Source organism: Pseudorasbora parva, chromosome 17 (assembly GCF_024679245.1).
Source record: "Pseudorasbora parva isolate DD20220531a chromosome 17, ASM2467924v1, whole genome shotgun sequence".
NCBI lineage: Eukaryota > Metazoa > Chordata > Actinopteri > Cypriniformes > Gobionidae > Pseudorasbora > Pseudorasbora parva.
The window spans coordinates 31454967-31527055 of record NC_090188.1 but is presented as its reverse complement, the minus strand read 5'-3'; the positions used below and the strand labels follow the sequence as shown (position 1 = coordinate 31527055).

The 72089-nt window shown below is 38.3% G+C and overlaps 2 protein-coding genes across 3 annotated transcripts; both read left to right on the top strand.

Moving 5' to 3' along the window:
- Positions 1-13500: 13500 nt before the first annotated feature.
- On the top strand, positions 13501-27946 carry pyroxd2 (pyridine nucleotide-disulphide oxidoreductase domain 2). Its single transcript, XM_067421876.1, has 16 exons — positions 13501-13693; positions 14491-14510; positions 14602-14695; positions 14992-15065; positions 17848-18003; positions 18127-18280; positions 18428-18489; positions 18827-18924; positions 19020-19161; positions 19296-19430; positions 19873-19945; positions 22442-22598; positions 22824-22978; positions 26925-27031; positions 27216-27336; positions 27504-27946. Exons 1-16 carry the CDS (start codon positions 13576-13578, stop codon positions 27572-27574), a joined length of 1737 nt encoding a protein of 578 aa, XP_067277977.1. The 5' UTR covers positions 13501-13575; the 3' UTR covers positions 27575-27946.
- Positions 27947-41013: 13067 nt separating this feature from the next.
- zgc:123010 (uncharacterized protein LOC641500 homolog) lies at positions 41014-64534 on the top strand. Of its 2 annotated transcripts, none has more exons than XM_067421670.1 (16): positions 41014-41219; positions 46780-46853; positions 50769-50849; positions 51063-51119; positions 51956-52147; positions 52259-52384; positions 54660-54708; positions 55946-56036; positions 56122-56263; positions 56357-56461; positions 60313-60391; positions 61128-61161; positions 61269-61343; positions 61437-61539; positions 61803-61906; positions 64135-64534. In XM_067421670.1, exons 1-16 carry the CDS (start codon positions 41165-41167, stop codon positions 64259-64261), a joined length of 1494 nt encoding a protein of 497 aa, XP_067277771.1. In that variant the 5' UTR covers positions 41014-41164; the 3' UTR covers positions 64262-64534. The 2 variants fall into 2 exon arrangements, with proteins under 2 accessions (XP_067277771.1, XP_067277770.1); XM_067421669.1 differs by having other exon boundaries at positions 51953-52147.
- Positions 64535-72089: the final 7555 nt, after the last annotated feature.

Genomic DNA, 72089 nt, shown 5'->3' with positions numbered 1-72089 from the left:
ATCACGTATGACACCTCTTTAAACTAAATATTTATTGATAGAATTCAAATGGATAAAAAAAATTAATTTCACATGATTTTATAAAAGTGGCTGTTTATTATAAACTCCCATAAAATATATGTACGCATATTACTCTTCCCTGACACTGATATTAAAATCATTGTTGCGGTCTCTGTGATTTGGCTTAATTTATTTTTAAGAGAAGTGTAAGGATAATACAACTTCAGCATTTGGACAGTATTCTGCACTCATTTTGAAATTGACATTTGACATCACCTGACATAAAATTAATGAATAAAATGTAATTGATCTCATAGATGTGAGTGTTGTGGTTCCTGGTCATAGCAGCACCAGTTGCTGCAGTTAATGAGGTGAATTCAAATGACTTTGACATAGTCCCTTTTTTTATTTTTTCCCATATTAAATGCCTATTGGCCTGCTGTGCACAGTTAAGCTGATACCACCGGGGTTGCGGTGCCACCGGCTTGGGCCCGCCATCGCTGCTCGCAGCTTTAATTAATTATTTTATTTTTTACAATGCTAAGTATAATCATTTACAAAACTCACCCACCAACTGCTGTTGATTTAAAAAAAATGTCTGGTGTATTGTATTTGGAAGTATATAAACATTAACATTGTGTTAATGTGAAAGTAGCAGTATCATTGTGACAGACTTAATTCATTCTAAAGTTAATTTAGACATTTTTAAAGGTGATTTTCTCAATATTTTTGATTGTTTTTGCACCCTCCGATCTCTCTCTCTCCCTCTATACACAATGAACTTGAGCAGCTATACATATAAACTTTTTTTAATGTTTTAAAAGTTTCTTACGATCATGAAGGCTGTATTTATTTGATAAAAATACATACAAATTGTGAAATATTGCAATTTAAAATATCAGTTTTCTATTTTTATACTTTCAAATACACTTCAATGGTTTGGTATATTTTTTGTTTGTTTGAAAAATTCATATTTGTATTCAGAATGTATCCATTTGTTAAAATGTGTTAGTAAATGTTTTTTTTCTAAACAATTTAATAATGAATAAATTCAGTTTGTTCTTATGTTTCACAGAATCTTTATAATAAAAATATATAAGGCTATAAAAAGAATGTAGTTTGTTTCCAAAACTGATGATTAATCAGCATATACGAATTGATTTTGGACAGATCATGAGAGAAAATCCAACTTATTGTTTTGTTACTTATTTTGACTAGAACTGTAATGGTTTATTTTTTCATTTTATTTTTTATGTTGTGTATTTCCTTTTTTTGTGAAGCACTTTGTGATTTTTATCTATGAAAAGTGCTATACAAATACATTTTACTTTCTTACTTACACTGAACACTGGCGTGATGAAAATTCAGCTTTGCATGACAGAAATAAATACATATTTAAGATATATTGCAATTCAAAACTGTATTGTAATACTTTTTTTTTTTTTTTTACATCTGCCTTGATAAGCATAAAAAGGAAATAAACTAAAATCTTAGTGATCACAAACTTTTGAGTGGTAGCGTAAATACCGGTATATATATATATATATATAAAACGCATTTACATATCAGCCACGTATTTATATATATTATATATATAAATTTAGGTATTTTTAGCCACGTATTTATATTATATATATGGCTGAGAGTGCATCTTGTCTAGTGCGCATGCGTGGCTGAGAGTGCATGTCTGTCCTATTGGTTTCTTATGCATGTCAATAAAACTGTGATGCAATCAAGTTCGTTCCAATACTTTTAGATCACTCATTGGTTCTTCATCAGTGTTCTGCTTGGACTGATTCTGTCTGATTCATCGTTCAGACTGGTTGAAGGAAAAGATTTGACTCTCAAGAACTGTACCCAGCTTTTAGAAAAAAACAAATAATATATTTACATAAACCAGATTAATATGGTTTGCTGGTTCTACTGGTCTTTATTTTGATAGTTCTAGAGGGGTTTTGGAATGAGACCAAAAAGTGTTGTAGTACTCGAGACTCTGACTCAGTCTTGAACTCAGTCTCGAGACCATATTTTAATGGTCTTGGTCTTGTCATGGACTCGTGTGCATTTGAACTGGGTATTGACTTGTACACAAACAAATTAGGAATTTGACTTATTCCCAAGTCCATTCGAGTCCTATTCAAAATATGTCATGATTATTACTGTAAGTTAATATTTCTTTAAATTTATGTTTGATTGACACTTCCAATGATTGGTGATTTTCTTGTGTGAAACTGTGCATGACTTGAGACTAACGTTAATGCAAAGATTCCCACCAGGTTCTTTTCCACACCTGTGACCCGTCTGCTCTCACTTCTATTTTATCAACCTGTAGTGATCCCACTCCCCAGAAAGTCACATTGCTACATTACTGTGACATAACTGTATCATTTTAATATATTTATTCTTTACAAAGTAGCACAAACTTGTCACAGAAAAAAAACAAATCTTGCTTAAATCTTGACCCAACATTCTCCCGTCTCGGTCTCATCTCGGACTCAGCCCTCTCTGGTCTCGGTCGTGACTCAGACTCAGCCCTCTCTGGTCTTGGTTGTGACTCTGACTCAGCCCTCTCTGGTCTTGGTGGTGACTCGGACTCAGCCCTATCTGGTCTTGGTCGTGACTCAGTCTCAGCCCTCTCTGTTCTCTGTCTCAACTCAGACCCAACATTCTCTGGTCTCGGTCTCAACTCGGACCCAACATTCTCTCGTCTCGGTCTCGACTCATACTCAGCCCTCTCTGGTCTCGGTCTCGACTCGGACTCAGCCCTCTCTGGTCTCGGTCTCAACTCATACTCAGCCCTCTCTGGTCTCGGTCTGGACTCACACTCAACCCCGGACTCAGCCCTATCTGGTCTCGGTCGCGACTCAGACTCAGCCCTCTCTGGTCTCTGTCTCGACTCGGACTCAGCCCTCTCTGGTCTCGGTCTCAACTCATACTCAGCCCTCTCTGGTCTCGGTCTGGACTCAGACTCAGCCCTCTCTGGTCCCTGTCTTAACTCGGACTCAGCCCTATCTGGTCTCGGTCGTGACTCAGACTCAGCCCTCTCTGGTCTTGGTCTCGACTTGGACTCAGCCCTCTCTGAAATTGGTCTTGACTCGGACTCAACCCTCTCTGGTCTCGGCCTCAGCCCTCTCTGGTCTCGGTCTCGACTCGGACTCAACCTCTCTGGTCTCGGTCGCGACTCGGACTCAGCCCTCTATTGTCTCGGTCTCGACTCGTACTCAGCCCTCTCTGGTCTCGGTCTCGACTCGGACTCAGCCCTCTCTGGTCTCGGTCGTGACTCAGACTCAACCCTCTCTGGTCTTGGTCTCGACTCGGACTCAGCCCTCTCTGGTCTCGGTCGTAACTCAGACTCACCCCTCTCTGGTCTCAGTCTCGACTCGTGCTAGGCCCTCTCTGGTCTCGGTCTGGACTCTGACTCAGCCCTCTCTGGTCTCGGTCTCAACTTGGAAACAGCCCTATCTGGTCTCGGTCGTGACTCAGACTCAGCCCTCTCTGGTCTCGGTCGTGACTCAGACTCAGCCCTCTCTGGTCTTGGTCTTGACTTGGACTCAGCCCTCTCTGGAATTGGTCGCGACTCGGACTCAACCCTCTCTGGTCTCAGCCTCAACTCTGACTCAGCCCTCTCTGGTCTTGGTCTCGACTTGGACTCAGCCCTCTCTGGTCGTGGTCTCGACTCGGACTCAGCTCTCTCTGGTCTCTGTCGTGACTCTGACTCAGCCCTCTCTGGTCTCGGTCTCGGTCTCGGTCTCGGTCTCAGTCGTGACTTGAACTCAGCCCTCTCTGGTCTCGTCATGACTCGGATTCAGCCCTCTCTGGTCTCGGTCGTGACTCGGACTCAGCCCTCTCTGGTCTTGGTCTCGACTAAGACTTAGCCCTCTCTGGTCTCGGTCTCGACTCTGACTCAGCCCTCTCTGGTCTCGGTCTCAACTCATACTCAGACCTCTCTGGTCTCGGTCTCGACTCTGACTCAGCCCTCTCTGGTCTCGGTCTCGACTCTGACTCAGCCCTCTCTGATCTTGGTCTCGACTCGGACTCAGCCCTCTCTGGTCTTGGTGTCAACTCGGACTCAACCCTCTCTGGTCTCGGCCTCAACTCGGACTCAGCCCTCTCTTGTCTCTGTCGTGATTCTGACTCAGCCCTCTCTGGTCTCGACTCAGACTCAGCCCTCTCCGGTCTCAACTCGAACTCAGCCCTCTCTGGTCTCGGTCGTGACTCGGACTCAGCCCTCTCTGGTCTCGGTCATGACTCAGACTCAGCCCTCGCAGGTCTTGGTCTCAACTCAGACCCAACATTCTCTGGTCTCGGTCTTGACTCAGACTCAGCCCTCTCTGGTCTCTATCTCAACTCAGACTAAGCCCTCTCTGGTTTCTGTCTCAACTCAGACCCAACATTCTCTGGTCTCGGGCTCAACTTGGACCCAACATTCTCTCATCTCGGTCTCATCTCGTACTCAGCCCTCTCTAGTCTCGGTTGTGACTCAGACTCAGCTCTCACTGGTCTCGGTCTCAACTCGGACCCAACATTCTCTGGTCTCGGTCTCAACGCAGACTCAGCCCTCTCTGGTCTCTGTCTCAACCCAGACCCAACATTCTCTGGTCTCGGTCTCAACTCGGACCCAACATTTCCTCGTCTCAGTCTCATCTCGGACTCAGCCCTCTCTGGTCTCGGTCGTGACTCAGACTCGACCGAGACCAGAGAAGAGACCGCTTGTTTCGGTCTCAACTCGGACCCAACATTCTCTCCTCTCGGTCTCATCTCGTACTCAGCCCTCTCTAGTCTCGGTCGTGACTCAGACTCAGCTCTCACTGGTCTCGGTCTCAACTCGGACCCAACATTCTCTGGTCTCGGTCTCAACTCGGACCCAACATTCTCTCATCTCGGTCTCATCTCGTACTCAGCCCTCTCTAGTCTCGGTCGTGACTCAGACTCAGCTCTCACTGGTCTCGGTCTCAACTCGGACCCAACATTTTCTGGTCTCGGTCTCAACGCAGACTCAGCCCTCTCTGGTCTCTGTCTCAACCCAGACCCAACATTCTCTCGTCTCAGTCTCATCTCGGACTCAGCCCTCTCTGGTCTCGGTCGTGACTCAGACTCGACCGAGACCAGAGAAGAGATCGCTTGTTTCGGTCTCAACTCGGACCCAACATTCTCTCCTCTCGGTCAAAACTCAGACTCAGCCCTCTCTGGTCTCCCTCTTAACTCTGACCCAACATTCTATGGTCTCGGTCCCGACTCAGACTCAGTCCTCTCTGGTCTCGGTCTCGAGAGAGGGCTGAGTGAAGGCTGAGTCTGAGTCACCACCAAGACCAAAGAGGGCTGAGTCCCAACCCAGCCCTCTCTGGTCTCAGTCTTAACTTGAACACAGCCCTCTTTGATCTCGGTTGTGACTCAGACTCAGCCCTCTCTGGTCTCGGTCGTGACTCAAACTCAGCCCTCTCTGGACTCTGTCTCGATTCGGACTCAGCCCTCTCTGGTCTCGGCCTTGACTCTGACCCAACATTCTCTGGTCTCGGTCTCCACTCGGACTCAGCCCTCTCTGGTCTTGGTCTCAGCCCTCTCTGGTCTCGGTCATGACTCAGACTCAGTCTCAACATTCTCTGGTCTCTGTCTTGATGCGGACTCAGCCCTCTCTGGTCTCGGTCATGACTCATACTCAGCCTTCTCTGGTCTCAGTCATGACTCAGACTCAGTCCTCTCTGGTCTTGGTCTCCACTCGGACTCAGCCCTCTCTGGTCTTGTTCTCGACTCGGACTCAGCCCTCTCTGGTCTCGGTCATGACTCAGACCTCTCTGGTCTCGGTCCTGACTCAGACCTCTCTGGTCTCGAATCGGACTCAGCACTCTCTGGTCTCGGTCTCAACTTGGACTCAGCCCTCTCTGGTCTCGATCTCGACTCCGATTCGACCCTCTCTGAACTCTTAACTCGGACTTGAATGAGCTGGTCTCGGCTACAGCACTGAGACCAACTGGCCTGATTTTTCGAGGCTCACAGACCTCAAATAAAATTTCTTTAATCATTTACTCAACCAAAGAGTTGATGAACTCATTGTCTTCCATATTATTATACTGAAATTCTTCAAAATATCTTATTTTGTTTTCAGTGGAAGAAAGAAACTCATTTTCCAGAAACACAGGTTTTGTACTGTCAGGATACACACACTGGACAAGGTTATGGTATACACACAAGTAGGTTTATTGAACCACAGGGCAGTAAATGGAGCACGAATGGAATGGTGAATGCAGATCAGTCTTACAGGAAGCGTGGAGAGAATGGCAGGATACACAAAGACAACAGGGAAGGCACTCAGACGATGGGGAGAGACTCTGAACATGTAGAATACACTGGAGATGGGTCATCGCTGGAGAACAGGTAAGTGGGTCTTTCCTAGTTCCAGGTGAGATGCTGAGTGAGGCTGGGGCTATATGGGGAGCGGTGATGAGGTGACTAGATGCAGGTGTGGGTGATTAGTACTCTGGTGACTGTGATCCCTGTGTGCAGGAGGTAAGCTAGTCTGGCAGATCTGTGACAAGAACAACTTGAGGGTGAGTAAATGATGACAGAATTTTTATTTTTGGTTGAACTATACATTTAACCATAACCTTCTTTAGGCCATTATGAATTTTCAGAAAAGCATAGTTTTTCAAACCCCTACTAGACTGTTTAACAGACTTTCAGGAAAATCGGCTCAGATCATCTTCAGACCATGCCGACAAAATGTTATGGAATTGAAGTTTAGTCAAATCTTTCTTTTAATAACAAGTAAAAGAATTTAACAAAGAGCAAAAACATCTCCAAATGTCTTTACTAATTTTTGCAGATGGTCTGATGTTGGTGCTGGGCCCCTTCAGAATAGCCTAGTTATTGTTCTGTGTGCAGTTATTGTGAGGATTTATATGCCAGTTTTTTTCTTCTTCATTTTTTCCCATAAAAGTTGTGCAGTCCTGAAAATAACAAAAAACATATCAGTCCCCAGTACAGATACTCAGCAAACATCAACAACATCATCATTATCTTGACCCAAAGTTTAAAATCATCTCTCTAGAAGAAAATTAATAAGGTTGCTCAACAATGAGCTAATTATACTTTAAAGCAGGACCATTTTCAGCTAATTTAATTTAGGCCACGGGGCCATAGTGTCGAATTTCTGCCGACAAAGGGAATGAAGTGTTAATTTTCGCTTACAAGAACAAAAATCTCTGGCCTTGATCAAATTAATGTTGACTGTGTGTTGACCAGATGTGTTCCTTCAAGGAAAGCCAAGCTGGCGTGCCTGTAGAGTATCTCTCTGTCTTGACCATAATTTCCTGACAACATGCTTTGATAGAGGTGTCGGGAAACCCTAGATTGTCTAATAGCAGGCCACTTTATTTCTTTTCCTTCTTAGAACCTGAATCAATAGGAGTTGTTTTTCACAGCATAAGCAAAACAAATAGAAGTTCAAGGATATTGTATACGGCTTCGCAGCAATTACACATCATGTAGACTCAAATTGAGTTTCTAATTCATTTAAGGCCTAAGCTTTGGTTATCTTCTGTTACTTGAGTGAAATGCACAAAGCCACAAACCTCCTGTTTATAAAACGTGTCTCTAAAAGCTGTCTGCAGTCCCATCAGCATGACGTTGATGCGTCATCTTTTACCATATTTAGCATAGAGAGAGAACCACTTATTATTTGAAGAGACAGGCTCTTCAGTCAAGATGATTTCTCTTAGCTGAAGAGAATATTTCTTAAGTATTCTTCTGATGGCATGGCCTTGAAGCATCTTTATTTAACGTGTCTTATGATGGAAGAAGGCTTTGAATTAACTGACATCTCAATAGTCAATGGGTCAAGTTAACCTGAATTAATATAAAATATTGAAACGGTAAATTTCAGCTAACACTTTACAATATCCTCCTGGGACACAGAAATAGAAGTCCAAGCAGAGGCAGTTTTCGTTGTGAAACTTCCAAACATTTGGTAAGCCCTGGATGTGCTCTTTACAGGACTCAAAAATTCATTAAAAAAAATATAATGTCCACCACAGAGGAAAAAAGTCTGACACAAACACACTATGACATTTTGTAATTATTATTAATTAAAATATTATTATAAATACAATGTATACAATGGGAAAACCACTTATGGCCATTTTACAGACATGTTGCATAAAGCAAAATTATATCAAACCATTCTGTTATATCTTTCTTGCCATAGTTTACCATAGAGAATCATCTTTATACAAAGTTTGGTATAAAAATATTAAAACATTTTCCCCCTATAAACCAGGGATTTTTAAACTGTATGATGCCAAGGACCCCCAAATATGATGAACCTTTTATGAGGGACCCCCTTCCTAAAATCCATCTATATATTTTTATGTATGAAAGTAAATAAATAAATAAAAATGTAAATTGTTAAATACATAGTAAGTGTGGCATTATAAATAACATGTTGTTTACAAAAATTAATTGGCTATACTTAATTTTGGATGGATAAACCTGAAGAAGAACTTTTCAATTAAAAATTGAATAATGCCTATTGAATAAGCAACTTTCACAATAAATGTATGTAAGCAGCTTACGTACTGCGTTAAAAATACTGCCTTACAACCCCAATGAGAAAGACAAAGGGGACTATAGTGAAAAAAACTCACTAGAAAGATACAATGCAAACATACAATTCTGGAAAGAAGTTAGAATGTTTGGTAGACTTTATCATTTTTGCTTTGTCTTTTTATTCTCTCAACTTTTCTGGGGACCCCTTAAAACTTTCTGAAGGAAAAAATAAGTATTTTATTGTTAACTTTAGTTAACATGAACTAACAATGAGCTACGTTAGAATTAGTAGCTTTATTATCTTTGGTAATGTTAGTTAATAAAAAAGCAATTTTTATGTTAGTTCACAGTGCATTAATAATGTCAAAAGATAAATTTAGATATTTTTTTTTGTTGATAAATGTTGAAAATAACATTAATCAAGAAATGTAGAATTGTTCATTGTTAGTTCTGATAATGTTAACACATGGACCCTTTTTGTAAATTATGTCTACATAAATTGAAGTACCCTGACAGCTCAAAGTCTTTGCTGCCACCTACTGGAATAAAATAAAGTGGCTTTGGGAAATCTCGGCTCTTGTCTTTCTTCTACTTCTTCTTCTAACTGCCAAGTCACCATTTATTTATATACAATAACAAATACATATTTTTATTTAAATGTATTTGTTAAAATAATTGCATGCTATACTTTAAAATAAACAGCTGTGCTAGCCACACATAGTCATTTATACAATCATAAATACAAGTGAATTGTTGTACATATAAAGTTATACTGCAGGTCACTGTTTGGATTTAAATAGGCAAATGCTTAAGAGTTTATGATTGGATCTTTAGAGATTATTGAAAGATTATGTTTAGCATGTTAGATGTTTGGCAACAGTTCTTCTAAACACAATTGTTGGAGTGTGTAGCTTTTCATTTCTTAATCAACCATGTAGGATGATACATCATGGCCATATTCCAGGACATGCATCAGGCTCAAATTGTGAAAGAATGGTTGAGGGAGCATTAAGAATAATTTTCTCACATGAATTGTCACCTCTGAGTCCAGACCTTAAATTCATTAAAATGTCTTTGGGATGTGCAGGTGGGAACATTACGGAGTGCTCGACTCTTGTGTTGTCAATACAAGATCTTGATCAATAATGGATGCACCTCTTGATGGAAACAGATGTTGTGATGTTATTTCCATCAAGGGGTGCATCGATTGTTTTCTGAATGGCTTGTTGTTTCTTAATTTTACCTCAAATATTTTCTGATAACCACAACTCCTGGTCAAGCTTAAAGGGATAGTTCACCCAAAAAATGAGAACTAGCCCATGATTTACTCACCCTCAAGCCATTCTAGGTGAATGACATTCTTCTTTCAGACGAACACAATCAGAGTTATAACGTTGGCCATAACGTAAGTGTTTTGAACAGCGAGAGGCGTTACACTCTCTCACTCTAAGTTAAATACGGAAGGTGGTCCACTGGAAGCTAGATATTTTAAGCTAGAAGTTTTAAATATGGATATTTTTCTTACACAAACCCATTGCTTCACTTCAGAAGGCCTTTATTATCCCCCTGGAACGTGCGGATTACTTTTGCCATTCTTGGATTAGCAAGGACATTTTAATATAACTCAGATTGTATTAATCTGAAAAGAAAGCCATATACACCTAGGATGGCTTGAGGGTAAGAAAATTATGGGATCATTTTAATTTTGGGGTGAACTAACCCTTTAAATGAGATGTCAAATAACACAGAACCTCTACACAAATATAACCACTTATGCTTCTAATTTTGCTTCTAATGTTTTTTTGTTGATCACATGTTGGGTTGGTCAGGCAGCAAACTCTCAGAATGCAGCTGTTTATCTTATAAAGTATAAGATAAAGATAGTTCATATAATCACAAGACAGAGCCAAATGATCTCAGATCAGAGCCACAGAAGCTTTATTGTCTTGATCTGAGATCATTTGGCTCTGTCTTGTGATTTTTCCTTGTGCCTTGTGAGTACCGGGGTATTAAAGGACAAAGCTCTTTCAAATAACTTATCTTAATGTGTGTACTATTATTATGTGTTTTTATGAAGGAGCGAACACCTTCTCACTTTATTTATATTGAGGCATGTCGGATATAAAACATGATTAATGCCTTATAATTTAATGTTAAAGACCAGATATATTTGAAATCACCCTTTGACCATCGCAATTTCTACTTACCCTTGGACCTTGATCTAACACTATCAACAAGTTAGATGTTCAGTGGCACTGTGAATAGTTATCCAGGCGGGCAAAACAACACGCAGTTAACAATGAATAACGATTTACAGAGATTGTTGAGTCCAACTGACCTTTTCACTTCACTTATAGTCTATCCACTTCTGCACATTTGCAGAACTCTGAATTACCTGAGTCACTGGAAAACAGCTTACAGCTTTCTGTCTTCAAAACACGATAGCCTATTTTTTTGTTGTTAGTATAGCTTAATCATTTAAAGCCTAATCTCCAATTATGATCATCATTGCATTTTTGATATGTTAAAGTGTATATTGTATAAAGAGACAATTTATATGGTGAAAACCATAAATAAAATAAAATTAGGATATTCTAATATTTTTTATTATAATACATTATTCATTTTTTTTTACTCAATTTGTACTGTTTGTACTTTTATAAAAATATGCAATTATCTAATCAACCAATCACATGGCAGTTGCTTTAATGCATTTAGGGGTGTGGTCCTGGTCAAGACAATCTCCTGAACTCCAAACTGAATGTCAGAATGGAAAAGAAAGGTGATTTAAGCAATTTTGAGCGTGGCATGGTTGGTGCCAGACGGGCCAGTCTGAGTATTTCACAATCTGCTCAGTTACTGGGATTTTCACACACAACCATTTCTAGGGTTTACAAAGAATGGTGTGAAGAGGGAAAAACATCCAGTATGCGGCAGTTCTGTGGGTGAAAATGGCTTGTTGATGCTAGAGGTCAGAGGAGAATGGGCCGACTGATTCAAGCTGATAGAAGAGCAACTTTGACTGAAATAACCACTCGTTACAACCAAGGTGTGCAGTACAGCATTTGTGAAGCCACAACACACACAACCTTGAGGCGGATGGGCTACAACAGCAGAAGACCCCACCGGTTACCACTCATCTCCACTACAAATAGGAAAAAGAGGCTACAATTTGAAGAGCTCACCAAAATTGGACAATTAAAGACTGGAAAAATGTTGCCTGGTCTGATGAGTCTCGACATTCAGATGGTAGAGTCAGAGTTTGGCATGAACAGAATGAGAACATGTAATATAATTTTAATATTATTTTATTTTAATGTAAATGCACTGGATAAGGCTGATAAGAGCTTGGATACTTTTTGAGTTCATTATTCTTTGTATATTTATTTACATCAAATTTACACACACACACACACACACACACACACATGTGTGTGTGTGTGTGTGTGTGTGTGTGTGTGTGTGTGTGTGTGTGTGTGTGTGTGTGTGTGTGTGTGTGTGTGTGTGTATTTATTTATTATTTTGGCAGCTTTGGAATTTCAGATGTTTCAGAATTGGCAGATGTTTCCCTTCACTCAAAAATTACAGTAAAAAACACTTAATTGCATTATTAATCTCCATTTTCAGCCATATGCAAAGCATGCTGTGAACTAACAATTGTGTCTCTAAATAAAACTGTACAATTGAGCTAATTCTCTTAAAATTAATTACTTAAAAAAATTACTTAAAACAAGTAATGTTATTTTCCTTCATTTTATCAGCTTAATCAGTTCCTCAATTCAAGCCTCAAAATTACTTACATTTCCTTAAAAAATAGGAAAGTGTATCTCTTGGTTTTAGTTCTATACAACACTCAACCACAATTTTCTTATAAATAATATATATATAAAAAAAAATATAAAAAATATACATACTATTTTTAATTATCACCTTAATTTTTTTGTGTGAAAATTACAAGGCCCATGATGAATTTTTTTGTCAATCCTCAACCCTGCATATATTTAGTTCTAAGATACATTGAAATAAATTACACTCTAAAAATTTTTTTTTTAAAAAATGGTGCTATTTGGCACTAAAAGTGGTTCTTGGCTTGTATCATAGGGGAACCACTTTTGGTGCCAAATAGCACCATATCTTTAAAAGTGCTCTATAGCACCTTTGTCAAATGGTGCTATGTAGAATCCATAAGAGGTGCCATATCGCATTTTACTTCTTCCTCAATAATGGTGCTAAATGGCACCAAAAGTAGTTATTTGGTGTCTAAAGAACCTTTAAAGGGGCTTGAAAGGTTCTTTGTACAGCAGTGGTGCTATATAGCACCTTTATCACCCCCAAAAAACACTGAAGAACCACTGAAGAACCATACAGGGGCTTAACAGGTTCTGTATATGGTAACGGTGCTATATAGCACCTCAGTCATCCCAAAGAACTGGTGAAGAACTGTTGAAGAACCACTGAATCACCGAGATTTGGTGCTATACAGCACTTAAAGTGGTTTCCCCATTATTACAAGCCAAAGAACCACTTTTAGCACTATATAGCACCGTTTTTTAGAGTGTACCCCCTCTCTGCTGTTTAATTAGTTTTGTTCCAATTTTATTTGCTTAATTATTTATATCCATTGAATTATATTCAAATGTTTTATCACTGAGTCTGCACCGTTCTGGTCTGAAGATTTTTTCTGCAACACTAAAGATTCTCTCAACAGAATGTTGCTATGGCAAGATGGGTATTCTGCTTCCTTTAATTCAAATTCGAATTGTAATTCCATATCCTGTTTTTCAATTTAAATTCAAGAATTGAATTGGAATTTGGGAGTCATTCTCAATTCAATTCTGAATTGTGCACAAGCCTGCCCCTAGCTCTCCCTTGCAGGCCCCTGAGCTTTAGGCCTAGTTGTTGAGATATTATTTATTTTTTTATATGTGGGGGCGGGATGTTCTTTGTAAGGAAAGTAGTACATTGCACTTGGAGTCTCCCCCCTTTAGGAGTTGTGGAGTTTGAGCTTTATGTTGAGGGCTGTCAAGACTCGTCATGTCTGCGGCTGCCAGGGCAGGTCGCGCGCACAGAGGGTTTATTTCAGTGGCACGACGCTGCAGCCACTGCAGCACTGCACTCAAACCTCAATATGACGCGGTTATTATCGGCGCAGGTAGGCTACGGACATTCGCACGGCCTAAAGAAACAATCAAAATGTAGCATTATTAGTTCCACGAAATTTGAGTGCTTAAATAGGCGGGGCTTACTACACATGCCTTATTTCTGGTGTTATATAATATCATGGTTCTAAATAAATATATGTATTTTTGTGAACTCCTTATTGTGTATTTTTTATTTTACATTTCCCAGTGTCACTGTCTAACAATAAATTATTATTCAGCGTGTTATGGAAGTAGCGAATAGACAACTTGGTCAAGTGGGAAGTGTTACTTTTCTCAGCGCGCCTCAGAAAGGGCGCCAATCACAATCGGGCTTGAGCATTTGAGTCGCCGTGAGGATTGTTTTTGTTTAAATAATTTGATAGAAACATGAGGGAATTTGCATTTGTATACCATATGCTAATCTTTGGTATCGATAGTTTTAAACTATTTGGATTTTCTGTTTACACAGTGAGACCAAAAACGTCCAAAGATTTGAATGCACTTGAATAAGGAATTCGCCTTGTCGAGCCTACATGCTCCCCCTGCAGGAATTAAAGTTTATGTGCTTTAAATTAAAACATGCAGTGTTCTACCCTTTAGGCTACTATTCGTATCATTAATAAACATGTTTGTCTCAAACTCCTGCATACTTAACCACAGTCACACTGTTTCATTAATCATCCTGTTTTAGGAGAAAACGCTACATTCATCGGGTGTTAGCCTAACCAGTTATTCAAAAAATAGTAAATGATTGTAGAATTTAGACTTTTGAATAGCCTAACATCTCTTTCTTTTATCATTTTTTTAGGTCACAATGGCCTTATCGCTGTAAGTACACACAAAATGTGTTCTCATAAGCTATACTGTATGGTTGTTGAACAGTTTAATCTCAAGAAACATTCTGCTGTAATTTTCCCAGTCAGCATATCTGCAAAAGGGAGGGCTGAGAACAGCAGTCCTGGAGCGCAGACATGTCCTTGGAGGAGCAGCTGTATCTGAAGAGATTATTCCAGGTGTGAGTTCTGGTTGATCACCCAGACCAAGGTTGCCTGAATCCCTAGACTGGCCAAATATCTGGTTCCCAAAGCACTTTTGTTTCATACGTAATTACAAATTCATCAGATCTCATCCGGTATGTTGTCTAAGCATTTTAGGTTTAGGTTGATGATTGACCCAAAAGAAGTATTACAATTCTGGGTTGGATCACTGTAGTTTGCATGATATATATTTAACCAGGCAAGTTACTAAAGAACAAGTTCTTATTTTCAACAACAGCCTGTGCAAATGGCCTGTGTATTTTTATGTTCAGGGTTCCACTTTTCCAGAGCCTCCTATCTGCTCAGTTTACTGCGTCCACACATTTACCAGGACCTGGAGCTCAAGGTGATGTTCTTTTCAGTGTTACATGCCCCATTCTCTTCTCTCACTTTAGACAGACCTGACAAACCTTGTGAAAAAGAAGTACACTTTAGCATATGCTTTTAAAAAGAGTATTTATTTGGAAAATTATATAGGCCTACTTTAAAAGATTATACTAAAATGGGAACTGAATGTAATGTTGTTTGCAATTATATGAACATTCATTATAGTTTACATTTTATTTATTAAATGCAATTAGCTGAACTTTTTTGATGTTTGACATACTTAAAGGGATAGTTCACCCAAAAATTAAAATTAGCCCATGATTTACTCACTCTCCAATCATCCTGTGTATATGACATTTCTTCTTTCAGACAAATACAATCTGAGTTATATTAAAAATGGCCTGGCTAATCCAATTATTATAATGGCTGTCATGATCACCAGTGTGAGTGTAGTCCATCAGGGGGCACTCCTGCCATATCACCACACACTACATTCCCCACACTCACTGCCTGGTTCCTGATTACATCCACCTGTGTCTCATTTTTCTCATCTATTCTGTCACTCATTGCTAAAGCTTGGAACATACTCTGCAAGAACAAATAAATTAGTTTGTTTTCTCAAGGTGGCAAGAACAAGAACAAAGTTCATTCTGGCCAGTATATTACTTAATACATACTTCAAGAGAAAAGCAGGTGCCGATCATCTGCGTTTCCCTGCATTAACCACGCCCACTTTAAATGTATGACCAATCACACAATAGTTCTTGGACACCCGCAAGAAAAAAGTTCTGCTCAGGCGATGTGTCGAGAACAAGCTGCGAGAACTCCTAAACCAGGGCTGCAAGAACAAAATGACATCATTTTGTTCTTGCGGCCCTGGGAGCGAGACATTTTTTCTCTGTTCTTGTGGAGTATGTTGCAACCTTAAATCTTGTTAGTTGTATCACTGCATTTCAGAGCAGTTTCCCTGGTTTCTTGTCACTTGGTTTTGGATTAAGCTTGGACATACTCTGCAAGAACAAAGAAATTTGTTTTTCTCGAGGTGGCAAAACAAGAACAAAGTTTAATGTTTATTATGTTTAAAAATAAATATATATATTTTTTATCAATTAAATTTTTAATGACGAAGTTGCAATTTAGTACATTTAAACTTTTACCCCTGGTTTCACAGACATGGCTTAAAGGACAACTCTGGTGAAAAATGAACCTAGGGGTAATTAACACATAGTTACTGACTCGTTCTATGGGATGCGTTTTCATGAAATTCGAATGTAAAGAGTTTTACCTCTAAAAACAGATTAGCTTATAATGCTAATATGGGACATAGAATAAGTTAAATTAAATTGCTAGTTAATACCACTAACAAGGCTCAAAGTAGCCTCACACTAACACGGTAGCATAATGAGGGTCCCTACATGCAAACCGAAGCATTGAGAACTTTGTAAGTGTACAAACAGTTAATAAGAAGATACTTTATAAAGAAAGTACATTATGCGTTTACAGACAGGAGCCATCTTGGAAAACAGTCTCGACCAGTCGAGCCACGAACACTGTGCTAAATGATGAACTGGGACTTGTAATCTCATATGGGACGCCTTCTTCCCTTTTAGTTAGTCAACCATATATTTTAATAAACATATATAATTCATGCATTTCCATGTAATTAGATTTCACAAACTTAATTCCTGTCGAACAGCTCACTTCACAGCGTTCGTGGCTCAACTGGTCGAGACTGTTTTCCAAGATGGCTTCTGTCTGTAAACGTGTAATGTACTATCTTTATATTATTTGCAAGTAGTGACCCTCATTATGCTACCGTGTTAGTGTGAGGCTACTTTGAGCCTTGTTAGTGGTATTAACTAGCGATTTAATTTTACTTCATGAAAACGCATCCCTGAGAACGAGCTACTCAGTAACCATGTGTTAATTACCGCAGGTTCATTTTTCACCGGAGTTGTCCTTTAAGCAAGTCCCAGATAAAAAATACATACTTGAGCTGTTTTTAACTAAAAGCAGCTTGCCATATCTTAAAATAATGTCAGTGCCATTGTTTTCTCTCAAGATGCACACCAGTAATGTTTTTTTTTCTTCTTCTTTTTTCTAAGGCACGTTTATAAGAGCTATTTAAATGTCCTAATTTAACTAAGGCCTACTCCTGGCTAGGTCTTAGTCCTGTCTGTTTGAACTGGGCCTACATGTAATATCAAATAACAGACTAGTTCAAATTATACCCAAATTAGTTTTAGCATTTTTGTCAACACATCAAAATAAGTGTACTTAAAGATTGACAAAATATTATTAAAATAAAATAATTTACAAGTAAAACGTGTGACTTAAGAAACATACAATTGTACTTTCTTTAAGTTGCATTTTTTTTTTTAAATATACTTGTGAGATTTAAAGTACACTACAAGTGCACATTCAATACATTGAGCACACTTCTTTTTCACAAGGGAAAGAAACAATGGTTCCACTTTATATGAGATGTATTCAACTACTTTATATGACATGTTCATAACTACTTTGCACGATCAATCATTTGTTACAATGTGCTTATTGTGTACATTTTGTTTTGTTATATTTAAAAAAAAATACCTGCATGTAATTACATAATGCATAATGACACTGTTGAGCCTTCCCTTACATTAACTCACACATACCACAGTTATTTTTATTTTAAAGTTACTATGTAAGTACATAGTTAAAGACGCCTATTATAAAGTGTGACCGAAACAAGTGGCGAATGATTCATTACTTTTTTCTTTTATGCTAAGATGACAGCGGTGTGTCTTTCTGTGCAGAAACACGGCCTGAAGGTGTACATGAGGGACCCCTATTCATTTACCCCCATGCTGGAGGATGGTGTGGAAGGGCGGCCACCACGGTCTTTACTGCTTGGAGCTGACCTGGCAATGACCCAGCAAGAGATTGGCAAATTCTCAGAGAAAGATGCCAAGGTTTTATGTCAACTTAGATTTTTTGCAAAGCACTTTCCATCAAACTGAATATGGAATCTATATGAATTAATATGGATTTTGTATGGATTTAATATAAATATATTTTCTCTGCCCTATCACAAGGCCTTCCCCGATTTTTTAACCTATTTGGAAAGACTGGCATGTGCCATCCACCCTCTTTTAGATGCTCCACCCGTGGACATTCCAGGACTGACTCACAGCTCTTTGAGAAAGAGAATATCTGCCCTGAGGGGTTTGAAACCTTTGGTGAAGTGTGGTAATGATGCTTCATGGTTATATAACAGACAATAAACCAGATTTTCCTCAATTATTCTGCTACTGCTGAAATAAGCCAGAGAGTCTTATAAAACTAGGCCTTATTGAGGGGCATTAAAGTCAAATCCATGTGCTTCTATGTTTAAAGGGTTAAAGTTGGGAAAAAATATACCAGATTTCTATGAACTTGTTACAGCTCCAGTTATGAAGGTGAGTTATATACCGACTTTGTCAGAAAAGCAATACATTACATTTTTTGAATGTATTTGACAGCAAGTATCTTTTTTTGAAAAAATATATGTAGTCTTGGTGAGTAAAATAAACTTTCAAAAGCATTGAAATTCTTAATTATTCCAAACTTTTTATATGTAGTGGGTCTATATTTAAAAGTTTTATCTATACAATACAAAAATACAGATAAAAAATGCATCATTTATTTTTAGCATTGCCTAAGAAATTAATTATTTGTGAGTTTAAGGATGTTTTACGAAATGCACACAGCATTAGGAGCATTCTTTGTTGAAATGTCAGCTTTTGTTGTCTGTAGGTGCTTAATCGCTGGTTTGAATCAGAGCCATTGATAGCCACATTAGCCACTGACTCTGTGATTGGCGCAAACACAAGCCCAAATAATCCTGGAAGTGGGTGAGGATACTTTTTGAAATGTGTTCGAACTGATTCAGAACATCCTGTAATTGACGTTGTGGACACTGTATGATAAACTGTGCTTAAACTTGTAGATATGTCCTGCTGCACCATGTCATGGGTGAGCTGGAGAAGGAGAAAGGTGCCTGGGGTTACGTGGAGGGAGGAATGGGTGGAGTGTCTCAATCAATCGCCCGCTCCGCCCGTTCTCTCGGAGCAGATATTTTTACCAACAGAGTAAGTATTCAGGAAGAAGGTGTAGCACTTTTTTTTAGCCATTGTTCCCGTACTAGGAATCATTCAATGGAATTCATTCAAAGGAACCGGTTGTCCCATGTATATTAATCTGTCGCCTTCCTGGGGGCCTGTAGGATGTTGAACGAGTCCTTATTGGTCAGGATGGGTCTGCCAAGGGTGTTGTGCTGACAGATGGAACTGAAGTCCGTAGCAAAGTGGTTCTGTCCAACGCCACTCCCTACGTCACCTTCAAACAGCTCACCCCACAGGTACAACCCTGATGGTATGTCCCGAGATCATGCCAGTTCTCATTTTTACATGTTTAAAAGCAACTAAGAGAATTGGTTTTACATTAGTGCATTTAGATATGACCTCATGATTATAGAAATTTCTAGGTCATTCCTTCCACAGTTAGTCATCCCATTCTGTCGACTGCTGTTGTAGTCTTGAGCAAGTCACACTATCTGTGTTTACTCAAGGAGTGACCCTATTCTTTAACTGACAGCACTGTCAACATGTGAGTGTGTTAGTTCAGTTTACAGTAAACACAGGCAAAAATTAAGAATCCCAATTGAACCTATTTTTTATTGGTCCAATGTAAAATAATAATAATAACAATAATATTAAATAATGTGGAAAAATTAACAACCGTTTTACTTAAATGTCAATGACAATTCTGAATAATTGATGTCTGTGGTTGTCCTGGTAAAGGATGTCCTGCCAGAGGCATTCATCACAGCCGTAGATCAGATTGACTACACCTCTCCTGTTACCAAGATAAACGGTATGATTACAGATAATTTAACGCTTCATTTCATTGAACTAAATATACATTTTCTCATAAAAAATAAATAAAAAAATAACAGTTTGCAAGGCAGCAAAACAAGTGTGTTGGTCCTGTGTAAACACTCAAGGAAGCTTTGTTGTTATCTTGACACTGAGCAAGCAAGCAAGACAAGAACAAAGGTAATTCATTATGCTATAAAAGCATGAAAGAAGACCAACTGGAATTGATGATGATGTTTAATTTCTTCAGTTTAACCATTTCAAATATGTAACGCAAATAATGCTGCATCTTTTTTTCCGATCATTCTTGGCCTTGATCAGGCTCTTATTCATCCAAATCTGTCTGTGAATGTCCTGTCTATCATGTGACACAAACACGATGCACAGAAAGAGGTACACCAGTATCACCCGAACAGACTTATTCTCGCTTGAATGAACAATAACACACAAGTTGTGTGTCGAGTATTCTCATAAGAGCCGTCTTAAATGGTAAGTTCACCCAAAAATGAAAATTAGCCCATGATTTACTCGCCCTCAAGTCATCCTGGCTCTTCCAAGCATTATAACGGCAGTGGATTATTAAGTTTGGGAAGTCCATAAAAGTGCATCCATCCATCATATAACTGCTCCACACAGCTCCTGGGGATAATACTTTGTCTAAAAAAATATCTATATTTAAAACTGTATAGACTAAAATAACTAACTTCTGGTGGAAAGCCATATGCTTCGATTTACGGGGAAAGAGTAACCTTTGATCCTTGACCCTTGACGCATGCGTAATGACATATATATATATATATATATATATATATATATATATATATATATATATATATATATATATATATATATATATATATATATATATATATATATATATATATATATACTATATACTATATATAAATGTATATACTATACTGTATGTATGTATATATATATATATATATATATATATATATATATATATATATATATATATATATATATATATATATATATGTATATACTGTAAATACTATTGACAAACGCAGAAGTGCAGAAGATAGAGCAAAACAACACAATGGTCATGAATTAGAAGTCTAAAACTAGCATTTTTAAAGAGAAATGGCGGAAGATTTCTATATTTTAGAGAAGAAGGGCTTAAGCTTGTTGCCCAGGCCTGTCCACGAGAGGCGTCAAAGCTTACGATGCTCCTGTACTTCGCGTCAGGGGTTACTCTTTTGCCATAAGTTGAATTGGCTTCCGGTGAAGTGGTGTGGAGCAGTTATATGATGATTAGGGCTGTAACGATACACCAAACCTACGATTCGGTTCGTATCACGATTTTTGACCCACGGTACGATACAAACCTCGATATTGGGGGGAAACAAAACAGTTCAAAAGATATTTTGAGGGGAAAAATATAATCTATCAGTGTGTCTCCGGCATCTGCATGTTGGTTGTGTTGCCGGCCAGTTGGGGAAGCTTCTTGAAACACTTACGGCAAATTGTGTGGGTCTTGTCAACTACACGATTGCCATCCTTGTTCTCCACCGGGTAGCCGAAATGTTGCCATACTGCTGACTTAAAAATTGGACCTGGACAGGAAGGATAATTCTGGGAGTTGGAAGGGGTGTGTCGCGATTCTGCCTTCTCACATCGCGATATAGGTTCGTGGACCTGCATATTGCGATTTCGATTTCATATCGCATATCGTTACAGCCCTAATGATGATAGATGCACTTATGGACTTAATAAACGCTAGGTTTACTTATAATGCTAGGTTTACTTATAATGCTAGGTTTACTTATAATGCTAGGTTTAGCCAGGACTTTTTTAATATAACTCTGATTTTATTCGTCTGAAAGAAGAATTTCTTATGCACCAAGGATGACTTGGGGGTGAGTAAATTATGGGATAATTAACATTTTTGGGAGAACTAACCCTTTTAAATTCGTTAAATAATGCCTTAAATTAACTTAAAAAGCTAGGAAATGAGATGCCTTTAAGTTAAATTAAATTGGAGTGTAACTTATTACATTATTACAAAAAAAAATATTACAAAATAACCCTTTTTTTTTTAAAACAGCATTGACAGCACTGTAATTCGTTAAAAAGTATAGGATTGGTTTCACAGACAGGGCTTAGATCAAGCCTTAGTTTGATTAAAAATCATGCCTTATGATGTGCATCTTGAGACAAAACAATGGCACTGAGCCACTGACGATATATCCATCGTCAAATATGCATTTTAGTCTAGGACTAGCTTATGCCTTGTCTGTGAACCTGAGGATAATGTTTTTTAAAACAAAACAACTCAGGCAAAAATGAGGTCGGTCTAAATTAGTTTCTAAAGGTTGATATGTAGAGCAAATATCTAACCTGAATATTTGAGGAATATAAACAGTGCTGCCTTGCAATAACTGTAATTCATGTGGTTTAATTTTTTATTTTTTTCCCCCTGTAAAGTTGTTGGTTTGGGTTATCTATCTCTGTTTTTGCAAATGAACAGTGGCTGTGGACAAGCTGCCTAATTTCCTGGCTGCTCCGAATAGTGTGGATGGAAAACCAGGGCCACATCATCAATGTTCAATCCACTTGAACTGTGAGAGTGTGGAGGTGCTGGAGAAGGCATACATGGAGGGCCAGCAGGGACGCCCATCCTCCAGGTTGGCAAAACCTGGCACTGCTGCTTATAATGGAACAACTAATATTTGCACATTACACACACATGAAGGCATCAGGATATCTGAATTTGCAAGTCACGAGCAGGGTTTCACAGACAGCACATCTGTTGTTCTGGTTTGGGGTTTATGGTGATGGTTTTCCATCCATTACACCAAACCACATACATTTACATATTTCCTTATTCATCTTCTGGTCTTTTTCTTTAGGCCAATGATGGAAATGACCATTCCCTCAGTGCTAGATCCGACTCTAGCGCCCCCCGGCTGCCATGTGGTGTCTCTCTTCATCCAGTTTACCCCATATTTGCTGGAGGGTCACCGTGCTTGGACCGATGAGGATAGGGAGAGATTTGCTGACATAGGTACCTAGACATAAGGCTTGTGTATAAAAGGTCTCGGGAGTCTTACATTGTTGGGGAAATTTACTTTTAAAAGTAATGTGTTACAATACTGATTTTTAGTCCATGTTCACACAGCAGCAGAATACAGTTGTCAGTTCTTTATTTGTTGAATCCTTAATAGGGTTACGTTCACACTTCCATTATTTACAAAAGTAACAACTGCATTCTGTAACTGAATTCACACCCATACATTTTCAGCACTCACAGCCGCTTTCTTGTAAAACTCATTGTGTGAATGCAGCCGGACTGGACAACTAGTTGTCTGTCATATCACATATCACATGTCATATCACATAGAGCACTGCACTGCACTGTAGAACTATAATAGTTTTTTTGCATTTACAGGACACCTGACATACGTAAAAGTCACATGATCACTATTTAAAGATGGTGCAGTATGTCTGGACAGAAGATGAGACAGAGTTCTATTAAGCTCATATAAGACTAAATAATTATGGGAATACTCGCTCCCACCACGCGCATCGCACGCTGCGCGTAGGGCACCAAGTGCTGAGGGGGGCACCATGAGAATTTTCTCTCAGCAATCCTATCCTGATTCTTTTTCAGTGGCTGTGAGGTGAAAACCACATGTCCCAAGATTCTGAGCTCAAACTTGGCGTCATCAAACTAGGCCTTTTTTTGAATAGGCGCCCTCTACCAGACGGAAAAGTTACATAGTGCAGATTTAAAAATGCTTTTTACTGTCATGATTTGAGTGTTTTAGAAACTTGTTGTCAGACAGATTTAATCATAAGCATGGCGAACAGTTTGGATGAATTGAATGTTTCCCCATCCAAAGAGATAGGAGCTGCACTTGCATGCCCGAGAGGCATTTCAAAGATGGCCGCTAAGAGAAATGACTTGTCTTAAAGGGACTTTGCAATAACCTCCCAGAAACACCTCATACGTGACCTCATAATAGGAAGGATATACATGGGATATACATAAAACTACCAACATCTGTCACCTTGGTTTTTGGAATGACATTGCAAGAGGAAAAATTACAGTTTAGTCACATAACATTGTTTAATGGAAACGCCGTAATTTTGCAATAGATTTTTAATGACATTTAGAAAATATTGCAAAAAGTTTTGCACAAATCTGTAATGGAAGCCAAGCGTCTGTTCTCCACCGGAGGTGTTCCCATCAGTTTTGAGTTCTACGCGCGACTCAAGGGCTTTGCTCTCCACCCAGGTATAAAATGGGTGGATGAAGATTTAATGGATGAACTTGTGGCTCAAGTAAATGCGGTTGTCAATCCACAAAACCGACAGTGTGAACATTGATTGGACATGGGAATATCCCAAATTAAATGTCTTACTTCAGACCTCAGTGAGTTCCAGTCAATCGCACATCAAGTTAACCGGATAATGTTAACCAGATAATGTCGACAATGGCATACTTATTGTGTACTTAATGTAACATATTGTGTTTTTGTGTCAATTATGGCAAAACAGAATAAAAAAAACGTAATTTCGCTTTGAAAACAGCTGATGAATGAAGATAACATCACACAAACTTAATGTCTGATGTCAAAGTTTGTTTTTGCGTTCATATTCATTGGAAGCAGGACGCACAAGTGACGTCAAATGTGGCTGAGATCGTTCACACAGAGAATATCCGACTTTGAGTGGCGTTCCAATTTATTTCCTTGAAGGAGGTGGGAATAATCCAAAATCCGATCTGCCTGGAATAAAGCATTAATTACTTTTATATGGAAAGTTATGCGTTTACATTATATTTATGTTCAGTAATGCATTCAACAACAAAGCCTGTTACAGTTACAATGTTGCTCGTATTACATTTAGTCCATGTTCACACATAAGCAGAATACAGTTGTCAAAACTAAGTACAGTTGAGTCTTTAATACGGTTACTTACGTTCACACTTCAGTTATTTTACGAGAGTCACACGCATGCATTCTACAACAAAATTCACATTTCACACCCGTAAGTTTTCAAGACTCACAAACGCATTGGTTTTCAAGACTCTCTGTCTATTAATTTTTCGTGAAACTGCGCTGGAAATTTTTTTTTTGTTTTAATTTAAGTTCAAGTTCTTTTTTGGAAGTGTTTAATGCAGTAATGCATGAAACAACATAGTCTATATAACTGTCACATAACTGTCACATTCACGTTAGTTTGGACTCATGTTTTGTCATCTCCCGCATCCGTCAATCACTAATCACGTTCAGCTGTGCACTCATCAGTCACCATCATATGTTCAGTTCAGTTTCAGTGTATGGTATTGTCTATGTCGACTGTGCTGCGCTGATGCCTGTCTACCTGTCTTGCCATTCTTTGAGATTAAATCACATTTGGAATTGTATTGGCCTGTCTTCATCTTCCTTCCTGCACACACTCGTGACAATAATGTACGCCTTTATTTTCCTTTAAAAACACATTTAGAATATTACTATACTGAATATTAATCTTCTGAGCACTTCGAATATTTCCTGACCCCTAGAACTATGTATGACAAACAGAAGTTCTCTTAACATTACGAGTTATATTACCTACTGTACAAATCTTTTTATTGTAAGTTGAAAGTCATGTGTTTTGTTGCTTTTGTACTGTCTGTTTCCGCACACGCATGAGTGCGCATGTCTAAGTGGCTACTTTATAAAGAAGAATCATTTTAATTCAGTAGTGTAAACATGTGAAAACAAATTATTTAAACTGAAAATTAAAGTGCATTACTTTACTTGTTACATAAAAAAGTAATAAGATTACTTAAAATGATATTAATGATTGACACAGACAATACACTGATATAATACTACCAATACTACCAAGTATTTTTTTCTTCTATTAAATGCATTTTTTTTTCTTTTTATAAGAATGCATTAATTCAATCAAAAAAACACATTAAACTAAATTAAATGATCCTTCAGAAATATATAATATAAAATATACAATTTATAATATTAAAACAACGTTTGTTGTCTAGATTCTTTTGTGATATTTTGTGCATTTTTAACCTGTTAAGGGTTACTGGCCCACCGCTGGGCCCATTTGCCACTGCATGTTTAAAACAATTCCTATATTTATTCTGATCTAATGTTGACAAACTATCTCAAGATTCATCCTGTGAAAACCGTTTTGAAATCGGACCTTGCGTTACCATGGAAACGGTGCTCTAAATTATTCTAGCGGGGTCATATTTCATAATTATTTAACTACTTCATAATGAAAACCTTTTCTAATCTTGACAAAACTCATATCGTCGGAAAGGTCTGAGTCTCACGGTTCTATATCTACAAACTGTTTTGTGATATTTGGAAAAAAATATATATAATTTTGACACAGGAAATTGCATTAAACAAATCTAAGGAATTTCTATGACACCCGGTGGCTATTTGTGGTACAACACCTAAACAAAATCTCATGGGAACTTCAATTTTTGTGATATCAACTTCAAATTTGGAACAAAAATTATTTAGACATATGGCTTTGATTTGATAGTCAATTTAGAGTACAAATTATTTTGTAACATATATATTTTATATTAAATATCTAGTACAGTATATTTGATTTACAGTAAATTTAAACTTCCATAACTTTTTTATACTTTAATTTTTTTTGAAGGGATTTCACTTGAGCAATACTCTGCTGACTGTCTTCTTTACAAAGATACCAAGTGTATGTCTATATTCCAAAGCATTCCTGAATTGTAACCATTTAAGTTTGGATAGTGAATTTTCATGTATATTTTCAAAAAGGGGGGTGACAGTTAACAGGTTAAGACCGCCCCAACATTCCCACACAACCATTCCCACTCTGATAGGCGGGCATGAAATACTTGCTTTTTAAACACAGTGACACTGTTTGTGCTACCACAGTGATATCACATGTCTTGAAGTAATAAGATCTTTGTTGTAATTGCTTCTTTGTTTCCCGTTTCGCAGCATTTGACTGGGTTGAACGTTACGCACCTGGATTCAAAAAGTCAATAGTGGGCAAAGACATCCTGACCCCTCCTGATCTTGAAAGGATCTTTGGTCTCACTGGAGGGGTATGACTTTTTTATTTTATTTCATTTAATAGACATTGACAATGGACTTTTTGTAAATGTATTGTTAGTAATTTTCACAGTTATACAGAATCTATCAGATAGTTTTGTCTCTAAATCGTAGTTAATTGTTGCACATTTGCTTGTCGTATCATTCCAAACATGTATGTATTTTTTTATGCAACAGAATATATTTCATGGCTCAATGTCCTTGGATCAGCTTTACCTGGCGAGACCTTTGCCCTCCGTCGCAGACTACCACTCACCCGTCAAAGGATTGTACTTATGTGGCAGTGGCAGCCATCCAGGTCTGTTCCTGAATAAATAAAAGCTAAAACAGTGCGTATTGGGTTTAGAAATGTCATCACATCAGTGTGATATCACATTTCATAAAACCAGGTCAGGTAAATGTTGAGCTTGACGTGCATGACCTGCCCTGTGTTCTCCAGCATTTATCTGAGCTCGTCTCATTCAGGTGGAGGTGTTATGGGCGCAGCCGGCTGGAATTCAGCTCTCAGTGTTCTGGCGGATTTCAAGCGACTGTAATCCCGGCCTTCGATGGGAGTATCACTTTCTAATGGGATATTTCAATGAAAAGAGAGATGAAGACAAATATGAAATGATGCTGACATTGTGTGTGATTATTATGTCTTGCGCAGCCTTTGAAACACTCCCAAAATGTATTCCATCTATTTTTTTGTGTGTGAAATTTGAGATAAAATCATGTAGTCAATTAATGAATATAGCTAAATCTGTAGCCTAAGGGTTTTAACCTGAGATGGAACATGTGAATGGGACCACATTGAATGCTCTGAAAACAAGCTGACATTGTTCTTATAATAACTTAAATGATATAATTTTGATAATAGATAATAAACTAATTTGGTGCTATGAAAATAAAGGGTCTTTGAAGCTTTATTGTTTTCCTCTTAATTCTTAATTTTTACAATTCTGCTCTGTGAAGCCAATGATGCAGAACTGCTGACTTCATCTCTAATACATTATACAATTATTTCTTTAATGCATATAGGCTCATTTTTTAATGTACATAAATCACAGCATGCAGGCAAGATTAAGTCTATGTTCGTTATAGCTTGCTAACAAAAGTACAGCTCTTACTATTTCTTCAGTATATACAGTGGTATGTAAACACAGTATGCAAATTTCATCCATGCTTAAAAAATCTGGATGACCTAGTGCTGTACATATTCCAAATGTGCATACTACACAACAATAGAGAACAAGAAGTCTTTTAAAGTGGGATGAAACGTTCAGCCATGATTTTTAACTTTAACAAAAAAACAAAGTTTTATTTTAAAATTGGTATCTGGATTAAAGTTGCAGCGGTCTCTACTTTCATCTATCTATCTATCTATCTATCTATCTATCTATCTATCTATCTATCTATCTATCTATCTATCTATCTATCTATCTATCTATCTATCTATCTATCTATCTATATATATATATATATTTTTTTTTATTATTTATTTATTTATATATATATATCTCAGGGCTTTATATATATATTATTAATATTAATAATTATTAATATTATATTAAGCATGTTCATGTGCTTGTTCTTCAGACAAGCAAATCATTCACTTGTCCGAGTAAAATATTTGCTTGTCTGGAAAAAAGTTTGATTTTTTCTTTAATTGTGTGTGTGTGTGAGTGTGTGTGTGTGTGTGTGTGTGTGTGTGTGTGTGTGTGTGTGTGTGTGTGTGTGTGTGTGTGTGTGTGTGTGTGTTGTAACTATAATTTATTCTGAAGCAATATTCTCACCAGTGTTCAATCAGCTTTGACATATTTAAATCTGCATATTTGCGAATTTTTATTTTTTATTTTTTTTATTGAATCATTTCAAATTTGTGATATTTTTACCTTTTATAAAGGTCATTTCCCCCCTAATCTTATTAAATATAGGCTATGCTTCAGGTTTAATGTTATATTGTTAAATCTGATCAATACATTAAATTAAATTAAGAGACTATAAGGGCTGTTAACAATAAAATTAAATAATTTACACTGAAAAATTACATTAAATAAATAATGTTTTGAGATTTGTAGTTTTGAATAGACACATAAGAAATGTTAGAAAGTATGTTTAAACATGAAACCAAACCTCAAGTAGGTGGCAGCAGGTGGCCGTCTTAATGAGTGAGCCTTTGAGTTGTTCATTCAAACGATTCATTCAAACACTGAATCGGTCAGTAACACACTTGTTGCTGTGAGACGCGATACGGATCTGTGTGTGAACAATTTTCGCTGCTGAAATCGAATAAAAGCACTCAATATTGCATCTAAAATGTAAATGACTTTAAGTGAATGTAAATGTAAGTGAATGTTAATTAATTTTATATTTAATTAATGTCATTAATTAATTAATTAATTAATGTCATTTTAGTGGTGATTGTTTTCAGGAAACAGCTTAAACGCTCTAGAGTTGTAATTTCTCCTCGAAAGGCTGCACGAGCGTCAACAGCGAGACCTTGTTATCGTCAGTTCATCATATATTATTATCCACCACTATCAATCGTCACTTACACTAAATTAATGCACAATCATTCTCGCATTTTGGTGATTTGCTAGTTATTTTTTAATCAGGCTCTTGTCCGTCGGGCAAGTAAAATTCTCTTTCACTTGTCCCTTAAAAAAATCCACTTGTCCCGGACAAGCGGACAAGCGTTAATGTCGAGCCCTGTATCATTATCTATCTATCTATCTATCTATCTATCTATCTATCTATCTATCTATCTATCTATCTATCTATCTATCTATCTATCTATCTATCTATCTATCTATCTATCTATCTATCTATCTATCTATCTATCTATCTATCTATCTGTCTGTCTGTCTGTCTGTCTGTCTGTCTGTCTGTCTGTCTGTCTGTCTGTCTGTCTGTCTGTCTGTCTGTCTGTCTGTCTGTCTGTCTGTCTGTCTGTCTGTCTGTCTATCTATCTATCTATCTATCTATCTATCTATCTATCTATCTAATATATAACGGCTTCTTGAACTAGAAAACATATATGCCTAGGGCTGGATTTTGTCCATTGGGAATTGATTGAATGGTTCTGGTTTGCTATTGGTCGATCTTATGTGAGTGACAGGTTGTCCCAACCACATCCCAGTAAACATGTCATCACAGAAGAGATGTTGCTACAGGAAGGGTAAATTATTTAAAGATTATGAGGGCACATACACTCACCAAAAGGATTCGGAACACCTGTTCAATTTCTCATTAATGAAATTATCTAATCAACCAATCACATGGCAGTTGCTTCAATGCATTTAGGGGTGTGGTCCTGGTCAAGAATATCTCCTGAACTCCAAACTGAATGTCAGAATGGGACAGAAAGGTGATTTAAGCAATTTTGAGCGTGGCAACGTTGTTGGTGCCAGACGGGCCAGACTGAGTATTTCACAATCTGCTCAGTTACTGGGATTTACATGCACAACCATTTCTAGGGTTTACAAAGAATGGTGTGAAAAGGTAAAAACATCCAGTATGTCCTGTGGGCCAAAATGCCTTGTTGATGCCAGAGGTCAGAGGAGAATGGGCCGACTGATTCAAGCTGATAGAAGAGCAATTTTGACTGAAAAAAAAAACACTTGGTATGCAGCAAAGCATTTGTGAAGCCAAAACACACACAACCTTGAGGCGGATGGGCTACAACAGCAGAAGACCCCACCGGGTACTACTCATCTCCACTACAAATTTGAAAAAGAGGCTACAATTTGCACAAACTCATCAACATTGGACAGTTGAAGACCGTTGAAGAAAAATGTTGCCTGGTCTGATGAGTCTCGATTTCTGTTGAGACACTCAGATGGTAGAGTCAGAATTTGGCGTAAACAGAATGAGAACATCGATCCATCATGCCTTGTTACCACTGTGCAGGCTGGTGGTGGTGGTGTAATGGTGTGGGGGATGTTTTCTTGGCACACTTTAGGCCCCATAGTGCCATTTGGGCATCGTTTAAATGCCACAGCCTACCTGAGCATTGTTTCTGAACATGTCCATCCCTTTATGACCACCATGTACCAATCCTCTGATGGCTACTTCCAGCTAGATAATGCACCATGTCACAAAGCTCAAATCAAAATTTGTATTGGTTTCTTGAACATGATAATAAGTTCACTGTATTAAAATGGCCCCCACAATCACCAGATCTCAACCCAATAGAGCATCTTTGGGATGTGGTGGATCGTGAGCTTCAGTTGAATCTCCATCAACTGCAAGATGCTATCCTATCAATATGGGCCAACATTTCTAAAGAATGCTTTCAGCACCTTGTTGAATCAATGCCACGTAGAATTAAGACAGTTCTGAAGGCGAAAGGGGGTCAAACACAGTATTAGTATGGTGTTCCTAATAACCCTTTAGGTGAGTGTATCATATAATATCTATATTATAGAGATATAGATCATCTATAATAAAAACAGCAATATTCCATAAAAATATTCCATTTTGATTTCATAATTTCCTCACAGTCATTACTTTAAGAAGCAGCTTATAATGAAAATATCTAGACAGAATTCTGAAACTGAGGAGCAGCTTTATGCCGTAGTATTAATACTATTTACAATTTATTGTATTTGTACTCATTCATTTATGCAACACTGCCACTTCAGACAACAGCTGCGTCCGAAAACCTAGGCAGCTGACTTGTTGCCTCGCTGCCATGGCTTGTAAGGCAGCGTTTTATGCATAAAGGCACCTCACGAAACTGATTTCGGGCCGACTTCTAAGGAAGAGTAACAGTTTAATAATCTACAGCAAAATAGAGTGAGCTTGGATGAGAACTAACATTTTTTTTAATTACTACATTAGTAATTTCTTGCTAAAAATGACATCAGCAGAAGTGCAAAATATTGGTAAAAAACATACTTTTACATACACACGGACCAGCAAACGTAACTTTCAGACGCCATCTTTCCCCCCAGCTCAACTTTCACTGAATGGAACGCACAGGATTGTGGGATATCCCCAGCCAACATTGATATGTGGGGCCCATATGGGTTAAACCTGGGCAGCATGGGTTCTATGTGGGCATGGGCTACAAATGGGCAATTTATGTGGGGCCCATGTGTTTTTCACAATGTGGGTCCCATATGGGTTTGAACATATGGGACCTTCATGGGTTCTATGTGGGCATGGGCGGCAAATGGGCAATTTATGTGGGTCCCATATGTGTTTCATAATGTGGGTCCCATATGGGTTTGAACATATGGGACCTTCATGGGTTCTATGTGGGCATGGGCGGCAAATGGGCAATTTATGTGGGTCCCATATGTGTTTCATAATGTGGGTCCCATATGGGTTTGAACATATGGGACCTTCATGGGTTCTATGTGGTCATGGGCGGCAAATGGGCAATTTATGTGGGTCCTATGTGTGTTTCATAATGTGGGACCCATATGGGTTTGAACATATGGGACCTTTATGGGTTCTATTTGGGCATGGGCTGCAGATGGGCAATTTATGTGGGTCCCATGTGTGTTCCATAATGTGGGACCCATATGGGTTTGAACATATGGGACCTTCATGGGTTCTATGTGGGCATTGGCTGCAGATGGGCAATTTATGTGGGTCCCATGTGTGTTCCATAATGTGGGACCCATATGGGTTTGAACATATGGGACCTTCATGGGTTCTATGTGGGCATTGGCTGCAGATGGGCAATTTATGTGGGTCCCATGTGTGTTTCATAATGTGGGACCCATATGGGTTTGAACATATGGGACCTTCATGGGTTCTATTTGGGCATGGGCTGCAGATGGGCAATTTATGTGGGTCCCATGTGTGTTCCATAATGTGGGACCCATATGGGTTTGAACATATGGGACCTTCATGGGTTCTATGTGGGCATGGGCGGCAAATGGGAAATGTATGTGGGGCCCATGTGTGTTTCATAATGTGGGACCCATATGGGTTTGAACATATGGGACCTTCATGGGTTCTATGTGGGCATGGGCGGCAAATGGGCAATTTATGTGGGGCCCATGTGTGTTTCATAATGTGGGTCCCATATGGGTTTGAACATATGGGACCTTCATGGGTTCTATGTGGGCATTGGCTGCAAATGGGCAATTTATGTGGGGCCCATGTGTGTTTCATAATGTGAATCCGTATGAGATTGTATGCAGCATGCAGGCCTTTTATCAATTATTTTAAATAAAAACAGTAATTGAATTCTAATACAAGCAACCCACCAACCTCCCTCCCCAAATAGTTTTTTTGTTTTATTTTTTTATTTATTTTCCATTTTCTTTGTTTTTTTTCCATATATTATTACAATGTCAAAATCTAGTGCTAAATCAGGATTTGTATAAAAGTGTTCAAAATTTGTATTGGAATGTTTTTGTTTCTGTGCCAATTAAAAAAAATAAAGAGAATGTATAAAATAAAATAAAAAGTTTTTTTAAACATTTAAAATATTTTAAATTAACATTTGTGAATTATCAATATTAAAATGTTACCCTGCCTATGCAAAAATGCATTTTTCTTTTGCTTTACCAGGGACAACGCCCTTTTTTCAAACTCTATCGGTCTCACGGCCATGGGACCTATACTGTACACTCTCGTTCTGACAACTCCGCTTGACAAAGTAGTCCTGTATCACAATTTTAGTTAGATTTTTTTCCCACATAATATTATATCGTATAATATCATATGTCATTGATCTCGGCTGAAAGTATGCGTACATTTTAATTTATAACTGTAACGATTTTAAATATTCGAACAAAAAGAATTCCCGCGCTGGCGCGTGGATACAATCTCTTCTAAGCGCAGTGGTGCGGCAGCCTGGAGGAGTTTCAGTCTTCAGCAGCAGAAGTCGAGACAGATCGGAAAAGCAGGTAATATGCCTTTATTTTTTTGAAATTGTTGAATTATCCACGGTTTCAAGTATTGAGAACACTGTTTTGAACGTTTAAATTACCTTTACAATGATATAGCCTTTAATATTATGATGTTATATTGTTTTTTGGCCGCGTAAGTAATCGCTAAAAATGTATAACTGTTAAAGGCTTAAACGTTTGTTGACGGTAAGGTGTAGTTTTGTTCTTGCCAGCCTTTAAAGTAAGATATTATTGTTCATTTATGCTCCACGTAACGTTACACATTTTGTGACCAACGTTAGCCGCTATTTTTACCTGAGTGGAAACTGGATTTCCTCACAATTTTAGTAATAACCGCGTTTGAATGGTAAAATACTTAGTTTATAAAGGGATAATCCACTGTTTTTTCATACTAAACTGTTATTCCCTTAACTAAGACAGTTAATACAGTGCATGCACTTAATCGCTCAAAAACTCTCTCTCTCACACACACACGTTTGTTTTTGTGAAAAGTGGGGACATGGCCAATGTCCTCATATTTCACCCTCTCCTGTGTGAAATACCCATGTCATTATACACATTTGTGTCCTCATATTTCACAAAAACAAACACACTCACACACACTGACACACACTCACTCTCACTCACACACACACACACACACACACACACACACACACACACAAACTCACTTAAAAACACACACACTCACAAACTCACTCTCACACACACACACACACACACACTCTCACTCAGACTCACACACACTAGAGGATGACACGGGAGTGGATTTTCACTCCTGTCCCATCCCACTCCCAGACCAAAGTTTAAAAAAAAATCCTATCCTGCTCCTGGTAAATTGACTCCCGCTCCAGTAACGCTCCCATATATTTTTTTCTTCAATTAGTGTTTAGTTAATACATAGAATTTGCAAATACATAGCAAATAAAAGAGTACATCGTTCACAACATGTCTACAATATGTAAATGAAAGGTTAAGATTTTTCTCTTTTTTATATATTTGGGTTTTATGTTTATATAAAAAAAAAAATGTTTAGAAGTCCACGACCCCATCTTAAACAGGGGTGTCAATAATTTTAGAGGGCACTGTATGTACACCTCACAAGGACACAGTACAAGGTAAAAGTATGTAACTGGACATTTCAGATGATTATATGTGTAAGCTTTTGTTTTATAGGTGGTCTGAAGAAGAATGCGATGACCAAGACTGCGAACGAGAAAGACATAGAAAAGGCACTCTCAAAATGGTCCACGGGGGCTAGAGGCAGGGGCGGAACGAGAGCAAGCAGGTCACAGCAGTCTTCAGGACTGTGATCAGTTTTGTGTCCATCCATTAAAATTCTTGAGACCAAACATTGTAATACTGTATTGTAAGTTAAACTGTTTTGTCGTTGAGGGATAGTTCACCCAAAAATGAAAATTTGACATTTATCTGCTTACCCAAGGTGTAGGTGTGTTTGCTTCTTCAGTAGAACACAAATTAAGATTTTTAACTCCAACTGTTGGTGTGTGTCAGTCATATAAATATGTCAACAGGGTCTAATTCTATTAAATAAATAAAAAACATGCACAGACAACTTTAAATTAAAACTCATTGATGTCTTAAGACACGAATCGATCGGTTTGTGCGATAAACCGAACAGTATTTATTTATATAATTTTTTACCTAAAATACAACACCATGCCCAACAGCCCTGAAATTAAGGTCAATGTATATAATCTAGTCTAGAGACATCACTTCCTGTGTGTGAGGTCTCTACATGATCTGGCGTAGTTTACACAAACACCAGAAGTGAGTGACATATAAGGGCTGTTGGGCATGGTGTTGTATTTGAGGTTAAAAAACGATATAAATACTGTTAGGTTTATCGCACAAACCGATCGTTTTGTGTCTTAAGACATCAATGTGGTTTAATTTGAAGTTGTCTGCATGTTTTTTATTTATTTAAAGGGTTAGTTCACTCAAAAATGAAATGTCTGTCATTAACTCCTCACCCTAATGTCGTTCCACACCCGTAAGACCTCCGCTCATCTTCACACACAGTTTAAGATATTTTATATTTAGTCCGAGAGCGTATGCAAGTGTATGCACACTATACTGTCCATTTCCAGAACGGGAATAAAAACATCATCACAGTAGTCCATATGAGACATCAGTGGGTTAATTAGAGTCTCCTGAAGCAACGGAAATATATTTGGGTCCAAAAATAACAAAAACTATGACTTTATTCAGCATTGGCTTCTCTTCCGCGTTTGTTTTTAAAGCTCAAATGAAGATTCAAAAGGTCATGAATCAGCGGATTGACTCATGATTTGGATCGCGTGTCAAACTGCTGAAATCACGTGACATTGGCGATCCGAATCATGAGTCAATCCGCTGATTCATGACCTTTTGAATCTTTATTTGAGCTTTAAAACAAACGCGGAAGAGAAGACAATGCTGAATAAAGTCATAGTTTTTGTTATTTTTGGACCCAAATATATTTCCGATGCTTCAAGAGATTCTGATTAACCCACTGATGTCTCATATGGACTACTGTGATGATGTTTTTATTCCCTTTCTGGACATGGACAGTATAGTGTGCATACACTTGCATACGCTCTCGGACTAAATATAAAATATCTTAAACTGTGTGTGAAGATGAACGGAGGTCTTACGGGTGTGGAACGACATTAGGGTGAGTCATTAATGGACAACTCCTGTGAGAAATGCCCCTAGGTGTAATTACAGAGGGTTACCGAGTAGATCGTTCTCTGGGATGCGTTTCAGCATTCAGAACTTTGTAAGAGTACAAACAGATTAAAGCCGCACTTGGTAACTTTTGCTCTCGGGGTCCCCCTACAGTTGGGAAAAAATAATGTCCTCAACGACTGTCGTAAGAGCGGTCATCCTACAACAGGGGATGCCATCGCGCGTGCATTTGTTGACATGACAACCCTGATAGCCCTGAACTAGTGATGCACGGGTCGTCTCATAACCTGTGGACCCCGGGTGCGGGGCGGGTTGTAAAAATATATACAGTGGTGCGGGGCGGGCCAAATAATTTCATAAAAAACATTGTGAAATGTAATAACATAGATATTTTTATTTTTTTATTTTCTCTGTTGTGTTCAGGGTTTTCTTCCAGAAACAACGGACCATATGAGATTCCAAGTAACAGTTCATCACTTAGCAGAGCGCTCGTGGCTCGACTGGTCGAGATTGTTTTCCAAGATGGTGCCTGTCCGTGAACGCGTAATGCATTGTGTTTATAAAGTATCTTCTTATTAAATTGTTTGTACTCTTACAAAGTTCTCAATGCTTCGGTTTGCATGTAGGGACCCTCATTATGCTACTGTGTTAGTGTGAGGCTATTTTTAGCCTTGTTAGTGGTATTAACTAGCGGTTTAATTTCACTACTCTGTGCCCCATAGACTAGTGTTATAAGCTAATCTGTTTTTAGAGATAAACTCTTTACATTCGATTTCCATGAAAACGCATCCCAGAGAACGATCTACTCTGTAACCATCTGTTAATTACCCCTAGGTTCATTTCTCACCGGAGTTGTCCTTTAACAGGGTATCCGCGGGGTCTTGAAAAGTCTTAAAAGGTGATAAATCAATTTTGGGAAAATTAAGACCCTTATAAAGTATTAAAAAGTCTTATCACAGCTTTATAAAGTCTTAAATTTTGAAAGTATTTTGTTCAAGCTTTGTCAAAAGAGTTTGACTCCAAAAAGTATTTATGAATATATTTATTTTCATCCTCATAAGTATTGAAAAACAACGGGGCTCTCAATCTGAAATCGTTTCGGAGTGCGCGCGCCAGGGACGGACATTAGCACCGCCACCTGCCAAATGCGGCTGATTTTGAGTTGTGGCGGGTAAACTCGCTTCACCTACCGAGCTGTTTCACCTCTTTGTAAACTTTGTTCAATGCATGCGAGTGCTGCCGTATGTGCGCATATGACCAGTTGTTTTCTCCGTCATCACTCGCGTGAAGACGCGCTGTGAGACTCGCGCGCTCTGTGAGAAGATCTGACGCTGTGCATCATCCGAGAGCGCGCGCGAGTCTCACAGCGCGCAAATATTAAGTTCTCTTTCAAGTCTTGCGCTTAAACGGACAAATTCACACAAGAAGAATGTCAACATGTCCATCTTGATGAGTATCCTAGCAGACATCGTCTGAATATGCCTGTGAACTGTATAGTGTGCACAGTCGAGAAAGACGAGCATATCCCTGCATCAGGTCTTAAAGGCACAGTAGCCTTTACTGCTGCCTGAGTGATGTCCTTATATTTAGTTTGACATTAAACAATGCTCTTGAGTGAATAGCTTTTGTAAGTTTAATAAGGATTAATCTTTCATTTAAACAGTTAAATATGCAGTTATTTTACATTTGATTACTTTATTCAATTCTTTCTGCAGGCCAGTAGGCATGAACATTATTTTTTAATTTACACATGAGTGAGGTCGAGTTAAACATTTTAGTTTGAATTTATTTAAATTTTTTTCAGTTTTCGGCTTTGGTTTCTTCTTTTTTGGTTTCAGCCAAGAATTTTGATTACGGTGCATCCCTACTGACAATGTTCTGCTCAGTGTGTCGTCAACACGCTTCAAAGATGCCAGAATGAATAGTTTAATTGTTGGGACTAAAAACCATAAAACTGGAAGCCATAAAAGACCACAAATCATTGTGAAAATGTCAGTATTTCATTGAGACTTGAGATTAAATAAACTGCTTAAGTATTGTAGAGCTTGTAGTATTAATTTTCACATGCAATTACACATTGTCAGTTAAAAACAAAAAAGTGGCTGGTAAAAACATTGAGTGGTAGACTTTGAAAAAAGTTAATTTCCATCCCTGGCGAGCACTGTCTACGGGTGACGTCATGTATTTTGCGAAATGCGCAGTTAGGGGATGTGTCGTCCTCCTTACGTTGCGAAACAGATATGCAATATAAACGATACAAAACTGGCCTACGATAGAGATTTTAAGTCGACATTCGACTACAACTGTTTATTAAAGGTTTGTTGCCGATTAGAACTTGGTGCGATGAGGTCTTAAAATATTTTGAGAAAGTCTTAAAAAGGTCTTGAAATTAACTTCAGGATTCCTGCATATACCCTGTGTAATGACATCAATTTCATTTTTGCGTGAACTAACCCTTTAATAGAATTAGACCCTGTTGACATATTTATATGACTGACACACACCAACAGTTGGAGTTAAAAATCTTCATTTGTGTTCTACTGAAGAAGCAAACACACCTACACCTTGGATGGCCTGGGGGTAAGCAGATAAATGTCAAATTTTCATTTTTGGGTGAACTATTCCTTTAAGTGTTTCTTTTTTTAAAAGATTGTTCACCCAAAGTATTAAAATCTTTTCTCTCTCTTCTGTTGATTTAAACCAGTGGTGTCAAACTCAACTTGATATTTATCTGTTCCATAACTTTGGTTATGTAAAACGAGCTGTTGTGAGAGAATCACCCTGTTTTAAAATAAACTGGTAATGTTGGTGTTTGACACTTTACAAAAACTTTTATTGAAAAGTATATGAATTATAATGAAATAAAATGAATATGAATTAAAATAAAGAACTTGATATACTGAACTTTTACATGTATTTCTTTTTTTTATTAATTTTTGTAGATGAGTGACCAGTTTAATAGTCAAGCAGATGAATATTGTGCGCCAATGTATGATTATGAATGTTGCCTATTTAGGCCCCACTTAGATTCTATGTGACATTTATATGGGTTAATTTGTCCGCGGGTTCTATGTGGACCCTGTATGAATTAGCCCATATAAATGTCATAAGTGAGACCAATATGGGTCTTATATGTGTTGCTCATTTGGGCCCCACATTAGCCCCAGTCAGGCCCCATATGGGATTCATATGGGATAATTTAGATGGGGCCCACATGGAACCCATGGACAAACCCATGTATGCCCCATGTTTACTGCCCATATGGGGCCCACATTAGCCCCAGTCAGGCCCCACATGGGATAATTTAGATGGGGCCCACATGGAACCCATGTTTACTGCCCATATGGGGCCCACATTAGCCCCAGTCAGGACCCATATGGGATTCATATGGGATAATTTAGATGGGGCCCACATGGAACCCATGGACAAACCCATGTATGCCCCATGTTTACTGCCCATATGGGGCCCACATTAGCCCCAGTCAGGCCCCACATGGGATAATTTAGATGGGGCCCACATGGAACCCATGTTTACTGCCCATATGGGGCCCACATTAGCCCCAGCCAGGACCCATATGGGATAATTTAGATGGGGCCCACATGGAACCCATGGACAAACCCATGTATGCCCCATGTTTACTGCCCATATGGGGCCCACATTAGCCCCAGTCAGGCCCCACATGGGATAATTTAGATGGGGCCCACATGGAACCCATGTTTACTGCCCATATGGGGCCCACATTAGCCCCAGTCAGGACCCATATGGGATTCATATGGGATAATATAGATGGGGCCCACATGGAACCCATGGACAAACCCATGTAGGCCCCATGTTTACTGCCCATATGGGGCCCACATGGGCCCCATGATAGAATGTTGGCTGGGTCAAAGGCAGCGAAGGATACATGTATGCTGTCTTCAAAAATCCATCAGATGAAAGTCTCTCAGGAGACAGGAAGTGAAGCAAACATTAGATTTGGACGTGGCTTGATGCCTTCCTGTCTTGAAATGTGTTCTCCGAAGGCAGCATTTTCCAAGTTTCAGATGCAGCCAACACGACTTTTACCTCAGTATTCATATGAGGACTACTGTTCCTAATACTTAATTTTTAAAGTATTCTTTATCATATTTGTTACTGCCATTATTTATTGTTCTGCCTACTTATTTTTCTGTCAACAAAATAGCATGTCACTCGATCCCAGTGCTCAGATATGCTATTTGTGGTCATGTGTGCTAAATTTGTGTATGGTCCGGTTAATCTTACTGTGTCTGAGCCTCGACACAAGCATTTGAATGCCCAGTTTCCCCTAGTGTAACTGCAAATGACAAATAAATGCCCATTGACTTGTCCATGAGAAGTGTGGCTTCAGGACACTATGGCCCCTGCGGCCCTTTAAGACGCTCGTACTGGGAGGCGCTTGAGCAGCAGTTCAACAGACCCGCCTGACGTTCCGCTCGACGCCCAGGAAGAGAAACAGCCACACATATCGCCACAAGTTGAAATATGTCGATTCATTTATTGTTTTAGCATGTATTCTGTCGTGTACATGTTCCTTTGGTGGCGTTGAGGTAATAATGCTGGATGGTTGGACTAATGAAGTTCAGTTTGGATTTCTGCCGGTTACTGGGGCTCAGCGGTGAGTTTCACGTCTGCATGGAAACTTTGTTTCTGTCTGTCCCGAGTTATAAAGTTAGTTTCAGAACGTTTAACAAAGGGCACAATTCGCTTATCTCGCCGTAAGGCGTTATAGTGTTAGTGATTTATTTTCGACTTTTGCGAGTCAGTTTTGTATGTATTAAAAAAATTATGATGCCAATTATGCAAATGTAGTTTAATATAAAAGTAACTGCGGTTGTCACCCGGATAGCTTTTTATTTGTGGATTGTAATTCTATTTACACATCAATCAAATCCATATTTAATGTTTTACAAGATTAACTCAATTTAAACTGTTAATCTCTCGCATATTCTGTATTTTATTTACAGTTGACAATGGATAAAAAAAGAACTGTATATGATTATCACAGGCTGTTTCAAATACTACAAAAATGACATGCAACAGGCCTGTGAATCACAGACACGCTAAATGTGATTTTTAACAGCTGATAATTTCCTGTTTGAGTGTCAAGAATAAACACAGACACTTAATCAGATTCCGATTCTAATTTAGTTATAATGCATGGTTTTAGGATGATTGTTTTAAAATCACGGTACAGGAGTTAAAGCTTGCATCCAGACTAATGGCAAACATTGCCTTTTCATACAGTCATAAACAAAAGTTCTTAAATGTTGTTTAGGATAATCAACAAAGCCTCTTATCAAAAACCATTTGGGGTATGACCCATATGATTCTTTGGAGATTTTTTTTTTAAAGTTCTGGATCTTTGTTGGGAAGTCCTAGCTGGTAGCTGTGTTTGGAACATGATCACTGGTTCCGGAATGTGGTAGCTTGTAGGCCCATAGATGTGTACATATATATATAGATGACTCATTACATTAGCGACTGTTTCTATGGGCTGTTATGCATAAACTGTTCTCTATATTGGAACGGTCAAAGCTAATTAGTAAACATTTGAGAGCTGATCACAACCATAGTTAGACATGTATAAATATCTGCATTTGCATTAGATGATTTAGCTAAACTAACACAAAACCAGACTTTTGCTAACACAACATTAAAAAGTTACCATCATAAATTAAAAAAAAAAAAAAAACTGTAATATTGAGTTAATACATATAAAAACAAAAAAAACAACACATTTTTTATCTGCAGAAGGTTATACCATTTGAAATCTCATTGGTTTTTACAACCAGTGGCTGCACAATATTTTGTGGAATCTAGGAAAACTTTTTTTTAATGATTTTTATTATGAGTTATGACAGCATCTGAAATGTTGACCGTTCAAAGATGGCAGACATGTGGCGGCATCGATGTATAAAAATTGGTGGACCAGCCAATGATCCGATAGAAACCTTTTAAAGGAATACTCAACCGTTTTTTCATATTAGACTATGTATGTTATTCCCTTAACTAAGACGAGTTGATGCATACCTCTCTCGTCTCAGTGCGTGCACTTATTCGCTCTGACGCACGCTGACATTTTGATAGCGCTTAGCTTGAACACCTCCACTTTTTCCCTATTTAAATACAGTTACAGGAATAGCTGAGCGACCAAGTATGGTTACACAAAATAAAACGTGGCGCTTTTCTAAGCGGTTAAAAAGAATAACTATAATGGGGGAATAGCACTTTGGCTCGGTGCAGTAAAAAGTCACGCCTGAAAAATCCTCTCTCCCTATTGACGGAAATGAGAGGGTGAGGGGGAGATTTGAGGGAGGATTTTTTAGGCGGGACTTTTTACTGTGCAGAGCCGAAGTACTCTCAAAAGTGCTATTACGCCATACATTATACTTATCCATCTTAACCCACTTAGAAAAGTGCCACGTTTTATTTTGTGTCACCATACTTAGTCGTTCAACTATTAGTGTTACTGTATTTAAATAGGGAAAACGTGGAAGTGTTTCGTCGCTTCTTACTTGATCTCTGTTTGGTACCATAGTGAATGAAATGGGATAAGCTAAATGCTATCAAAATTTCACCGCGCGTCAGAGCGATAAGGGCATGCACTGAGACGAGATGTGGTATGTATCAACTCGTCTTAGTTAAGGAAATAACAAATTTGAATATGAAAAAAGAAACGGTGGAGTGTCCCTTTAACGTTCAAAAACACTGCTACCAGTTATTTCTTTTATGTGCATTAAAGGAATAGTTAACCCAAAATGTTTGCGTGTGTTGTTCCAAACCCATAAGACTTCGCTCATCTTTGGAACATATATAAAGATCTTTTTGATCAAATCTGAGAACTTTCAGTGTTCAAAGGTACGTAACTACCACTTTGATGCTTCAAAATAAGATTCACTGTTGTTTTACGCAGCACGTTTGAGCTTTAGCAAGAACCAACGTATTATGCAGCACGTTTGTAGCCTGACAAGCCAGACCCACATCAAGATGTTTGGTCTGGAAACTCACCATTGACAGCTCAATCCGAGGGGCGGGATAAACGGTTGTTTTTCAAACTCCCTCTGCACGCGATAGGATAGCGCTACCACCAACCAGAGCAACGAAGGTGAAACAGAGCTTGTTGATAGATTAAACATTCGCTGTATCCGGTCAGCAAAACTCCAAACACATCTTCCCTTTTTAAGTATGACTTCAGTGCCGTTCTTTGTTCTTTTCTCAGAGAAAAGCTTAACTCCAAGTCTTCCAGAGTCACGGTCAAAGCTGATTCGAAAGACCGCCGTTCGCCAGCTTCTGTGTTTACTAGAAGCACACAAACGCAACTCGGCCATCGTCATTATGGCCCGCCCACCGACTCTATACACGATGTGATTGGCCCAGCAAGAGTTAGGCGAATACAGCTCAGAAGGGTACTGAGAGTTGCTAGACGACACTCGCGGGCAGATTAAATTTGCTGCCGCTAGGGTGTGTCTAGATTTCTAGGCTAGCACGTTTGAGCTTCAGCAAGAAAACAATGAGGTTAATTTTTGTGTTACGCAGCACATTTAAGCTTCAGCGTGAACCAATTAGGTAAATTCTTGCAACTCAGTACGTTTGAGCTTCTCCAAGAACCAATGAGGTTCATTCATGTGTTACGCAGCACATTTGAGCTTCCGCAAGAACCAATGAGGTTCATTCATGTGTTACGCAGCACATTTGAGCTTCCGCAAGAACCAATGAGGTTCATTCTCGTGTGTTACACCGCATATTTGAGCTTCAGCAAGAACCAATGAGGTTCATTCTCGTGTGTTACACCGCATATTTGAGCTTCAGCAAGAACCAATGAGGTTCATTCTCGTGTGTTACACCGCATATTTGAGCTTCAGCAAGAACCAATGAGGTTCATTCTCGTATGCAGCAGCATGTTTGATTTTCTGCAAGAGGTTTGTTCTCGCACGTCAAGCAGGTTCGGTTGTACTTCTTTTTTTTTTTGCTGATCAATGTTTAAATGTTAGAAAATGCCTAAATTCAATCTGTTCATCATATAAAGCGATCAAGTCTCCAGAATATTTGCACTACACCGCTCAATTCATGTAGATTAGTTTTACAATCTCATTTTTTAAACTTTTTCAAGCATCAAAGCTCCGTTGCACAGCTGCCAATAGAGTGACAGAAAACTCTCAGAATTCAATAAAACTATCTTCACTTGTGTCAATTTAAACTGTATTCTTCAAACCAGAGTTTTGGTGTCTGGGCTCTTTAAACCACAAATACATGGATGGTTTTATAAAAAAGCTAGAAAATGAAAATTCGTTGGGGAACTTGAAAAGTTTCCCTAATGACATCAGGCTGTAAAGGCCCTTTAGCTTTTATTTGGAACCATTTATTTTTGCGTTACATGCAGTACTGCTAATATGCAGTGTCTAATATTGTCTAATTTTTGACTGTACTCAAAGTTGGTGGTAGAAATGTAAATGCCCTTAAGAGCATGATCCATCATTAAATGATGAAGTGACCGTAGATTTTTCCCATCAGGGCCGTTGTTGTAAGTTTCTATTTGCCTGTCTGTTGCATTCACACACTGTAAAATGATCAGGAATGTAGAAGTTTGACTTGGTTCTCTTTCAAACACCTTAAATAAACATCTTTGTTTAACAATGAAGCATGTCCTTTTCTGTTGCGAGTATTTACTTATGTAGTATGAATCAAGATTGCCCATGGCTGTTTTAATCAAATGACTGACTGGCAGCAGTGAATACAGTATCAGCTGGGATCTTTTGCATGCAACAGTTTGCATGATCCAAGGAAGACGTGACTACCTGGGGGCCATCTGCGGTTTCTGTATCTTACCAAGGTAAATCAGTTTTTTGGACTGCCATTGTCACAAGGCCATGGGGCAGTGTGAGATGAGTCACTTTAAAGGGAAGTTTGCTGGTCGATGCATCACTTCCCTGTAACCACAGAACTAATCTCAGATCACGGCCTGCTTCTAAGGCGACGCAATGCAGCGTACATTTGCCCTTGTCTGAGATTTGTGGTGCTACTTTGGCTGTGATTGATAACTGAAGGCAAACTATGTGCATCTCTTTGCTGTGTGTGGGATATAATGGCTAATTAGAGTGGTTGAAGACATGGAAAACATTTTTTTTTTTTAAATTAGATCCTCTAATGTATCTTTACTTCTCTGTACCAAATGAATCAGTTTACAAGCTCATGGAGTTCTGTCTCTTTCTGAAACAGGAATGTTATTGTTTGACTAAGTAAAGCAAAAAAAGAAAAAAAGTGGCATTTATGTCAAACAAAAATGTAGGTTTCAGACATTGTACAGATGTGTGCATGTGTATCCATCAAAGCCCTGGGCTGAATCAAGGATAAAACTATCACTGAGCTGTCAGGAATCCAATAAAAGAAAACAAAACATGAAAAATATGTCTGAAAACCATATGCTTAGATTAGCTAATGGCAAAATAAAAAAAAATCTGTCATTGGATGGTGTTCAGAGAAAGTATTGCTCTACTAGGCCGCCGTGTAAATGGCTTTCTTGAGGAATGTTTAGAGCTGTGTAGTTTGTGAGGCCATGCAGCTTGGAGAAATGTCTGCTAGGTCTAATTTTACCATTGGAGCAAGGGAACTTAAGGATAGCTGACAACTGAATTGCTGTCCAGGAGGGCTTTAGGTCCCGTGTTTGCTGAGTGAGTGTGTGTTTCTTTTTGCTGATAACTCATTTTACCCTGGTTTGGTTGGATTTTCTGTGGCAGACATGATGTGAAATTCAAATCTTTGCATAGCTGGACTCTGCAAATACTAATTTAACAAACATCAGCAGCCAAGGTTAAAAATATGACATACTGGCCTTGAGTTTATGTATTGTATTGAGAAGTAAAAAAACAAGACTTGATAGATTGTGAAGGTTTTCTTGAGTTTGTAGTATTTAAAAAAAAATGTCATACTCAAAATAATAAAATACCATACATTTGTGACTGTCACATAAACAGTTGTAGTGAATAAAGAACTAGGAAATGGTAAGTGTTGGGGTTTGACAACATGATAAAAAACAAGTGGCTTGTGTTGATTCTCATTTCTGCATTATTGAACATTTTAACTGTGAAAAAGTGTGCTGTTGGCTAATGCTATAGTGATTATATTTGCTTGAGTTGGACTTTGGATTTATGGATTGATTTCTCTGCATCTTTCCTTAGGCTCCAGTGATGAGAGGCCAGAGGAGATGGACACAGGTGCCCTCCCCGGGCAGAATGACCGCACACTCTCACAGGTACACTTTGTTCTTTTTTTCATGAATTGAAAAGATAGTTAAAGGAGAACTCCGATTTTTTTTAAGTTAATCATTTTAATCTCAACCTTTGTGAGTACTGTCTATAGAAGAAAAAACAACATAGAGCTATTAGAGTTAATGCCAAGAGCTCCCACTCAGCTAAAACTGCTGTTATGGGGGCATATACATAAAAAGTGTATTTGTGCCTTTTAACAGACACAAAATGCAATCAAAATGTCTGTCCAACATGATCAGGGCACTTGCATGACAACAATATGTGTTTAGCCATTGTTTAAATTTACCTAAATTGTGTTTTAGACGGCTAGCTGTAGTCTCGTGCTGAGGTCCCATGGAAACTCAGTTGTAGCCGGAAAAAGGTAAATAGTCCAGGTTGGAGGAGCGTTTTGTGTGTGAAGAGTGATGATCGGCTCACAAGTGAAGAAAAAAATGCACATAGAGAAGCTATGTTGGCCGACACAGGAAAAATGTTGGGACGCCTGCCTGTACATGCACCTAAACTTTAATGACATCCCATTCCTAATCTGTAGGGTTAAATATGGAGTTGTCCCGCTCTTTGCAGCTATAACAGCTTAAACTCTCCTGGGAAGGCTTTCCACAAGGTTTAGGATAGTGTTTATGGAAGTTTTTGACTATTCTTCTAGAAGTGCATTTGTGAGGTCACTGATGTGGGACGAGAAGGCCTGGCTCGCAGTCTCTACTCCAATTCATCCCACTGGTGTACTGTCAGGTTGAGGTCAGGACTCAGGCCAGTCAATACTGCCAAGTTTCTCCACAATAAACTCGCTCATCCACGTCTTTATGGACCTTGCTTTGTGCACTGGTGCGCAGTCCAGCAAGGGGTCATCCCCAAACTGTTTCGACAAAGTTGGATCATGAAATTGTCCAAAATGTCTTGATATGCTATGAAAATGTGATGTTTATCTGCTTACTCCCAGGGAAACCAAGATGTAGGTGTCTTTGTTTCTTTAGTAGAACACAAATTAAGTTTTGAACTTCAACCGTTGCTCGTACAATGCATGTCAATAGGGTGTATTTCTATGAGAGCCACTATTACCCCTTTTCCACCAAGGCAGTGCTGGTGCTGGTTCAGAGCCAGAGCCTAGTTGCAAACTGGTTATTTATCTTTCCACACCCAAAGCACCAGCCCCAAAACAGGAAAAGTGGTTCTTAATTAGCACCAAAACATTGCTGGTCTAGAAGTAAGAACTGCTTGCTTCAGGGGCTGGGGGCGGGGTTACTGTGACCAACAAGATGAATACAAACTTGAGATCCGGCATTTTTAAATAGCAGCTAATAGCTCCTCGATTGTAACCTCCGTCTATACAAATTACGGTGAGCTGCACGAATGTGTTTGATTTGCTGTGTTTTCATGGCAATGTAGGATCATAAAGCCATGTGCATCAATAGTAATGCAACATTTACCATTGTTGATGGAAGGCTTGTTCGAGATGCATCGGCGACGCGCAGACCGATCGCCGTATGACATCAAAGTACAGTGAGATCATACGGCTCCTTATGCTTTTGATTCGCTCATGCGGTATGTTGATATCATCGGTGTAGCAAGTTCGATATAGTGAGGAAGGAAGAGGACACGGGGGTCGGCAGGACTGTTGATGCTCTTTATTTTCTCAATAACTCAAATCACAACGTGCACGCTTCAGCGTGTGTCTGTCTCTGTATATGCTCAGTTTCGCATCCGGGTCACGCACTTCCGGGTTCCGGATATCTCCGTGGGTCGCATCAACAGTCCGACTCTCTCTCTCCCTGGTCTCCGGTTCCGCTGGTGTTTTATCCCGTCTCCGCGCTCATTACTAGAACAAGAGACAGGTGTTATTAATCTGCGTCCAACCCACTCACTTACCGCTCGTCCCGCGGCCCTCTCTCCCGCTGCAGACCTCGCTGAACCACGCCCCCCTTGCCACAATCGGTATGTTGATATCTTCGGTTTAGATCATCTGTATTTTTATTTCATCGGTTGATATCCTCGTTCTGCGCAGCGTCGATGCCTATCGAACAAGCATGGTGTGTTTGTATTTCCCAACGTTACTGAGAAATGACATATACAGTAACATAACTGGCTCTGTGGTGGCCCTCTAGCCCGTGGAAAGACAAACCGGTTTTTAGAAATCTCATCAGTCAAACCAACTCAGAACTGGCACTAGCACTGGCTCTGAACTAACACCTGGTTCATTCTGGTGGAAAAGGGGTAAACGGGGCCCAACCTCTAAAAAAACAACCCCCACACCATAACCCCCCTCCACCAAACTTTACACTCGGCACAATGCATTCAGGCAAGTACCGTTCTCCTGGCAAACGCCAAAACCAGACTCGTCCATTGGATTTCCAGACGGAGAAGCATGATTGGTCACTTCAGAGAACGCGTCTCTCCACTGTCTGAGTCCAGTGGCGGCATGCTTTACAGTCACCACTAAATCTGACGCTTTGCATGGCACTTAGTGATGTAAAGCTTGAAATCAGCTGCTCGGCCATGGAAACCCATTCCAGGAAGCTCTCTACACACTGTTCTTGAGCTAATCTGGAGGTCTGTAGCTATTGACTTTAAGTTGGCGCTTTTGTGCACTGCGCCTCAGCATGAGCTGACCCCACTCTGTGATTTTTACATGGCCTACCACTTTGTGGCTGAGATGATGTTGTTCCCAATTGCTTCCACTTTGTTATAATACCATTAACAGTTGACTGTGGAATATTAAATAAGGCACCACACTTGATTTCACTGAGTTCCTGAGAGCGACCAAATCTTTCACAAATGTTTGTAGAAGCAGTCTGCATGCCTAGGTGCTTGGGCTTTTTTTGGCCATGGAAGTGATTGGAACACGTAAATTAAATGATTTGGAGGGGTGTCCCACATTTGCCAATATAGTGTAGCACATACTGAACTGTACCAAACGTGTTAAAAAAACATACCACTACAAACTGTTACAAATTCTGTTCTTTCTTGTCAAAGAATCCTGATTTTTTTCATGGTTTCTGCAAAACCAATTAGCAGCATAACTGTTGATAACAATAATTTAATTAATATATTTTAAGCATCAAATCAGCATATTATAATTAATTCTGAAGGATTATGTGACACCAAAGATGGTAATGATGCTGAACATTCAGCTTTTACATCACATGCATAAATTACATTTTAAAATCTATTAAACTACAAAAGGTATTTAAAATTATAATATTTCCACACAAAAAATTTGTATATCAAATAAATGCAGCCTTTATTCACATTAGAGAATTCTTTCAAAAGACAAAGAAGTGAATGAACTTTTATCTTCTAGTCATGGCTCAATGTTCCCTTTGGGTCAAGGTCAGGTCAGTGTGCTCCAAACCGAGTTACTCCCCTCATATTTGTTCAAGTTGATTTTGAGGTTCTTTTGTTCCAAGAAAACTTATTTTAATGAATGTTTCACATTCATTGCTGAAATGTTCAAATTGTGTCTTATATACCTTTCATAGTGTGCTTTCTTCCACAGACTATATAATGTTAGACATTTTAAGAATTGTCTGCTCACCCAAAACCGTTACCATGCAGTCATCTTTAAGAATTTAAGCTTTTGAGTTACATTTTATTTTGGTTAACCAGTCATAGGGAGAACAACAATGGCTTCATACATGTGTGCATTGTCAATAAGCATATGGATTTATGGAGGCCAAAGTCCTCCACAGATGTTTTGTAACACTGTCAACCTTGTTTTAGTCCCTACAACTAAAAACGTCTTTCTTATAGGGTAAAATTCCCTTCTTAAACCTCTTTGATGAAAGGCATACTCTGAAACTTATATTTTGCACAGGTTTTCTCTTTTGAAACCAATTAAGTCCTTGCATTTTCTGTTTTTTTCCTGATACCCTGTCTCATTTGGTTTATTGTGTGTTCTACAGGATGTCTTAAATGGTGAGGAGGGTCTTAGTGAGGAGGAGAAGGCCAGGCGGAAAGCAGAGAGGCGCAAAGCCAAGAGGAAGGTGAGAGGAGATAAACTTTGCCACAATAAGTACAAGAATGAATCACCTTTAACACAGACATTACTGTCAGAGCAGATCTATTAATCATTGTTGTTGTTTTTAAATTGTGCTCTTATTGTGAACACGGCCATACATAGTCTGTATATTTTTATATGCATTGTTTAAAAAAATAATATTAATAATAAATGATAATCTGTCATTTTTATTTTTTAGCGTCAACGGCAACGTAAGAAACTCGAGCGGGTTAAAAAGGATGAAAGTACTGAGCAGGTAAATTGAAACTAGTTTAATAGTGAGGATGGTGAGAGAGCTTTGATAAAGGATGTTCTTTTTTTTAAACATTGCAGCAGATCAGTGCATCTCATCTAGCTCCATTTCTCTCTTTCAACCACTGATATTGGGTATTTAAGAATGTGTTCAAAATAGTTACCTTTGCAGTCTATTAATGTCAGTTTTTAAAACAATGGACCAATCCAAATTAACAACGTTGTGTGTCTGTTGGTATATGTGGTTTATAAGGACACAAATGTGTGTTATGAAATGGGTATTACAATGTAAACATGGTTTATGAGGACACTTCCGGTGTCCCAGTAAACCAAATAGCTTGACAATGTTACTAAACAATGTTTTATTAATATACAATACTAAACAACAAGGTTTTATTAAAAATGCAGAAAGTGTTCTGTAATGTGTAGGTTTAGGGGCAGTGTAGGGGATATAATGTACAGTTTGTACAGTATCAAAACCATTACGCCTATGGAGAGTCCCAGTAAACCACATATATATACACACACACACACACGGTTTGCATGTTTCATGGAGATGTTTCATAGATATATATATTTTTTATACTGTATAAGCTGAATTTTATATCATCTTACACTTACCCTACCCATCACAGAAAACTTTCTGCGTTTTTACATTTTCAAAAAAACAGCACTTAGTATGATTTATATGCTGTTTTCCTCATGGGGACCAGAACATTTCCCACAAGGATTTTAGATATTGCAATCTTTGTGGGGATATTTTGTCCCCATAATGTAGGGCTTGCCAGATAGACTTTTTCTGCTCTATGATCACATTTTTAAAATCAAATCTTTCAGGAGGAGGAGGAGAATGCTGGAGCAGATTCTGATCTCGACGAGTCTGAGGAGTCTGAGCCAGAGGAGATGGAAGAGATTGACCTTTCAAAGGAGGAAGAGAAGACAGTCGCTCCTCCAAGTAAAAGTGATTCTGGACCTCCACTGGCTTCAGGGAACAAAAGCAACCAGCAGCCGACGGCCCGTTCTAGTGAGGAGGTATGAAAAATGAGATGACCATACTGCCACAGCTGAGGGACTTCCAGAGTTTGCTGTTTGAATGTTTTATTGTTTGAAATGCTGACTTTGACATTGTTTCCTCATGTTCAGGACCCAGGGTGGGATGTAAACAGTGCTTTTGTTGCCAATGCTGTCAATCACATTCGACCCAAAGCTAAAAGTAAAGGATCTCACAAGTCGAAAGAGAACAAGGAAAATGAGAGCAGGACCGGAGAGGTGAGTTTAAGTGTTTATTTAGTGTCCTGTGGAGCCCAAAACTGCTGCACCTGGGCATTGGGATCATTAGGTATCTACGTAGTTCATAAATCTAAGGTAATTTTACAAAGGAGTGTTGTTAAAAACAATACTGGAATTTCCAACATCCACACGATACCTTAAAAAAGATTGATCACCATACAGATACAATTTAACTCATCATTTTTTTAAATTTAATTTGGGTAGTTTGTTTACAACAGCTTACACACAGAACAGGGAAGCTTCTACCCAGCAAGCCCAGTTCACATTATGCTGGGTACACACTGCACGGTTTTTCTTATACTGCCATAGTGTCTACCATTAAGTGTGCACATTACACAACTTCTCAGCGACAGGGGGTCACACAATACACAACATTTTAATGGGAAGAATTGCCGACAAATCTGTCTGGTCAACAAAATACATTTCACAACCACACACAAATGAGAATTGATAAAGGAACTAGCATAAGATCGCGTGAGAGGAGTTCTTGTACGAGATGATTTCTTCTTGTTAAAATGATGCATGCAAGCTTTGTGATCCAAGTTGTCTGTGCAACGATTTGCACAGAAGAAAATGAATGAGAGAATGGTTGCTTGTAGAAGCCATGCTTGCTAATGTTCTGTTGCAGGCCTCTGACTCCTCCCGATGAAGTTTCCCTTGCCTTACATCTTGCTCTCTCATTGGCTGTAGGTCATCATGACCACGGGTGTAATTTGCGATCAGCATTGGCCCTTTAACTGTCCCGAGCGTCAATCATTTTTGTGTTCTCATAATGTTGCATTGTTATAACTCATAAAAATGTTACCGGCCAACTTCCGATTGTTTCATATACTCGCATTTCACTCGCATTTGGTCTTTGCAGAGTGTTAAAGATACTGTATGTAAGTTTTTCACTTTACCAAAGCATAAATATACCATGTTCCGAATTAACCAAATTCATAGATGTTTATTTAAGAAACATGCTAAATTCACCTAGTTGTTTCTCAGAATACCAATGCTACAGCCCGTTGTTCTACTTTGAAATGTGCGTTCCGTGTCTGAATGTCTGTTTTTTTTTTTGTCTATGCGAAACCACACACCACCAGTTTACGCAACAGTATTTTGACACCCTAGGTTGCCAGTAAAAATACAGCGTATTGCAGCAGGTTACGTATTCTACCCAACCTAAAAAGCCTCGGCATCCCTCTAAAAATCTTTATGAACGAGAGCATATTAAAATTCAGACAAATCAGCTCATGAACTTAGTGTGTAAGTCTCTCTGGCTGACATTTTTAATTGTGCTTCGTGTCCTCAAGCTGGCAACCCATATGAGCGTAGAGTCTGAGGACAAGGGGGTGGGGAAACAACAATCATTATTTTGAATTTATACTGCAGTATCTTTTTATCAACTAGCTATCAATCCTACATGCCGCACTATTCATTTTAGGCACTGCTTATTAAATGCGGCACGTCCATCAAAACAGAGTGTTTCAAAGAGATGGTCAAAAACTATGCAAAACAAAACAAAAATTATGTTTTTGATATAAAAAAACTTGTATTAGTGGACCTTAAAATTGACAAAAAATGCCGTTCATGACGCCTTTACATTGTAATAGTTCTCAATGTTACTGCACAATGTTACTGTGTTTTGGATAAAATAAATACAGCCTTGGTAAACAAAAGAAACTTTCTTTAAAAAACATTGTACTATGGTAGTATATTATGATTCGGTGGGATGTGCTAATTATCAGTTAATAATGTACAGTGAATTGACCGTATGTACAATAATGTACAGTGCTTCTTCCTGATTTCATCACACAGCAGAACTGTTTGTTCATACTTTTGAAACCGCGTGGTATTTACATATTTTGAATTGTCTTTAAATGCATTTTCTTTCACTTTCACAAAATAGAAATGAGTCAGTTATTTCAGTGGTAATCAGTAGCATGGACATTGTCAAGAATAACCTGCAATTAATATATTAGGCAGACTTTATTTTAAGGTGACGCAGTTACACGTTACTACATGTACTTCCTATAGTAATAACTGTAATGTGCATGCATTATTACAATGAACTAACCCTAACTGTAACTCTATAGTAAGTACATGTTGTTAATTAATATTATTCTGTACTTACTCAAATAGGTACAATGTAACTACGTCAGCTTAAGTTAAATTGCAACCATATATTATCCTTTGTAATCCATTGTATCCTTTGTTCTATAATATTTGATTAATTAACCCGCAATTAATATATTATACTTTTTTTTAACAGGTCATTGGCTTATCAGATGCTAAAACTAAAAGAAGTGCCTTACTAGTAGGTGTGTAATTCTCTTTCTTTCTCACAAAACACTTCTGGTCAGATTAGAGATATGAGTTAAGTCAATGTTTATTTGTAGTTCACCCCAAAATTATAATTTTCATGATTTACCTACTGTTATATAGTTTCAAACTAAACTGGAACATTTAGATTCAGAAAAAGACTTGGCACATGAATTGTATGGATTACTTTTATGCTGCTTTTTGTCTTTTTGTTAGGGATTACGGAGCCCCTAAAGGTACTTGATGGTGAAAAATATATATTTCAATGCTTTTGCATTCTCTTACAAACGTTTTGCTTTCCCCTTAAAAAAACGTGCGCTTCCTTGCAAAACTTTTGCTTTCTCCCAAGAAACTTTGCATTTACTCCCAAAACCTTTTGCGTTTCCTTGCAAAACCTTTGCGTTTTTTTTCTCGCAAAACCTTTGCTTTCTCCCAAGAAACTTTTTCTCCCGAGAAACTTTTCATTCGGTAGCAAAACATTCGCGTTCTCCCGAGAAACGTTTGCCCCCTCCCGCGAGGCCTTTGCCCCCTCCCGCGAGACCTTTGCCCCCTCCGAAATTTGTGCTTCCTTGCAAAACTTTTGCGTAAGTAACTTTGCGTTTACTCCCAAAACCTTTTGCGTTTCCTTGCAAAACCTTTGCAGAGTATTTTTCTCGCAAAACCTTTGCCTTTCCTGGCAAAACCTTGCTTTCTCCCGAGAAACTTTTTCTCACAAAACCTTTGCGTTCCTCTGAGAAACTCTCCATTCGCTAGCAAAACCTTTGCGTTCTCCCAAGAAACCTTTGCATTTCCTAAAAAAAAACCTGTTTTCTTCCGAGAAACTTTGAAATTTTGAAAGAATGCAAAAGCATTGACATTTATTTTTGTCCTCCCGTCTAATTTCTTTTCTTTACCACGTTCCTTTTAGGGGCTCTGTACTTTGGGCCTTGACAGCCTCAGTCCACATTCACTTTTATTGTATTAAAAATATATTTCAGGATGACCTTCTGAAAGCAATACTTTTTGTGTTTCATGGAATAAAGTCAGTCATACAAGTTTGGAATCACATGAGGTTGAAATAATGACCTAATTCAAATATATATATATATTAATATATATTAATATAATATATTATATTTCTTTACTTTAATTTTTTTAGGGGAAGTAGTATTCACATTTGAGTTTCACACAGTTTACAATTTTTAAACATTTGTGCCTTTATTTTTTACTTTTTTACTTTCTTTCTCTCCACTCCAGAAAAGGGGATTCGATTTGTTCAGGAGGGCCAGTACACACAAGCAGTTAGTCTGTTTACAGAGGCCATCAAATGTGACCCCAAAGACTACAGGTGCTTTGATTTGACTGAAGCCATATCCACATCTCTTTGCTTTTTTTGTTGTTTTCATTAATTCACTCTGATATTTTCATAACAGGTTTTTTGGGAATCGCTCCTACTGCTACTGCTGTCTGGAGCAGTACCCTCTGGCCCTTGCAGATGCTGAGAAGTCCATCCATATGGCTCCTGATTGGCCCAAAGGCTATTACCGTAGGGGGAGTGCACTAATGGGACTTAAGGTGCGACCCAGTGACATTTTTCTCCCTGTATATAGAGTGAATCTGTATTTAGATGAGAATCAATAAATTTGCATGTGGGTTTGTTTGTAATAGAGGTACAGTGAAGCTGAGAAAGCCATGGAGCAGGTGCTAAAACTAGATGGAGATTGCGAAGAAGCCGTCAATGACCTCTTGTACTGCAAAGTGCAACAACTTACGGTAAGGACTGGGGGCCTCATTTCTAAACGTTGCATACATACAAAAGAAGGCGGACACCGCTCTCTACGCTATAATTGGTATTTATAAAAAGCAAACTTGACGGGAAAATGTGGGGTCCTTCATGCAATCTCTGACCCAGGCGTACGCACAAAAATTGATGAAATGAGAAATGCCGGCAGATAGAAGAAACGCGTGAAACTGTAGACCATTGTGTAAAAGAAATGGCAATAATGTCCCTCATAAATAAAATAAAGATTTCACAATGCAAGTCTTACAATTAACAGCCTACACAAACACCGGTTTGATCAATCTGCAGTGTAAAAAAAACAAAATCAAATGAAAATTAAAAACAGAAATGCAGAAATGGTTTGCAATAATATTGGCATGTTATGCAATTCATCCTCATAAATATGGTAAACAGAACAAAATAATGTACAGGGAGTGCAGAATTATTAGGCAAGTTGTATTTTTGAGGATTAATTTTATTATTGAACAACAACCATGTTCTCAATAAACACAAAAAACTCATTAATATCAAAGCTGAATATTTTTGGAAGTTTTAGTTTTTAGTTTTAGCTATTTTAGGGGGATATTTAGGGGGATACACCTGTGTGTGCAGGTGACTATTACTGTGCATAATTATTAATTAACTTAACAAAAAACAAATTTATACCCATTTCAATTATTTATTTTTACCAGTGAAACCAATATAACATCTCAACATTCACAAATATACATTTCTGACATTCAAAAACCAAACAAAAACAAATCAGTGACCAATATAGCCACCTTTCTTTGCAAGGACACTCAAAAGCCTGCCATCCATGGATTCTGTCAGTGTTTTGATCTGTTCACCATCAACATTGCGTGCAGCAGCAACCACAGCCTCCCAGACACTGTTCAGAGAGGTGTACTGTTTTCCCTCCTTGTAAATCGCACATTTGATGATGGACCACAGGTTCTCAATGGGGTTCAGATCAGGTGAACAAGGAGGCCATATCATTAGATTTTCTTCTTTTATATCCTTTCTTGCCAGCCACGCTGTGGAGTACTTGGACGCGTGTGATGGAGCATTGTCCTGCATGAAAATCATGTTTTTCTTAAAGGATGCAGACTTCTTCCTGTAGCACTGCTTGAAGAAGGTGTCTTCCAGAAACTGGCAGTAGGACTGGGAGTTGAGCTTGACTCCATCCTCAACCCGAAAAGGCCCCACAAGCTCATCTTTGATGATACCAGCCCAAACCAGTCGGACTGGAGCTGTCTGCCCTTTACCAATCCAGCCACGGGCCCATCCATCTGGCCCATCAAGACTCACTCTCATTTCATCAGTCCATAAAACCTTAGAAAAATCAGTCTTGAGATATTTCTTGGCCCAGTCTTGACTTTTCAGCTTGTGTGTCTTGTTCAGTGGTGGTCAACTTTCTGCCTTTCTTACCTTGGCCATGTCTCTGAGTATTGCACACCTTGTACTTTTGGGCACTCCAGTGATGTTGCAGCTCTGAAATATGACCAAACTGGTGGCAAGTGGCATCTTGGCAGCTGCACGCTTGACTTTTCTCAGTTCACGGGCAGTTATTTTGCGCCTTGGTTTTTCCACACGCTTCTTGCGACCCTGTTGACTATTTTGAATGAAACGCTTGATTGTTCGATGATCACGCTTCAGAAGCTTGGCTATTTTAAGACTGCTGCATCCCTCTGCAATATATCTCACTATATTTGACTTTTCTGAGCCTGTCAAGTCCTTCTTTTGACCCATTTTGCCAAAGGAAAGGAAGTTGCCTAATAATTATGCACACCTGATTAGGCATGTGCCGATATCAATTTTTCATGTTGTGATTAATTGCTGTCGTTTTATCACGATATACGATATTATCACGATATTGAAATAAGTTGCAAAAAAAATGTTGCAATAGCATAACAGCTTTAAGAACTATTTTAGTATAACTGAATGTTTAAATACAATAATGCACCAAAAATATATACAGCTCTGGAAAAAAAGAGCTGAAAGAGAAATCAATATTTAGTGGTCTCTTGATTTTTTTTCAGAGCTGTAAAAGTACAATTTTCAAACAGATTAAAGCGCAAAAGAATTAGGCTATAAAGAACAACAGGTAACAAATTAATATAAGGTCTCATTATTTAATGTATTAGCTAAGACTGAGCAATAGCTACATTTGTTACAGAAAGTATTATGTTTTTGGCAATGTTAGTTAAGAAATACTGATCATTGTTAGTTTTATCTTAGGTCCATTAAAAATGTTATTTTGATTTTAATGTTATTAAACAGTAACTAAGAAGTTAACATTAATTAGAATAATTAATTCTTTATAAATATTTTTCATTGTCAGTTTGGAAATAATGAATTAACATGTTAACTAATGAAGTTGTATGTCTCAAAGTTTTACTGAACAATAACAAATAATCAGAACAGTTCTAATCATTAGGTATGATGATTGTAGTGTACACATGTTGTAGTCCAGATTAAAACATAAAAATGTTTAAGCTTAAAAATAAATAGCCTATAAATAGCGCCCTCTGCTGTCACTGAGCGGCACTTCAGCAGCGCGTCTCCTTCACCGGTTCAGTCATGTGCAAACGCATGTTGTGCTTGTTTACATCTGAGCTCGTCCATTTGACGCAGAACAGCGGTGTTGAGCATTTATACGGTTGATGGGCAAAGTATTCTTGAGTGCATTATAAAAAAAAATATTAATTGTTAATAAATTATTATTTACGATATTTTAAAGTGCCCACGATAACAATATTGGCACATGTCTACACCTGATATAGGGTGTAGATGTCATTAGACCACACCCCTTCTCATTACAGAGATGCACATCACCTAATATGCTTAATTGGTAGTAGGCTTTCCAGCCTATACAGCTTGGAGTAAGACAACATGAATAATGAGGATGATGTGGTTAAAATACTCATTTGCCTAATAATTCTGCACTCCCTGTACAAAACTGATGTTCTTGGTAATAGGTCCGTCCGTCTGGCAGAGCAGATAGAGATTCCTTTAGATAGATAGACAGACAGACAGATAGATAGATAGATAATTTGGGAGCTAGATAGATGGATGGATGTATTAATTTTCCACCGGGGAAAATTGTTTTCATAGTAAAAAAATCTTCATTAGCTACGGAATCATGGTATTCATGCATATGCCTTTAGTTTGTTTTATTTTTGATAAAATTACATATGATGTATGTCTCTACCAATCAGAAAGAAAATTAGAAATTCTCTTTCCCCCACCCGTGGCACACACACACACTGGTGATGGATTGCTAGATGCTTTTTTCCCCCGACTTTAATGTCCATTGTCCATAAATGACCATTTCTTTCACGGTCTTTCAAGAAGTCACGGTCAGGCTACAGCATTTACGGCGTCTGCAATTTTTTGCCACTCAAGTGCCTTTTTGGCATTAGTAATACACTACTAAACGTACTGATACAAATGTGTATAATGAATACACAAAGTTACATAATTGTTATGAGAAGGGACACAAGATAATTAGTCATAAATCATGTACTTGTTTCAAATCTTTGGTTTCTGTTCTGTGGAATGCCAATGGAAAAAAAAGCATTTCAGTATGACTCATCCATATGTCATTTTTAGTGCTTCATAACTTTGGTTGGAATAAAAATAACTGCATTTTCTCCTTTTGTGTTCCACAGAAGAACATTAGTCAAACAGGTTTTGAATAACAACCGGATGAGTAAATGATTTTCCGTTTCGAATCGGGTTAGACTTAAAAATACTTTTTTTGGAAGCAAAAATAATGCAATCCAGGAAAATGCAAAAGAAGAGTATATAATTTAAGGCTTTTCATTTCCTTTATTCATATTAGGATCTTGGATATGAAGAGGAGCAGAGTATTCAATTGCTGGAAAAATACAATACAGTGCAGGCTGTTGTTGCAGCGAAGGGTAAGAGCTTCTAGTATTCCTGTCTGATTTTTCTTTTAAATGAACCACTTGAGGGTGCTATTGGTGCACTCCAATTTAGTTCAGAGACATGAACATTTTGGTCACAAAAATAATAGGCCATGAATGACCAGAAATCACAGTAAAAGTCATTTTATCACACAGTGCAGTAGAAACGGTACAATTATGAAATATTACAATTTAAAATAAAGTTTTCTATTCTAACCCAAGAAAGGGTTTTGAATCCCGGGGGACACAAACATTTGAGAGGCAGTGAAAGTGTAGGTTTTATTTTTTGGTTTCATGTTGAAAGGGTGTTTGTTGGGAATATTTAGATCTAGTGACTTTGTTCATACATTGTTTCTTGAGCTCATGGGCAGCATTTAAAAACATGCACACCTGTAGTGGGAAATCTACTCAGATAAAAGATGATGTATTTCTTGCATGTTTAATGCTTCATAATTTAGTTAGCTATACTGAATTCAGTTTAAGGTCAACAATACATGGATTTTTTTCAGGCAATTTCTGTCAACACTGTCTATGGCAGAAGGAAGGGACAGTGTCCGGTAGTAGTTTTTTTCCCACCTGGAGCTTTAGGCACCTCTCCTGATGTATGGCATATATATGCAATTTAATGATAATTGAGAGATGGACAAATTAATGTTCAAAAGCTTGTTGTCATTGATTTACATTTTAATTATATATATATAATTATCTTTAAAAAAATATATTTTTACAGCTTCAAATCAGGACTGTACTCTCCTTTTGCCAAGGTAAGCTGACTGCAGTATTTCTTTTCATTTCTTTTTTATGTTTATCTCCCCCCTTTAAGTCATATGTACATATTTCTCTTTGTCTTGCTATCGCTTGCCTTCACAAGTCCTTGCAATTCTTTGTGGGTGGGCAATGTGACGACAGAACTGACCGAGAAACATCTGCGGGACCTGTTCAAAATGTGAGATCTGATGCCGAATCGGCTTTTGCAATTATTTTAGTTCTAAAATGATTTCCCATGATTTTTGTTTTAATTTTTGATGATGTTTGCCAGTTACGGAGAAATTGACAGCATTCGGGTTCTGCATGAACGTTTCTGTGCATTTGTTAACTTTAAGAATGCCAACATGGCCTCCCGTGCAATGGAGAACCTCAATGTGAGTAAAACACTTATATTACGTCTTTATTGTTTATTGGTTGTTGCTCTTGTTGTTGTTAACAGTTGTAGTAGTAGTGAAGACATTTTTGATCCTACATTTAATAAAAATACTAATAATAATGTTAAATGAAATGGTAAGCAAGCCTTTTTGAGTTGTACATTAAACATATCTATTATTATTATTATTATTATTATTATTATTATTATTATTAGCCCTGTGTATTGTTTATATACTTGTATGCGAAATCTTTTGTAAAACAGGGACATTTTATTGAGAATACCCGGCTAGTGGTTCGATATCCAGATCGCCGGATTCAGAAAGTCCTCCCAACACCTGCCTTTCAACAACCTGCAGGGGCTGCTGGGTAATTAAATATCTGTGCTTTTAAAGGGATAGTTCACCTAAAAATGAAAATTGTCATCATTTACTGACCCTCAAGTCTTTTCAAACCTGTTAGTTTATTTCTTCTGCTGAATATAAAAATTTATTTTGAAGAATGTTAGTAACCAATCATTGACTTCCATAGTACTTTTTAGGGATAAACCGAAATTAAAGCATTTGAGCAGATAGCAGGAAGTGGATCAGTGAACCAGACAGTAGCGTCATTTTACCAGCGTTGCCCAGCACAGCTATACCACACGGTAAGGGCAGTTGCAAGCAGAAACAAGTATGGTACATAGACATTTCTTGTTGGCAAATTATTAAGCAGACTTTGCTTTTCCGATGAGCAAGTGCAGTACAAGAGTGGAGTGTTTGCTTAAGCCTAGTTCAGACTGCATGATTTTCAAAATCGTCCGGTCACTGCTCTTTTCACACTCCATGACTATCTGGGGTATCATTCACTCACTGCTGTGTTCACACTGCGCGATGGTTTGACGACAGAGGAGTTCACACTGCATGACTGAACAAGAGGAAGAATCGCCGACAACTCTCTCTCTCCGGTGTGCAAACTACGTTTCCCAAACACGTGCGATGTGACAAGTAAACAACGAGAGATCACACGTGCGTCAGCCCGGAGTTCTCGCGCGAGACTTGGAATTTTTATTAAAAATGATAAACTGCACAAAGTTTGCTTCAAATTGTATGTGCTGATTTGTGGAGAAAAAGAAAAAAGATTATGGCGGAAGAAATTGTTGGAGAGACAGAGGCAGCCAGGATTGTGTTCTGCAAAGACACAATCCTGAGAGTACTGCTCCAGATGTTTGAGGTAAATAAACAATTTTGTAATGTGCTGCTGCTGTGGCTGGATGTGCAAATGTTTGGCCTTTGTTTCTGTTTGATAGAATTGTAAATATATCTATTAAAATACTGAAATTCTGCTCTATAATTCCTCCCTGAGCCTCCTGCTGCCCTGTATCTCACTCTCTCATTGGCTGTCGGTGTAATTTTCAGTCAGAACGCAGTTCACACAGCAGGAGTTTCAGTCGGCGACAGGTCCAGCATGCCAAATATCTCACCGGCGTCGGCGACTCGTCGGTGATTCTCTCTGAACGCGTCTTTGATTATTCACACTGCGTGATTGTCACTCGCATGCACGAGCACCGATTTGCCTGTGATCTCGGGCCTTTGTCGGCAATTTTACAAAATGTGTCGGCGACTCAAAATCGGGGCAAAAATCAGGCAGTGTGAACTAGGCTTTAGTCCGTGTGTAACTGACATGTATAGTGGAATATCTGCTTTTGTGTTCAGAAGAAGAAAGAAATTCTTACAGGTTTAAAACAACTTAAGGGTGAGTAAATGATGACAGAATTTTTGGGTGAGCTATCCTTTAAATTATGAAAATTTTAATGTACACTGTATTGCCAAAAGTTTTGGGACGCCTGCCTTTACATACAAATGAAATTTAATGACATCCCATGCTTAATCTGTAGGGTTATATATGGAGTTTTCTCACTCTTTGCGGCTATAACAGCTTCAGCTCTTCTGGGAAGGCTTTCCACAAGGTTTAGGAGCGTGTTTATGGAAGTTTTTGACTATTCTTCTAGAAGCACATTTCTGAGGTCAGGCAGTGATGTTGGACGAGAAGGCCTGGCTCGCAGTTTCCGCTCTAATTCATCCCAAAAGTGTTCTATCGGATTGAGGTCAGAACTCTGTGCAGGCCATTTAAATTCCTCCACACCAAACTCTTTCATCCATTTCTTTATGGACCTTGCTTTGTGCACTGGTGCGCAGTCATGTTGGAACAGGAAGGGGCCATACACAAATTGTTCTAACAAAGTTATTGACTTTAAGTTGGCAACTTCTGCGCACTGTGCGCCTCAGCATGCGCTGACCCCACTCTGTGATTATTATGTTGCTGTTGTTTCCAATTGCTTCCACGGTACCACGTTTCAGTTCACTGAGCTCCTGAGAGCAACCCAATCTTTCACAAATGTTTGTAGAAGTGTCCGCATGCCTAAATGCTTGATTTTATACACATTTGGCCATGGATTGGAGCACCTGAATTTAATGATTTGAAGGGGTGTCCCAATACATTTGGCAATATAGTGTATTTGGATACAATTATTTTCTTCAAAAAACAATTGCAACTACTATATGTACAAACAAATGTCCTGTGAAAGAAATGTCCACACAAATCTGTATCTCTTTCAGACCAAGACGCAGAGGTCCTGTCAATGAAGATGAGTGTTACTTCTGGAGGACCACCGGCTGTCATTTTGGAGATAGGTGTCGCTATAAGCACATTCCCGATCATCGAGGCAAAGACTGGCAACCTTGAGTCAACACTAGCCTCTCTTTCTCTCCCTAAGAACTCTTGGGAGTTGACTGCATGACTGTAGGGACTGTAATCTTCACTTTGATTATCTGTAGGTCAGGACCAGTATTGTGGATCAGCGTCTTACGACAGCTCTCTTGAGGTCAGAGTATTTCGAACCTCACAAGGTTTCAAAGCAGACGGGACTATGGGAAAAGTGTCTCTTTTGAGGGGAGTTTTGGGCGGTGCAGTGCACCAGAGCATCGCTGCACCGCATCACCGTCTGCTGAGGTTTACATGGCCTCTCATATCGTACGCTCTGTTCTCTCTTCCTGTGCCAACACCACCAGCCCAAAGAAGAGCCGTAGATCTGGTCTGACATTCGAGTTCATCCCGAGAGACTGACTGCCATGCTGAATTGAAGTCACAAACACTTAAAATGAGGATGGGACAATCGTACCAAAGAATAATACTATGCCATTCGTGGATTTTATGTTGAGAGGGAAAGCGAGAAAAAGGCATTCAGGGAAAATTAGCTTAGTTTTGCGTGTTTTGATCAGATTCCACCACCTCAGAACACACTCCAGCTTGTTCATCCATCATATTTGTAGTCATTTCTAGTTGGACTAAAGATGTTTTCCCCACTACTTCTCTCAAACAGCCCTAAATTCAAGACCTGTGAGGTTTTATCAGTATTGCAACGGGTTAGAGCAATTGTTGGAATCTTTTAAACGCATCACATCTGATGATAAATAATTTTCTTTTTGATTTCCTTGCAGTCTTGCACTTTACCAAGGTGGATGTTGTCCCCCTCCCCCCAGAGTAGATGTGCTGAAAAGTATTGATGATTTGCGGTCATCGGTGGTATTTTATTAATTTTTTTCATGGTATTTTTTTTATGGCGTATCATTGCCATTACATTTCTCTATTAATATGAACATGGTTTTACATTCAGCGCAGGTTTCGGTAGTAGATTGTCATGCTGCTCCACACAATGTAGAAAATCATGTGGTTTTCTGTGTACTTTATGCAAGAGCTCTGAGACACAGGAAACTCTTGCCTTGGCTATGGCACTTTTCATGCCGTCAGCACAAAGCTGGTATGGCGGTTTTCATCATTTCCTCTTTTATTTAACATTTAAGTATGATAATGATTTCATCAAGCCATGCATTTTGAAAACTCGTATGACCTCGTTGTGCTGTTCTGACACACTTAACCAAAGAAACACTAATGTTTACCTAGTGTACCACGGACAAACACATCTGCTACTTTTATACATTACACTATTTAGGACTTTTTCCTCAGTTTTTAGTTCTGACTGCATGGGCTTGGATGCAGTCTATAGTCACACTAGTGCTGTATTGGGCTTTAAAAGTCATTTATTTTGGCTCCGTGACAGTCCAGAGGGCCTTAAAAGCATTTGCTTTCCTATCAGATGAGTTATTTTAACATTAATATTTAAGCTGAGGTCCCCCATGAACAAAAAGGAAGTGACTTTTATTTTAGGAGATGAAATGGGGGACAAACTGAATAATAGCGAAGTTACGCGTGTTTGTCACATGTTGATTTGGGATTGAAGCGTACAGCTGTGGTTCTCATTATTCTAGTTTTAATTTTTTTAATTTTAGACCTTGTGTTCAAATAAATGGGACTGACAACAGCGACAATTCCTCACTGTTGTGCTGCTCAGAGCACTTAATAATTCAGTCATGCATTAAAGGACATTTATCACTCAAATGGAAGATTTTCTGTTATTTTGCTTTTGAAATTGTTGAGTTTTGCTAAACATTCATCTCCACATATTGGAGGATATTTTTTTCTTTCCTATTTTTAGTTCACATTCATGCTCCATATTCTGCTCATGTCTTCTGTTTACCCATTTAGCACAGCATTGGAAAGTTAGTCATTATAATTAATGTATGGAAGCTTTCTTCATTGAATTTTAATTCATGTTATACAAGTTGCTCATAAAACATTTTAAAGGTGCAGTGTGTAGAATTTGATGATCTATTGTCAAGTTGTCAGTGGTGTATAAATACCTGCATAATATACTGTTATGTTTCCATTACCTTAGAATGAGCCATTTCTATCTAGTACATACACCGTGGGTCCCCTTACAGTGAAATCGACATTTTTCGTTTCTACAGTAGCCCAAAATGGACAAACTTCCCTATAGAGAGCGCTAGTCACTCTGCTCTCTCTGATGACGTCATTTTTGTCCTGTGTAGGCCACCTTAGCTTATTTATGTGCTTCAAAGGGGAGGAGTTAGTGTTGAGTGATTGCAATTCACAACCTCACCACTAGATGCCACTAAAATTCACACACTGCACCTTTAAGAGATACAACAAATAAAGGTGGAAAGGCTGTCAAGCTGAGGCCTACTGTAACTATAACCATTAATAAACCCCTTGTGAAAATTAACCATGGTTTTACCGCAAATACCCCCCACCCCCTCAAAAAAACAAAATAAAATATGGCTATTGTTGTAAAACTGTTAACCACAAATACCATGATTTTACTACACTAACCAAGTAACACCCAGGTATTTGTAGTAAAATTGGTAGTTCTACAAATGGTAATCAATCTGCCAAAAGAAAATGGTGACTAAACTTTTACTACAGTGATGGTTAATTTTTGTAAGAGACACTGCATTCCAGCGTTACAACAACCTATAATGAAATGACACTTTGCAATAGATAATGCTTTACAAGGAATTGTTAGATGTTTCAAATGATCTGTTTAGTGAAACACATTACCCATCTGTTGAGCAATATAAATGCCATCTATGTGTTGCCATTAAAACATTTCAAATCCCACAGTTCTCACCAACCCGAGCCAAGCCAATGTTGATTCTGGTTTTATTATGAGCTCTGTCACCTTCTGTTTTCCATCAGACTTGCCTATATATATATATTTTTTTTTTAAACAGGTGATTTCATACATGGATTTGACACACCATACATGAGTCAAGTAGCCGAGCAACTTTTGTCTTATGATGCGAAGCATAGGCAAATGACATGCATTTTCCTGCCTAAACCATCATGACAGGTCTACAATATAGCCTACATGCTTATATACCATAGTGAATCAAGGTAAGACAAAAAAAAAAAAAAAAAAACTTTTTGAAGTGGATTGATGATGTATTGACTTAATATTTATATTTTTGTTTGTTTTGAACAAAAAAGTGTTTTTGGAGTGGGTAAGATTATTCAGCATGGATGCATTAAACTGATCAGAAGTTACAGAAAAGAAATAGTTACAAAGATTTTTATTTGAAATACATTTTCGTTTGAGAATCCTGGGAAAAATGTATAATATTATAAACGATTGTAAATAATAATAATCAGAGATGTTTCATGAGCAACAAAATGTCAAATTAGAATTTCTGAAGGATCGTGTGACACTGATGACTGGAGTAACAGCTGCTCGAAAATTTGGCTTCATCACATTTTAAAAAACAAAGAAACTTTTAAACTGTACGATGCTTCACAATATTGCTGTATTTGTGGTCAGATAAAAGCAGCTTCATATGAGCTTCAGAGACTTCCTAAAATGGTACCAACGTCAAACCTTTGAACAGAATAAATAACAGTCGGTATAAATGTAGCATTAGCCCTCTTCCACCTTCCTTGAATAATAACTCCGATATCAGGTGTGTATCAGCTGACACTAGGGGGAGTTCTTGCACAGGATTAAAAAAAATATTCTAAATACGCTCAATAAAATAAACTCCATATATCTCACATACATTTTGATATAATGTGACTGAATATTACTGTAAATATGTGACTTAACTTCTGTAAATCTAGTATGTCTAGATCATCAGGCTATAAATATCCAAAAATAACTAGCATCACAGAATTCTCTTTCATCAGCAGCACTTGAAAGTGACCTGTGGTTTGTGCGATCACAGGCGCCCCATATGAAGAGCACATGGCAAATGAAAATCATGAGAGTCAGGGAAAATTCTACTGTGTCTAACGGCAAGCTTCAACTCTATCGGGAAAATATGACTTATGTGACCTACGGCATATGCAGCCACCAGCCTGCTGTTGTGACCTGGAGCCAGTGGTTTGTGGTCTGTGTGTATTGTTTATGAAAGTCTTCTGATAACATGGTTGTTGGCTAGAGGCCTTCGTGACCCAAGTCAGACCTTTCCAGGAAATGCATGTTTCTTATACTGAAATGACTTTTTTATTTTAAACATTAGGCTTACATGTAAAGCAATCTTGGTTTTACAGACTTGGTTTAGATTAAGCCAGGACTAGGCCTTAGTTCAGTTAGGACATTTAAGTAGCTTTTATTAATGTGGCTTAGAAAATAACATTAGCCTACTGGTGTGCATCTTAAGAGAACACAATGGCCCTGACATATTTTAAGAGGTGTCAGTGCAAGCTGCTTTCAGTTAAAACTGCTCAGACGTATTTTAGACTGGGACTATAGGTTCAAGCCATGTCTGTGAAACTGGAGGGTAATCTTTTGCCTTTCATTTGCATTGAGCCACAACCTCAGTGAATACTAATTGATTTTATTTTATTGTTCTTTATCCGTTGCTTTTTTCACAATTCATAAAGGCTTAATCTCACCGATCACAAATGTGACCACAATTTTTCCTTACATATTTTTGTGTATTAAATAGCAACTTCTATTATGAGGCAAATGTTCATATATAATAAAAGTTTAAGATGTTTACGTTCTGGGCGGGTCTAACATTGCAGTTTGGTCATGTGACCGCACATTTAATTCCTGATAGTACCATCTTAACACAATGACGTCAAAGCGCAGAAATTACAGGCAAGTTTTTCTATCTATCTATCTATCTATCTATCTATCTATCTATCTATCTATCTATCTATCTATCTATCTATCTATCTATCTATCTATCTATCTATCTATCTATCGATCTATCGATCTATCTACCGATCTGTCTGTCTATACATCTGTCTATACATCTGTCTGTCTATACTACTGTCTGTTTATCTATACTTTTGTCTGTCTGTCTAAACATCTGTCTGTCTGTCTGTCTATCTATACTTTTGTCTGTCTGTCTATCTATTCTTTTGTCTGTCTGTCTAAACATCTGTCTGTCTGTCTGTCTATCTATACTTTTGTCTGTCTGTCTAAACATCTGTCTGTCTGTCTGTCTGTCTGTCTGTCTGTCTGTCTGTCTGTCTGTCTGTCTATCTATATGTCTATCTGTCTATTTATCTATACTTCTGCCTGCCTATCTATCTATCTATCTATCTATCTATCTATCTATCTATCTATCTATCTATCTATCTATCTATCTATCTATCTATCTATCTATCTATCTTTCTATCTATCTATCTATCTATCTATCTATCTATCTATCTATCTATCTATCTATCTATCTATCTATCTATCTATCTATCTATCTATCTATCTATCTATCTATCTATCTATCTATCTATCTATCTATCTATCTATCTATCTATCTATCTATCTATCTATCTATCTATCTATCTATCTATCTATCTATCTATCTATCTATCTATCATAATTACCTCTATAATTTGTAATTTTGTCATCATTTTATGTGATTATTTGTCCCATATTGCTGCATAGGAATGCTATCTTGTCCTTTTTGAAATCCAGACAAGATTTACTTCTTTGTTGGTGGAACACTTGTTTCATCTATTTAACCCAGTCTTTAAACTAATTGCTGGAGTTTTGTCTTTTTGTGAATGCATTAACACCATAGATCCAGACTCCCTGTGTTCTACCATCGGTCACAATTGTGACCAGACATAAAATCCATTTTTTCATGGACATAATTTTTTTGGGGGGGATTAAATGGGTTTATTAAAAGCATCATGAAAAATGTACTTTATTTACCCAATTATATTTTTTTCATATACAATTAAATGCATTTAACTCTGAAATATAATGGATTATTGGATTATAAAAGTCAAATGGCTTGTTAATTCGATGATAAATATTTGGGTTACTGTTTGGATTTTAGAATTTTGATTGCAGGTTTTAGAATCCTGGCAAACTTTGAAGAAGACATTGTTGAGATTTTTTTTTTAAATTATTTTTCACTCTGAGAGACATCTTTAAGATTGTTGAGGTGTTTTTCTCAGGAGCAGAAAACTTGCTCTGTTAGTTATACCTTATACCTATATGCACATTTTGGTATATTTGCATACAGAAGGCAACACCAAGATACAGGTATTTCTAAAAATGTTCATAAATTATGACAGAAAAAATGTACCAAACCCTTTCACAAAAACCCCCTCATATGACTTGCCTCAACAGTGTATGTGATTCGATAACCAGCAGAACATTTTAATTGCACAGCATGTCAGATGTTGGTTTGGTCATTCAGAAATGTCAGAGCCAAAGTCTGTGCTACGTCCCAATTTGTCTACATATACTATGCCCTAACAGTATGTACTGTTTTTGTGAAAGGTCCCTTTTCTAGGGGCTTAGTCAGTACTGACGTGTCTTACGTTATTGCGTTCAGAAACACCAGGCATCTGAACGGAAGATGAAATGGCAGCCATATGATTTCAGGCATATTTATTTCTCGATTAGAAACATTTTTATTACAGATATTTTTCACCAATTTGGAACAGGGCACCACAAAGGACGATTTTTGTTCACTTGCTTTATTCGCAAATGTTTTAGGCCAGTGGTGCCCTGTTCCTGTCCCTTTAAAGTTCAGCTCCAACCCTGATAACTGAACCAGCTAATTAAGATATTCAGGAGCACTTGATGAATACAGACAAATCTGAAATCTGCAGGTAGGTACAGCAGATCTCCAGGAACAGGAGTAAATATTCCAATTTTGCGCATACACTAACGCTGCATTCGCACGGGGCGTCGGCGTTAACGCTTTACGGAGGGCGTGGCTGAAGCTTCGTGCTGACGTAACTGTCATAGTGACAACACCAATCACACATCTGATCTGATTGGGGCGATCTGATTGGATGACACCAGCGTTGACGCTTTAAAAGTTGAGAAATCTTCAACTTCTGCCACTTGCAATGTGAGTGAAGGGACGCGATGGAACCCACAATTCAGTTCGGTGATGCATGACGACACCCGTTTAAAGTAAATGAGAATCGTTAATGCAGACGCCCCGTGTGAATGCAGCGTAAGGCCCAGCGAAGTGTGAAAATGCACAGCAATATTCAATGTGATGTCATTTGCACTGAAACAGGATGACAGGCCGGGGCATATCGAGCAGCTCCTCCCCTTTTTAAAATAGCCAATAGTGTTTAGTTTATATTACAGCTTGGCCAGAGCTGTTGAGCTTGGTAAAGACGCAGTTTCCTCCTAATCTCTAACTGTTTCACCTCCTAATCTCCTCTGTAGCAAGGTTATTTGTTATGGAAAGAAGGAGGCGGGAACCGGTGAACATTCAACATAACTTTGACAACAAAACAAAAGTCAAAGCGGCAACCCCCTCATGAATGACTGGCTTACAGACATTTTAAACATAAACAAAACACAACGTATAATCCAGGCCAGGGGCCTATTGCACAAAACTAGGATAAGGGATTAATCCGGGACGTAGCACACCGCTGTCGTGTAAACGTACCCTGAAGGCACACTCACACCAAGAACGATAACGGAAAATAACTCTACATTAGCGGATAAATTGAGCCAGGATCACCAAGATATCCCGGCTTAATCCCTTATCCTAGTTTTGTGCAATAGGCCCCAGGTGTTCTCTAGTGGTAAACCCAGCCTGAACTGCCGGCGGTTTGATTTCGCCCTGCAACTCAGTCTGGAAACCTGTATATTCATTTCTACTGTTCTGTTAGGTTGCTTTCACATCTCTAGTTCGGTTCATTTGGTCCGAACCAAGGGCAAACAATTATA

Coding starts and splice junctions, on each gene's coding strand:
- zgc:123010 (XM_067421669.1), top strand. CDS start 41,165: ATGGTTGGACTAATGAAGTTCAGTTTGGATTTCTGCCGGTTACTGGGG. Junction 61,344..61,436: donor CTGCGGGACCTGTTCAAAAT/GTGAGATCTGAT, acceptor GATGTTTGCCAG/TTACGGAGAAATTGACAGCA. Junction 61,907..64,134: donor CAACCTGCAGGGGCTGCTGG/GTAATTAAATAT, acceptor TATCTCTTTCAG/ACCAAGACGCAGAGGTCCTG.
- pyroxd2 (XM_067421876.1), top strand. CDS start 13,576: ATGTCTGCGGCTGCCAGGGCAGGTCGCGCGCACAGAGGGTTTATTTCA. Junction 19,431..19,872: donor TCAAACAGCTCACCCCACAG/GTACAACCCTGA, acceptor GTCCTGGTAAAG/GATGTCCTGCCAGAGGCATT. Junction 27,032..27,215: donor TCTTTGGTCTCACTGGAGGG/GTATGACTTTTT, acceptor TTTATGCAACAG/AATATATTTCATGGCTCAAT.